This window comes from Puma concolor, chromosome C2, assembly GCF_028749965.1.
Source record: "Puma concolor isolate L17-30 chromosome C2, mPumCon1.1.hap2, whole genome shotgun sequence".
NCBI classification, from domain to species: Eukaryota; Metazoa; Chordata; class Mammalia; order Carnivora; family Felidae; genus Puma; species Puma concolor.
In genome coordinates, this window is record NC_141675.1 from 113,691,686 (window position 1) to 113,763,774 (window position 72,089).

The 72,089-nt window shown below is 37.8% G+C and overlaps 2 protein-coding genes across 2 annotated transcripts; both read right to left on the reverse strand.

Moving 5' to 3' along the window:
• Positions 1–361: 361 nt before the first annotated feature.
• On the reverse strand, positions 362–1,306 carry LOC112849701 (olfactory receptor 5K3-like). Its single transcript, XM_025913397.2, has one exon. It carries the CDS (start codon positions 1,289–1,291, stop codon positions 362–364), a length of 930 nt encoding a protein of 309 aa, XP_025769182.1. The 5' UTR covers positions 1,292–1,306.
• A 17,524-nt stretch (positions 1,307–18,830) lies between these two features.
• LOC112849705 (olfactory receptor 5K4-like) lies at positions 18,831–19,760 on the reverse strand. The gene has a single exon (XM_025913401.2). The coding sequence runs from the start codon at positions 19,758–19,760 to the stop codon at positions 18,831–18,833; it is 930 nt and encodes a 309-aa protein (XP_025769186.1).
• Between the last annotated feature and the right edge of the window lie 52,329 nt (positions 19,761–72,089).

Here is a 72,089-nt window from a genome sequence, read left to right on the forward strand (position 1 = left end):
GAAGCAATCTTTATATATACTGACTTCTATTCCTAGTATTTGTAGAAAATTGTAACTCATTACACTTTGAAACAATTAGTTAATAGTTTAACTAATTTCATTGTGCCACAGTTTATGACCTCAAGAATAATTATTTAGTTCATTTCTGCTGGGAGCTAGTAGCTTAGATTTCAAAATACATTGTAGCAGAAATTCTCCTTGCTGAATTTCTTTATTTGATTTATACACTATCATGTTTTAGTAATTTAATATTTTATATACAAAGTGATCATTTTCTACTTTCTCAATATTCCATATTTTGAAAAGCATTTTATCAAATTTAAGTTAATTTTCCACAGGGGATGAAATTTTTTTCAGAATGTTATAAAACTTTCTTCATAATTTTTTTCATAACATTTAATACTTCCTTATTTCTTAGACTATAGATAAAGGGGTTTAATAAAGGAATTACTAGAGTATAAAAAATAGCAACAGGTATATCTTTATCTTCTTCTTTAACTGAATTTGGTCTAATGTACACAAAAAGAAGAGAACCATAGAATATTGAGACAGAGAGAAAGTGGGATGCACAAGTAGATAAAGCTTTTCCTCTTCCTTCTTTGGACTTCATTTTGAAAATCGTGAAGAGGATGCAGAGATAAGAGATTAGAACTATGATAATAGAGAAGACTTGAATTGACCCTGAAAAGATAAATATCATCAATTCATTGATAGAAGGGTCAACACAAGAGAGTCTGTATAATGGAAGAACATCACAAAAAAAGTGATTAATTTGATGAGACCCACAGAAAGTTAACCTAAAGAGAAACCCTATATGAATCACAGAATGCAGGTTTCCAGCTATGTAGGCCCCTGTGGTCATCTGAATGCAGAGTTTCTTTGACATCATGGTGTGGTACTGTAGTGGGCGGCAAATGGCCACATAGCGGTCATAGGCCATTGCTGCCAAAAGAAAGCAGTCTGTAGTTTCAGCAAGGCAGAGAAAATAAAATTGTGCCATGCATTCATAAAGGGAAATCATTCTGTCCTTAGAAAAGAAGTTCTCTAACATCTTTGGGGTAATGGCACAAGAACAACAGGAATCCATTAGAGCTAGGTTGCCCAGAAAGATGTACATTGGTGTGTGAAGACGACACTCTGTAAAAATCAATGCCACCAGGCCAAGATTCCCCACCATAGTGATCAGATAGATAGTAAGAAACACCACAAAGAGTAGGCTCTTCAATTCTGGGTGATCTGTAAATCCTATGAGGATAAACTCAGTTGTCAAGGAGTGGTTATCCTCATTCATATCCACCTTCTCTGTTGAGATAGGAATTCTGGAGACATAAAATTCTAATTAGAGTGTGTCTAATTTTCCTTTCACATTTTAATTTTTACAACAAAGAGAGTAGCTTCTGCAAACTTCTGTTACTATCTCTGGACACAGGCACACAAATCTCTAGGGGATATTCCTTCTTCTAAAATGTCAGCTTTATAACCTCAATTCTGAAACTCTGGATTCCCAAGAATATTTTTATAATTCCAAGGAGAATTCTTACAGTGGAAAAGTTTTGTCTTTATGGATTCATGCATGAATAGTGTACAAATATAACGTACCCATATTTGGTACGTTGATGTCAATTTTTGTATTAAAGATCCTTAAAATTTTAAATCAATTTTCATATATACACATTTTTTTAACTGAGCAAGAAGTTTTCATATATTCTTCCAGTTGAGTAAATATTTGAAAATAGCATACAAAAGATATGTTAAATTTATATATTAGGAATAGTATGAGATTACTAAGAATTAAGAAGACTATCATCTTTAAAGAAAATTACTTTGGATATCTAAAGAAATAAATATCCATGTATTGTCACCTCTCTCATTCCTGTTCTTAGTATTACACTCATTTCCATAAAAACTGACTCTGTCCATGCCCTCACTCCTGTTGATTTTTGCCCAGATATCTAAATCCTTTCCTTCTTTATGTACAGTTTACATATAATGCTGCTTAATATTAAGTTTTAACTAAATGCCCTAGACCACACTGATTTTCACTTTCTGAATCCTCAAGCATTTCTTATATACATAACACAATCTAGAGTTGCTTGTCTACATGGCTTTTTTCTCTTTTTTTTAATTTATTTTAAAATTTTAACCTTCATTCATTTTAGAGAGAGTGTGAGTAGGAGAGGGGCAGAGAGAGAGGGAGACAGACTCTAAAGCAGGCTCCAGGCTCTGAGCTGTCAGCACAGAGCCCGATATGGGGCTCAAACTCATGAACCACAAGATCATGACCTGAGCCGAAGTTGGACCCTTAACTGACGGAGCCACTCAGGCACCCGTCCTTTTTTTATTAAAAACATTTTTTCATGTTTATTTTTGAGAGTGGGGAGGGGCAGAGAGAGAGGGAGACACAGAATTTGAAGCAGGCTCTAAGCTGTTAGCACAGAGCCCGACGTGGGGCTCAAACTCACAATCTGTGAGATCATGACCTGAGCCAAAGTCGAACACTTAACCAACTGAGCCACCCAGGCGCCCCTACATAGCTTTTTTTTTTCATTTATCTATACACAGTTTCCTTATTAGAACTGAGACATTTGAGTTAAGCTATGACTTATACTTCTTGTAAGAGTTGTTTAATGCGATAGAGAAAAAGCAGTATTGATTCCCGTCCAACTTCATTCTAAAGACCTGACTTATAAGATAAACTTGTCAGCATACCACTGTTGATCCTTAGTGACTTTCTTTGGTTTCTGCAAGTTGAGACTGTTAATTTTGAAGAATAGTCTACAAAGGACATTATTCAAAAATCATCTTTTAAAAAAGTTTAGGTGTCATTCTTTTATCTGAATTGAACCACCTACTATTTTTCTGTTTTCTGAGAAACTTATATAAGGTTTTCTAAAGTATATCACAGTAGTTTAAAAGCTAATAAAAATAAGCCTGCCTGTATAGTTTAATTTCATAACACTTAGAAAAATTGAAAAATCTTAATATGATTTTTGAGAACAAATTTTGTTTTCCCTAAAAGGCTATCTTCTAGGGGCTCAGAGGGTTGAGCGTCCAACTTTGGCTTAGGTCGTGATCCATGAGTTTGAGCCCGGCACTGGGCTCTGTGCTGACAGCTCAGAGCCTGGAGCCTGCTTCAGATTCTGTGTCTCCCTCTCTCTCTGCCCTTCCCCCACTCATGCTTTGTCTCTCTCTCTCAAAAAATGAATAAACGTTAAAAAAAATTTTTTTTAAAAAGGCTATCTTCTATCATTACTTACTGATCCATTAGGATATATTGACCATTGTGTCAAATCATATAAATTTTATGGTCAGAATGGATGTATTTTTCCATAATCAAAACATCAAAATAGAAGCACAGGCTGGGGCGCCTGGGTGGCTTAGTTGGTTAAGCATCAGCTTGCACTCTGTCTCTCTCAAAAATAAATAAATATTAAAAAATTTTTTTAAAAAGGCACAGGCTGAACATTTTATTTTCTTGTTTTAAAATATTAAATATAAGCCATTTAATTATTCAGCTGTGTTAGAAATAACTTTCAATGTACCTGCCTGAATTATTTAACAGAATTAAGCTATGCTGTTACCTGTGTATTTTGAAAACTTACCTTATAATCAGAAAAGGTCAGCATGAATTGAATTTAAATCTCTTGCTAATTTCCCATAGCCTTCAGTTGTGAGAAGAGCTAGAAAGGTGAGAAGTTGAAATCTAAGATCAATGAACAAATGCTAAGTAATTCAGATAAATAAATGTTTATGGATGCTAATATTAAAACTAAAAGTAAATTTGAGTACTTCCCTTATCTAAATGCTCTGATACTGTGTTAAGTCTTGTAGAATTTCAGAATATAAAAATATTGGTCTCAAACACATTGGGATTAAAAAAAAATGAAAATCTGGAAGACTGCTAATGGATCAGTGTCAATAATTCTATTTCTTACATTGCAAAGTTAAACTTTTCCATCAAATGCTTAAGGGATTTCCCTGTAGTGACATCAGTGTATTTCTGTTGGGAGATTCAGTCTCCAAAATGTATTAACTCTGTGACATTAATTAAAGATTACCTGTGAGACAAAGAGGTTAAGTAAATGACTTTCACTAAAGTAACTAAGGTCAGTTGATGATCGTCTTGCTGATTATTACGTAACTAACATCATTTTTACAATTGTAAAATTGTACATTTTATATCTCTGTTCACTATCCTATGCATAAAATGTAATGAGCAGAAAAGGGTCTCAGGTTGGTTTGGACAGTTACAGGAAAAATTAATATGGTTAATGAAAGATGATTAGCATTTGCAGTGGAGCCTAAAAGGTGTAGGGTTAGCGAGGCTCATCAACTTCACTCTGTGAGTTGAACTAGTTCCCATGTGTTGCAAATCCCTCCTGGAAATTTTGCTGTTACCATTTAGCCCCACATATGATTTACTGAGTTGTTCTCTGTTCTTTTCATTTCACTCCAATTACTTTGTCTTTCTTACCCTGTTTTTTTCTCTTAATTCCACTAATTACTCTTCAATATACTGTATTTATTAGTATGCCTATAATCAGTCACTCATTCCCCACCACTACCATTAGCAGTAGACATAAGAGTGAAAGAATTTCTCTGTTACACTCGTTCCTTCATCTCTAATACCTTGAACAGTGGTTCTTTGTAGCGCTTAACAAATATTTGTTGAATGGATTAAAAAAAATGATACTCTGCTGCTCAGGAATTTGCAGTGGTCTCTCATTAGTTTTCAAACCAAATCCATTTTACTTATTTTGGTATTCCAAATGCTCCATGGTCACCCTTTGTCTTATCTTTCACCTTGCTCTCTTCCTCAACCTCAGGACACTTGGCCATGTGCATCCCTTCACTGCCCCTCTGTGCAATTGCTTCACCTAATTTTCTTATACTGCTTCCCTCTGCTAAAACTCCTTCTTGGGGTGCCTGGGTGGCTCAGTCACTTAACTGTCTGACTTCGGCTCAGGTCATGATCTCGCAGTTCATGGGTTCAAGTCCCGTGGTGGGCTTTGTGCTGACAGCTCAGAGCTGGAGCCTGCTTCGGATTCTGTGTCTCCTTCTCTCTCTGCTTCTCTCTCTCTCTCTCTCCCTCTCAAAAATAAACATTAAAAAGATTTAACACTCCTCCCTTTCTTTCCATCCCAATACTACTCATACTTGAGCTCAAATCAGATCTCCTCCATGAAGACTTTCCTAGGTCCTTTAAATAGAATTAGCTGATTAATGGCAAGATCTCATTCTTTTTTAAGACTAATATTCCACTGTGTATGTGTGTGTGTGTGTGTGTGTATTTATTTACACACTATATCTTCTTTATCCATTGATCTCACTCATATGTGGAATTTAAGAAATAAAACAAATGAACATGGGGATGGTGGTGGGAAGAGAGGAAAACCAAGAAACATACTCGTAACTACAGAAAACAAACTGATGGTTACTGGAGGGGAGGTGGGCAGAGGTGATAGGTATTAAGGAAGGCACTTGCTGTGATGAGCACCAGGTGTTGTATGTGAGTGTTGAATCAATACATTCTACACCTGAAACTAATACTGTTGAAATACATGTTAACTAGCTGGAATTTAAATAAAAACTTGGAAAAAATTTTTAAATAAAATATACTCAGTAAAAATAAATAGATAGAATTGATTTGTTCTTTTCCTGATTTATGTGATACTTACCTGCTTTTTTTAAAATATGAAATTTATTGTCAAATTGGTTTCCATACAATACCCAGTGCTCATCCCAATGGGTGCCCTCCTCAATACCTATCACCCACCCTCCCCTCCCTCCCACCCCCCATCAACCCTCAGTTTATTCTCAGTTTTTAAGAGTCTCTTATGGCTCTTATGGCTCCTTCCCTCTCTAACTTTTTTTTTTCCTTCCCCTCCCCCATGGTCTTCTGTTAGGTTTCTCAGGATCCACATAAGAGTGAAAACATATGGTATCTGTCTTTCTCTGTATGACTTATTTCACTTAGCATAACACTGTCCAGTTTCATCCACATTGCTACAAAAGGCCATATTTCATTCTTTCTCATTGCCAAGTAGTATTCCATTGTGATACTTACCTGCTTTTAAAATGCATTCACCACTTTATCAAGTGTGACTCATATGTGTCTTGATTGTAAAAGTCTTGACTAAATATTCTTTTTAAAATTTTTTTAAATGTTTGTTTATTTTTGAGAGACAGAATACAAGTGAGGGAGGGGCAGAGAGAGAGGGAGACACAGAATCCAAAACAGGCTCCAGGCTCTGAGCTGTCAGCACAGAGCCTGACGTGGGGCTCGAACTCACGGGCTGCAAGATCATGACCTGAGCTGAAGTCAGATGCTTAACCGACTGAGCCACCCAGGTGCCCCATTGACTAAATATTCTTAAGTCACCAATCATAAATATTTTAAGCACCTGACAATAAACTGAGCTAGATCTATAATATATGCTGCATTGATTGCTAAAATTTCCATCATGTTTAATCTTAATCAGGTACTTACAATATGCAGGGTATTGGAAGAGACAATGGGAAGTGTGGGCACAGGATGTGAGAATGGCAGGGATAAGTTCTTAGTTTTTAGATATGGCTTCCTGACAAGAAGCTCATAATCTAATGTGGAGAAAGGCACTTAATGCTGTGTGCACAATTTAGTGTGCAATTGAGGCTGTGATATAAAAAAGTGTAAACATATCATATAAAAATATAGTAAAGGAAGTGACTGGTGACCTAGAGGAAGAAAGAAAGATTTCCCAATGGGAGTATAATTTCAGACAACTTTGCAGAGTAATAATTGGTAAAGAACATGAGGAAAAGCAGTCTGAGGGAACCATCTGTAAAAGCCTGGATACTTTTTTTTAGTTTATTTATTTATTTTTAGAAAGAACATATGTGTAGGGAGAGGCAGAGAGAGAGAGAGAGAGAGAGAGAGAGAGAGAGAGAGAGAGAATCCCAAGCAGGCTCTGTACTGTCAGCATGGAGCCTGATGCGGGGCCCGTGAGATCATGACCTGAGCTGAAGTCAGTCACTTAACTGAGCCACTCAGGCATCCTAAAGCCTGGACTCTTAAAAGAGCAAGGCCTAATTTAAAAAAAAAAAAGGGAAGGGGGACAGTAACTAGAGTGACTGAAGCTTACTCATACATGATACAAGGAGACACAAAAAGTAATATAAACGGAATGGGAAATTTCAAATTCTATTTGATTTCTTCTCATTTATTTCCTCTGCTCCTGCCAATTCACTATACCCTCTCTCTCTAAAGCCACAACCAATTCTAAATGCCAACTCTAAAGAATATTTAATTATTTCCTAACAAAGTATAGTGTTTGGTAGTATTGAAAGTCTTCTCTGGCTTGTTTGAAAACCCTCTCTGCTCCTATCATCTTGATTGTTCCATCTCAGTCTTTGATGCTGAGTCATGTTTCTCTTTTTGTCCTTAATAATGCTTTCATTCACCCTGATTGTATCCTTGGCCTCACTCTTCATTCATTCTAGAAATTTCCCCATGTTATCTCATCTACTCTTGTGTTTTCAACTATCTTTCATTTGCTGATAGTTTTACTAGGAGAGATATTTCAAACCATGGTGTACATTCATATTGATAAGCTCATTTGGAGTATGTTCTAAATATATACATTCTTACCTACAAATTAGATAGATGTACTACTATACTAAAATATTATATATAAACATGAAAATAGAAATTTAAAAAGAATTAGACTAAGAGAAATGCTATTAAAATTTTAAATTTTATGTATTTAATGCTATTAAAATATTGTTTACCCCCACTAGCACTATTATTAATTAAATAATAATCTTATATTCAGAACAAGATGTGATATATGGCTTATTATTTAAATCACAGCTTAGCACTGTGATACAGCAGTGCACCCACTTGCTTGAACTTACTTCCAAACATCTCTTAATATCCTACACAGTTGAAAAGATCCGGCACACAGATATATCTGCCCAAATGGGAGAAGAATGTAAGTTTTGAGTGGGTCTCAGAACAGGAGAGGGCTCTTCATAGGCCCACACTATGGGGTAAACAGCCCTGACATTTGGGCCAAATGACTCAGCAGGCCAGTAGTATTAAAGATATCTGAGGTGAGAAGAGAAGTGAAACTAATGGGAAGTGTATGGAAAATTCTGATAGGAGAATCATAACATATACCCTAATGGTTTGGGAACAAGGCCTTGCTTTCTGCAGCAGAGAATTATAAACTATTCAACAAATAACTTCCTGCTGTGCTATGGACCCTGCTAGTTGAAGAGCTCCTAACTGTAGGACATCAAGTGACTAAAAGGCCAGAATTGCCTTCATGAGCTGGAATTTGTCAGACTAGCAAGTATAAGATTGAGCAGGCCCAGGAGTAATTCATTAGAAGATGAAGGTGGCATATCCAAGGATCTGGCATGAACAGGGTCAGAGAATACAATAGGCTGCACAGGAAGGTAACCCAGACCTCTATGTCATCCTCCACCATTGCACTGAACTCCTGTCCTCATCTCGCATGTCTGGCTTCAAAGGCCAAGTTGGTTCTTGGGTGGTCAGCTTGGTATGTTGATGCAAGCCAAGATAGATTACTGCTAAACTATAGCTCCACCTAGGGTGACCTTGAAAAGTAAGACTAGGGAGACATCCTCCCACAGAGCAGCAGACCGATTACCTTATTCCATTGTATAGAAAAAGAGGTGGTCCAAGGTGAGAATATATAAATTCATAGAAGAGGTGAACATCTAGGATGTTGGTCAATGGTGTGTAGGGAGACAGATTAAAAGGTCAGTGACCAGAAAATCTGAGGGAGAGGTATTTGAATGGATCTCTTGGGATGGATATGAAGTGTGGAGTTCTTCATATTACATGTAAAGGTATACCAGAGAGCATCTACCATAGGAAAAAAAATACTAAACAACCAAGTACACAGAATGATTCAGCTAGTTGAGGTGATCCAGTTTTGTTCATCTGCCACCCCAGTGCTGGCACAACGGGCACATGAATGAAGTGCTGTAGCAGCTGAGATGGAGGTATGCATGTGCCTAATAGCAGACGCTCCACCTTTTCAAGGCTAATCTAGCTACTGTTCTTGTCAAGTTCTAACTTGCCAAAACCAGAGACCATTTTGGATCCCCCAGTCTTACAACATCCATCAAAAAAAAAAAAAACAAAAAACAAAACAAAACAAAAAAAAAACAGTCAGCCACATGGTGGCATTTGCTACTATGAACCTCTTCCTCTCTGAAGGGGACATAAATTTATCTGGATTGGAATCCACATAATCCAGGTATGGATTAACTTTCTAATCTGTAAATGCTCAGGAAGAATCACTCTCTGGGGCTGGTAGAATGGTGCATGCATTGCATTGGACCAAGAAATCTAGGTTGCAGTAAAGAAGGTGTGGTACTGGACAGTGACTGACACACTGGTTCTATTCTATTTCTTTTTTTTTTTTCAACGTTTATTTATTTTTGGGACAGAGAGAAACAGAGCATGAACAGGGGAGGGGCAGAGAGAGGGAGACACAGAATCGGAAACAGGCTCCAGGCTCTGAGCCATCAGCCCAGAGCCCGACGCGGGGCTCGAACTCATGGACCGCGAGATCGTGACCTGGCTGAAGTCGGACGCTTAACCGACTGCGCCACCCAGGCGCCCCGGTTCTATTCTATTTCAAATCACCCAGAAGCTGCTGGCTTAATGAGTTGATGAAATGACCTTTCAAAGATAAAATTAAGATGTCAAGACTGTGTCTTCCAAGGTTCACTTTCCATGAGAAATTAGTGACCACTGTATGTTGTCATGTCCACAGTAGGTTGAATACCTCAGTCCAGGACCTCCTCAAGTTATCTGCTTGGGGAATTTGCATTTTGTTTCCTCATCTCTGAGCTGTATGGGTTTAGAGGGCCTGGTTCTCAGAGGCGATATGTTCTTATATGTTCTTACCAGAGAATGTGACAAGAATCCCATTATACAGAATAGTTTCAGCTCCCTACCCAGTCACTTTAGATTCTTTTTTTTTTTCCAAGAGACTAACAGGCAAGGAAAGGAGTCCATTAAGATTATAGGAGTAATTGACCCTGTTATCAGGAAGAGATAAGGCTGCTATTATCAGGTGGGAGCAGGAAAAATATGTTTGGCATTGAGGGGTCCATAGGCATCTGTTGCTACTTCCTTGTTCAATTTGACAGCAAATACACAAATACAACAACCAGAACTGAAAAAGACATCGTGTGAAAGGCTCAGATTCCCTGGTGATCTGATTCTGAATCATCCTGCCATATTAGGACCAGTAGAGGTATTAGGCAAAGGTGAAGGGAATCAAGAGGTAGAAGATGGACATTAGTGTGGGCATGAGACCAGCTGCAACAGTGGGAACTGCAGGTGTCCCATTAACCTTCACCTTGTAAGATTCTCCAGGACAAGAAAAAGGCCCAAATCCTGGTGGTTTTTTCCCCAGAATTGATTATAAGAAATAAGCAGCTTTGAACAGTATAAAAGGTGGCCAGTAATGGATCTGTGGTTCACAGCCCAGATTCAAGGTATTTCCCCAGCAGTAAGAGTGCCAGTAGCTGATAGTTCTTAGCTGAATCCTTATTCAGGAAGTATCCTTAGCTTAAGGTAATGGTCTTAGGAAGGTCATGTGCCTTACTTGGAGGCAGCCTACATTTAATGACTGTTCCATGGAAAGTATAAATTTAATGTCCCTGTCTTAGGCATGAGAACTTTGAAGGGATATTCCAAACCCCCTCTTCTCCACCAGATTGGCTAAGGTTTTTGTTGTGACTCTAGTCAACCTATCCTTCTGCCCAGTCTTACTTCCTTCACTCCCATGATTATTGAGCCTGAGAACATTCTCCAACAAACTGCTTTTTTTAAAAAATAATTTATTTATTTTTTAAATTTACATCCAAGTTAGTTAGCATATAGTGCAACAATGATTTCAGGAGTAGATTCCGTAATGCCCCTTACCCGTTTAGCCCATCCCCCCTCCCACAACCCCTCCAGCAACCCTCTGTTTGTTCTCCATATTTTTGTCCCCTATGTTGTGTCTCCCTCCCTGTTTTTATATTATTTTGCTTCCCTTCCCTTATTTTCATCTGTTTCGTATCTTAAAGTCCTCATCTGAGCGAAGTCATATGATATTTGTCTTTCTCTGACTAATTCCACTTAGCATAATACCCTCTAGTTCCATCCATGTAGTTGCAAATGGCAAGATTTCATTCTTTTTGACTGCTGAATAATACTCCACTATGTATGTATGTATGTGCATATATATATATATATATATATATATATATATATATATATACCATGTCTTCTTTATCCATTCATCCATCGATGGATGTTTGGGCTCTTTCCATAATTTGGCTATTGTTGATAGTGATGCTATAAACATTGGGGTGTATGTGCCCCTTCAAAACAGCATACCTGTATCCCTTGGATAAATACCTACTAGTGCAATTGCTGGGTCGTAGGGTAGTTCTATTTTTAATGTTTTAAGGAACCTCCATACTGTTTTCCAGAGTGGCTGCATCAGTTTGCACCCCTACCAGCAGTGCAAAAGAGATCCTCTTTCTCCACATCCTCACCAACATCTGTTGTTTCCTGAGTTGTTAATGTTAGCCATTCTGACAGATGTGTAGTGTTATATCATTGTGGTTTTGATTTGTATTTCCCTGATGATGAGTGATGTTGAGCATTTTTTCATGTGTCGGTTGGCAATCTGGATGTCTTCATTGGAGAATTGTCTATTTCATGTCTTTTGCCCATTTCTTCACTGGATTATTTGTTTTTTGGGTGTTGAGTGTGATAAGTTCTTTATGGATTTTGGATACTAACCCTTTATCTGATATATCATTTGCAAATATCTTCTCCCATTCCGTTGGTTGCCTTTTAGTTTTGCTGATTGTTTCTTTACTGTGCAGAAGCTTTTTACTTTTATGAGGTCCCAGTAGTTGATTTTTGCTTTTGTTTCCCTTGCCTCTGGAGATGTGTTGAGTAAGAAGTTGCTGTGGCCAAGGTCAAAGAGGTTTTTATCTGCTTTCTCCTCTAGGATTTTGATGGCTTCCTGTCTTATGTTTAGGTCTTTCATCAATTTTGAGTTTGTTTTTGTGTATGGTGTAAGAAAGTGGTCCAGATTCATTTTTCTGCATGTCTCTGTCCAGTTTTCCCAGCACCATTTGCTGAAGAGACTGTCTTTATTCCATTGGCTATTCTTTCCTGCTTTGTCAAAGATTAGTTGGCCATATGTTTGTGGGTCCATTTCTGGGTTCTCTATTCTGTTCCATTTTTCTGAGTGTCTGTTTTTATGCCAGTCCCATACTGTCTTGATTATAGCTTTGTAATACAGCTTGAAGTCTGGGATTGTGATGCCTCCAGGTTTGGTTTTCTTTTTCAAGATTGCTTTGGCTATTTGGGGTCTTTCCTGGTTCCATACAAATTTTAGGATAGTTTGTTCTAGTTCTGTGAAAAATGCTGATGTTATTTTGATAGGTATTGTATTGAATATGTAGATTGCTTTGGGTAGTATTGACATTTTAACAATATTTGTTCTTCCTATTCAGGAGCATGGAATTTTTTCCATTTTTTGTGTCTTCAATTTCTTTCACAATCTTTCTATAGTTTTCAGTGTATAGATTTTTCACCTCTTCGGTTAGATTTATTCCTAGGTATTTTGTGGGTTTTGGTGCAATTGTAGACAGGATCAATTCCTTGATTTCTCTGTCTGTTGCTTCATTATTGGTATATGGGAATGCAACCGACTTCTGTGCACTGATTTTATATCCTGCGACTTTGCTGAATTCAGGATCAGTTCTAGCAGTTCTTTGGTGGAATCTTGTGGGTTTTCCATAAAGACTATCATGTCATCTGTGAAGAGTGAAAGTTTGACCTCCTCTTGGCCAATTTGGATGCCTTTTATTTCTTTGTGTTGTCTGATTGCTGAGGCTAAGACTTGCAATACTTTGTTGAATAACAGTGGCGAGAGTGGACATCCCTGTCTTGTTCCTGACCTTAGGGGGGAAGCTCTCAGTTTTTCCCCATTGAGGATGATATTAGCATTGGATCGTTCATATATGGCTTTTAGGATCTCAAGGTATGCTCCTTCTATCCTTACTTTCTTGAGGGTTTTTATCAAGAAAGGATGTTGTATTTTGTCAAATGCTTTCTCTGCATCTATTGAGAGGATCATGTGGTTCTTGTCCTTTCTTTTATTGATGTAGTGTATCACATTGATTGTTTTGTGGATATCGAACCAGCCCTGCATCCCACATATAAATTTCATTTGGTCGTGGTGAATAATTTGTTTTAATGTATTGTTGGATCCAGGTGGCTAATATCTTGTTGAAAATTTTTGTTCAAAAATCTTGTTGAAGATCCATTTTCATCAGGGAAATTGGTCTATAGTTCTGCTTTTTAGGGGGGTCTTTGTCCGGTTTTGGGATCAAGGTAATGTTGGTTTCATAGAGTTTGAAATTTTTCCTTCCATTTCTGTTTTTTGTAACAGCTTCAAGAGAATAGGTGTTAACTCTTCCTTAAATGTTTGGTAGAATTCCCCTGGAAAGCTATCTAGCCCTAGACTCTTGTTTTTTTGGGAGATTTTTGATTACTAACTCAATTTCTTTACTGGTTGTGGGTCTGTTCAGATTTTCTATTTCTTCCTGTTTCATTTTGGTAGTGTATATGTTTCTAGGAATTTGTCCATTTCTTCCAGATTGCCCATTTTATTGGCATATAATTGCTCATAATATTCTCTTATTGTTTGTATTTCTGATGTGTTGGTTGTGATCTCTTCTCTTTCATTCTTAATTTTATTTATGTGGGTTCTTTCCTTTTTCTTTTTGATCAAACTGGCTAGGGGTTTATCAATTTTGTTAATTCTTTCAAAGAACCAACTGCTGGTTTCATTGATCTGTTCTATTGTTTTTTTTTGTTTGTTTGTTTTGATAGCATTGATTTCTGCTTTAATCTTTATTATTTCCTATCTTCTGCTGGTTTTAGGGTTTATTTGCTGTTCTTTTCCCAGCTCTTCAAGGTGTAAGTTTAGATCGTGTATCTGAGACCTTTCTTCCTTCTTTAGGAGGGCCTGGATTGCTATATACTTCCCTCTTCTGACTGCCTTTGCTGTATCCCAGAGGTTTTGGGCTGTGGTGTTATCATTTTCATTGGCTTCCATGTGCTTTTTAATTTCCTCTTTAACTTTTTGGTTAGCCCATTCATTCTTTAGTAGGATGGTCTTTAGTCTCCAAGTATTTGTTATCTTTCCACATTTTTTCTTATGGTTGATTTCGAGTTTCATAGCGTTGTGTTCTGAAAATATGCATGTTATGATCTCAATCTTTTTGTACTTGCTGAGGGCTGATTTATGTCCCAATATGTGATCTGTTCTGGAGAACATTCCATGTGCACTTGAGAAGAATGTGTATTCTGTTACTTTAGGGTGAAATATTCTGAATATATCCATTAAATCCATCCAGTCCAGTGTGTCATTCAAATCCATTGTGTCCTTGTTGATTTTCTGTTTAGACAATCTGTCCATTGTTGTAAGTGAGGTGTTGAAGTCCCCTACTATTATGGTATTATTATCAATGTGTTTCTTTATGTTTGTGATTAATTGATTTATATATTTGGGTGTTAGCACATTTGGAGCATTAATGTTTACAATTATTAGATCTTAGTGGATAGACTCCTTAATTATGATATGCCCTTCATCTCTTGTTACAGTCTTTATTTTAAAGTCTAGATTGTCTGATATAAGTATGGCTACCTCATATTTCTTTTGGCAACCATCATTCTATTAGCATGATAGATGGTTCTCCATCCCCTTTCAATCTGAAGGTGTCTTTAGGTCTAAAGTGAGTCTCTTGGGGCTCCTGGGTGGCTCAGTCGGTTAAGCGTCTGACTTCAGCTCGGGTCATGATCTCGTGGTCCGTGAGTTCGAGCCCCGCGTCAGGCTCTGGGCTGATGGCTCAGAGCCTGGAGCCTGCTTCCGATTCTGTGTCTCCCTCTCTCTCTGCCCCTTCCCCCATTCATGCTCTGTCTCTCTCTGTCCCCAAAATAAATAAACATTAAAAAAAAATTAAGGGGCGCCTGGCTGGCGCAGTCGGTTAAGCGTCCGACTTCAGCCAGGTCACGATCTCGTGGTCCGTGAGTTCGAGCCCCGCGTCAGGCTCTGGGCTGATGGCTCAGAGCCTGGAGCCTGTTTCCGATTCTGTGTCTCACTCTTTCTCTGCCCCTCCCCCATTCATGCTCTGTCTCTCTCTGTCCCAAAAATAAATAAACGTTGAAAAAGAAAATTAAAAAAAAAAATTAAAAAAAAAATAAAGTGAGTCTCTTGTAAACAGCATATAGATGGATCTTGTTTTCTTATCCATTCTGTTACCCTATGTCTTTGATTGGAGCATTTAGTCCATTGTCGTTTAGAGTGAGTACTGAAAGATATGAACTTATTGCCATTGTGTTGCCTATAGAGTTGGAGTTTCTGGTGGTGTTCTCTGGTCCTTTCCAGTCTTTGTTGCTTTTGGTCTTTTTTTTTTTTTCTTCCCATCTTTCCTCCCCTCAGAGAGTCCCCCTTAAAATTTCTTGCAGATCTGGTTTAGTGGTCACAAACTCCTTTAATTTTTGTTTGTCTGGGAAACTTTATCTCTCCTTCTATTTTGAATGACAGACAACTTTACTAGATCAAGAATTCTTGGTTGCATATTTTTCTTTTTCAGCCTGCCAAGTTTCTGTGGATAGGTCTGCAAACCTGATCTGTTTTCCCTTGCAGGTTAAGGACTTTTTTCTCCTTGCTGCTTTCATGATTGTTTCCTGAGTATTTTGTGAATTTGACTATGATATGCCTTGTTGATGGTTTTTGTTGAATATAATAGGGGTCCTCTGTGCTTCCTGGATTTTGATGTTTCTGTCTTTCCCCAGGTTAGGAAAGTTTTCCACTATGATTTGCACACATAATGCTACTAACCCCTTTTCTCTCTTTTCATCTTCTGGTACCCCTATGATTCTGATATTTTTCCTTTTTAATGAGTCACTGATTTCTCTAATTCTTAAATTGCATTCTTTTGCCTTAGTCTCCCCTTTTTTTCTGCTTCACTATTCTCCATAAGTTTGCCCTCTATATTGCTGACTCACTGTTCTGCCTCATTCATCCTTGCCACCGTGGCATCCATTCTAGATTGCAACTCAGTTATAGCATTTTTTATTTCATCCTGACTAGCTTTTACTTCTTTTATCTCCACAGAAAGGGTTTCTAATCTATTTTCAACCCCAGCTACTATTCTTTTTATTGTGATTCTAAATTCTGGTTCAGACGTCTTGCTTGTATCTGTATTGATTAAGTCCTTTGCTGTCATTTCTTCCTGTTCTTTCTTTAGGGGTGTTTCTTTCATTTCATCATTTTGAAGGAAGAAAAGGAATTAATAAGGTAAAAAAAAATTAAAAACAAATCACACAAAAAATAAAATAAATGATGCTAGATCCTAGGTGTGTTTTGGTCTGGTTGTTGAAAGGAGCTTCATAGATTAGAAAAAAGGGAAATATAAGAAAAGGAAAAAAAAGGAAATGTTTGAAAATTTGAAAAAATAATACAATGAAATAGAATAAAATGAAATGATTGAAATAAAATAGAATTTGAAAAATTTACAGAAAAGTAAAAAATATAGTAGAAAAAAATTAAAGAAAAATATTTTAATAAAAATTGAAAATAAAAATACTTTTTTTCTCTTTCTGTATTGAAGAATAAGAAAAGAAAAAGAAATTGAATAGATGGACCAGTGAACAGACCGAAATACGATTGAAATTACACTGGTTTCCCCTAGAAGTCAACTATGAAGCACTTTATAGTCCGTAAACTAAGCAGGTGGAGAGACTTGTGGTGTTCCTAAAGAGCAAGGTTGGCCCAGTTGGGTGGGGCTTAGTATAACATCTCTCTTCTCCACTAGATGGAGCTGCTTAGCTGACTGGGGTGGATTGTTGTGGCACTTGTAGGTGTGTATGTGCATGCGTGGGAGCAGTGAAAACTGCGTCACCCAGCTATCCAGTCTCTAGTATTGGAACTTTGTTCTCCCTGATCAGTAATCACACACCCATCCCTTGTCTCTGGCTTCTGTCCACTCCCCACTCCTACACTGTCCATAACCAACCCCAGGCAGCACCTCCCTCCTGAATTTTATTAGATTCACCTGTTTTTCCTGACCCCTTACTTCTGAGGGACTGTGGCTTTGACCTGCTCTACCCGTCTGTAGGAGGGTCTCACTGAGCAATGGCCGGGTGCCTGCTGCACCCAGGAATGTTCACGGGACCATGCCACTGCTGATGCCCAGAGACTGTGGCTGGGTGTCAGCCTGCCCCAGAAAAGGTGAACGCAGTTGTGTTCAGGGATTATGGAACATCACAACACACATCTGGCACCAGGCTTCACCCTTAATGACCAGCAAATGTGGTTGTTTTCCTGGGTCCCCTGGGGTCTTTGCCTGTGGTGGGGGCAGGGGGGGTGGCACACACAGCCTCTACCAGATGTCTTCCCAGCAAGGGAACTGCCTCTCCCTGTGTGGCCTAAAGACCCCCAGACTTCACTCTACTCCTGGGGATTCGCCCCTCCCACCAGAGCACTGCCAAGTATGGAGCTGTGAAGTTTCAGATTCTGCATTCCCCCTGTTTACAGAGTCTTGATGGAAGTTAAACCCTCTCCTTTCTCCTTTCTCCTTTCTCCTTTCTCCCTTTTTAGTTCAGTCCCTGGGGTTGTTTCCACTTTTCTACTTTCTCTCCAGCTGCTTTTGGGGGGTGTTTTTCCCCATATTTCCCCCTCTCCCCCTGTCTCCATCCTCTCTGTACAAGCAAAAACAGCTCCCTGCCCTCCCCGGCTTTTCTCTCCCCTAGTTTACCTATCTGCCCCATGTACCTGCTGTGTTCTGTGGTTCAGGTTGTGCAGATTGTTGTGTTAATCCTCAAATCAGTTTTATAGGCATGCAAGATGGTTTAGTGTTGATCTGGCTGCATCTCAGGGACTAGAGACACACAAAAAAACTTCCATGCTGTTCCGCCATCTTGGCCACTCCTCCACTCCAACAAACTTCTTATATGCACATCTCCATCTCAGAGAGATGTAAATTGCTATTCTATATTCCATAATACATAACATGATTTATTCTTTAAAAAAATAAAGAACCTTAATTATACTAAAAATTAAAGTAGATCTTAATCTGTTATAGCCAACTTGTTATAATTCATCGTTAACTGTTCTACAAAATGTATATGTGACTATATGTGTGTTCCTTCTCATTCCATTTTTTCCCATTCTTGGAGTCTTCTTCTAGATCAAACTTCATTATTTTAAATATACACGACTACAATTAGTTTGCTTCTAGCCTCTCTCCCCCCAGACTAACCTACATGTATCTCCAAGGTCATTTTTCTGAATAGCAATTCGTATTTTATTCTCCTGCCAGGAAATTTTTAATATTTCAAACATTCTACATAGGATCAGATATAATGCCCTCCATTAACTAGACAAGATGAATAAAGGTGACTGTTCTATACATTTAGACACTTAAACTTGATGTTATGTTTATTTATTATGGTTTGGAACAATAGCCTGACACAATTCAGTGAGAGTAATAACAATTGGTAATGAAAGTTACTATTGGATTTTCTCCTGATTTACTCTGGTAATTGTGGAATTTTCAGTAAGATAATGCCAGACAACTTTGAAATTACATTTATATATCTTTTAGCAAACACAGTCTAATGATTTAGAGATTAGTATTTCATATAAATACAACTTTCTCTTTGTCCCTTTTCCATAGAACAGTTTAATGAATTAAAATCAGTTTTCCGTAGAAGATGAAGTTTATTTAACAATATTATAATTCTTCATACATTTTTTAAGACCATTTATCACTTCCTTATTTCTTAAGCTATAAATAAAAGGATTTAATAAAGGAATTACAATTATATAAAAAATTGCCACTGGTATGTCTTTATCCCCTTCTTCAAATGGTCTAATATACATGAGAAGACAAATGTAGAATATTGATACAGATAGAAAGTGGGATGCACAGGTAGAAAAGGCTTTACCTCGCCCCTCTTTTGATGTCATTTTAAAAATTGTGAAAAGGATGCAAATATAAGAGAACAAGACAGTGGCAATGGTGAAGATTTGAATTGGCATTGAAAAAATATAGATCATTAGTTCGTTGATATACGGGTCAGTACAGGAGAGTCTATAGAGTGGAAGAATATCACAAAAAAAGTGGTCAATTTGATTAGACCTGCAGAAAGTTAACCTTAACAGAAGCCCTACATGGATCATGGAATGCAGGTTACTAGCTATGAAGGTCCCTATGGTCATCTGAATGCAGAGTTTCTTTGACATCATGGTATGGTACTGTAGTGGGCTGCAAATGGCCACATAGCGATCATAAGCCATTGCTGCCAGAAGAAAACAATCTGCAGTTTCAGCAAGGCAGAGAAAATAAAATTGTGCCATGCATTCATAAAGGGAAATCATTTTTCCCTCAGAAAAGAAGTTCTCTAACATCTTGGGGATGATGGCACAGGAACAACAGGAATCCATTAGAGCCAAGTTGCCCAGAAAGATGTACATTGGTGTGTGAAGACGATGCTCCATAGAAATCAATGCCACCAGGCCAAGATTTCCCACCATGGTGATTAGATAGATGGCAAAGAACACCAAAAACAGGAGAATCTTCAGCACTGGATGATCTGTAAATCCTATGAGGATAAACTCAGTTGTCAAAGAGTTATTTTCATTAGCCATTCCTGGCTTTTCAGCTGAGATAGAAGTTGTAAAGAAATGAAATTCTAAATTAGAGTGTGTTTATTCTTCCCTCTAATTTCCCCATATACAAAAAGAAGCTATTTTATTTTATTTTATTTTATTTTATTTTATTTTATCTTATTTTATTATTTTTTATTCTCAAGTTAGTTAACATACAGTATAGTCTTGGCTTCAGGAATAGAACCCAGTGATTTATCTCTTACATATGACACCCAGTGCTCATCCCAAAAAGTGCACTCCTTAATGCCCATCACCCATTTCCCCCATCCCCCTACCTCCATCAACCCTCAGTTTTTTCTCTGTATTTAACTCTCTTATGGTTTGCCTTCCTCTCTGCTTTTATCTTATTTTTCCTTCCCTTCCCCTATTTTCATCTGTTAAGTTTCTCAGATTCCACATATGAGTGTAATTATATAGTATCTGTCAAATTAACAACTCAGGAAACAACAGATGTTGGCGAGGATGTGGGAGAAAGGGGAGAACCTATTACACTGTTGGTGGGAATGCAAACTGGTGCAGCCACTCTGGAAAACAGTGTGGAGGTTCCTCAAAAAATTAAAAATAGACCTACCCTATGACACAGCAATTACACTACTAGGAATTTATCTGAAGGATACAAAAATGCTGATTTGAAGGGGCACATGCACCCTAATGTTTATAGCAGCACTGTCAACAATGGCCAAATTATGGAAAGAGCCCAAATGCCCATCAAGTGATGAATGGATTAAGAAGATGTGGTACATATATATAAAATGGAAAGAAGCTCTTTTTAAATCATCCCATACTGTTTCCTACAAACTAGCACATGCACACTAGGTTAAGTCTGTGAGAAAAAAAGTATCACAGATTGTGTACACAGGGATCATCTAAAAATGTCCAGTGTGAACTCTCAGGACAGAAAGGCTTTTTCTGCATAAATTATCCAATGATAATGTACAAATTCCTAGACAGTATATATAATTTGACATTTCTAAAATTAGAAGACATTTTCTAATGGTATCTTTTTCTCCAAGGAAAGAAAAAATAAACATATTTTAGATACTGTGGAATTGATATGATGTTGGAAATAAATTACTTTAGATATTTTAAATGTCTAAATGTATTATTTGTAAAACCTCATAGACTCACAGTGGATTTTAAAAATGGCTTCTTGGAGCACCTAGGTGGTTCAGTCAGTTAAGTGTCTGACTTTTGATTTCAGTTCAGATCATGATCTCACTGTCATGAGTTCAAGCCCATGTCACTCTCCACGCTGAGTCTCCCTCTCTTTCTGCCCTTCCCCTGCCTGCTCATGTGCACTCACTCTCTCTCTAAAAAAATAAATACAAACTTAAAAATGGTTTCTGTAGCTTAGTATTTCTTCACAGATGAGCTTACCAAGAGATATTTTAAGGCAATACCTCTTCATCCTTTAAGACTGGGTAAGAATATAGGACATTTAAAATTTTTCTTCACAAGTTAATTTTGATACTGTTTTTATGTTTATTTCAACATGTTCTAGATTCTATTCCTATATTGGCATGACACATTCCTCTAAGAAGTTACTATTTTTTAATTATCCATTTATCCTAGTACTTTCTAGTTTTAAGTGTTTTACGTGCATGTCTAACATTATGAGATTTGGTTATCAAGTTTCCATTCACAGTGTTTATATTCCTTATGATAAATACCTATCTTTTATCCTTTTATACCTCTGTAAAAACTAATGTTGTTGTTTTTGTGAATTCTGTGAAGATTTTACATATATGATTATTTGTGTTTATAAACTCATGATTTAATCCACTACAGATTTATTAAAATTCAATGATCACTAAATTTATACTTATTATAGTTTAGCAACCATGATATTATCAGAAACATGCATTTTAAATAATGCTAAAATTATTTTTCTTTTCTTCCAAAGATTGCTGAAAGTCTTTGTCTTCATCATTTTTCAGATAGATAATTTTGGAGAAGAGCCTGTAGGTTGTTCAAAGTATATTGTTTTAAAAACATATATACTTGGTTAGCCTTTTTTTCTAGTTCTTATCCTTTGCTACACTAAATTTACTATACTATTTTTCTATTTGCTCACTTGGTATGGTAAGGTTTTCTGGAATTTTATCACTAAGGAGTTATAATCAAATGAATAAAATAAGTTGCCTTTTATGTTTTAGGTCTATAACACTGCAAAAAAAATTCACAATTATAGTGTTTTGGAAAAACTTAGTAAAAATATTCAAAGGCAGCTTTTTATCATTATTTTAGCAACATCTACTGGTAAATCACTACATGGAATCTGGTTTAGTTTTTGATAATCACTATTTTATAGAGAAGATACTGAATTAGAGTAATAATGAAAATTCATTTTATCTCCCTAGTTTAAAATGTAAATTATGCTACTGAATTAGAAATCAATTTTATTCTATCTCCCAGAATTATATTACAGAGTCATTTATAGCCTTACCTGTATATTTATTGGTAACACAATGATACTTTAGAAGTCAGGATAGGTCAGAAGGGTCCATTGTACTGTGTCTTATTATGGCTTTCCATAGTATCTTCAATTAAGAGACAAACCAAAAAATTATTAAGTAGATAAACATGCATCACAAATTAAAATGCTGACATATTTTAGGGAAATGCATATTTCTGCATTTTAATATTTTAAATACATTAGAAATCAGTTCTCATATTTTGAGTTCACTGACAAACATTTTATAGTAGCTGATTGGCCATGTGATATTTGTTATTAGAGAAATTAAGAATAAAAACCTTGCTCTTTAAAACATTTGGGAATAGATTACGAAGATATGTGACACTCTACCAGTAGGTTGGTGACAATAATTATGTTAGCCTTAGGGCACAGTTAAAGTTTTACATTGGTTCTAAAGGGATTTCCTTGGCATTGGCATCAGGGTATTCCTGCAAAGACTCTTAACCTGAGAGACATGGTTCCCAAAACACAGATAAACCAAAAGGCATCAATTAAAGATGGATATCCTTTGGGATTCTGAAGTTAGATGAAATGGACATCACTCAAGTCAGCTTAAGTGTAATGTAGATTTTTCACAGGATCTCCTTCTCTCAAATCTTCTTTACTTGAAAACCGTAGTGAAGAGAAAAGAAATTCATGCTGATCACATAATAGACAAAGTAGGAGTTAAACCAAGATTGGGAGAGAGATTTGGATTTGTGGAAAAGAGGCAAAAATGTGGTGTGATCAACCAGGGTTGCAATCTTCTTCATTCCCTTTGATGAATCTGACCAAATGCTGTAGATTCATTCTCTGAAACAACTCAGACATTGTGTTGTTTTATTTCACTTATGCAACATAAGAGAACTTTTTTTTTTGAGAGAGAGAGAGTGTGAGTGGGGGAGTGGAGAGAGAGAGGGAGGGAGAGAATCTTAAGCAGGCTCTACTGCATGGAGCCTAATGTGGGGCTCCATCTCAAGACAGTCAGATCATGAATTGAGTCGAAATCAAAAGTCGAACATTTAACCAACTGAGCCACCCAGGCACCCCACATAAGAGAACTTTTTGACTGGTTTTCCATATCCATCTTTTTCTATTGTGCATATGCTCTTATGGACTGGAAATGTTTTTAGCTGTTCATTACTCTCTAAACCAAATCTTTGTCTTTTGTCTCAGTCTTCCAAGGACTCCATAGACTGGGTTTATATCACCTATGACTTTATTTTCTACCATACACCTCTAAGACTCTTATCTTCAGAGACATACTTATGAATTTTCTATTCATTGATGCACTGGAGCTACATCCTGACTTAGAATATTTACTCAGAATTGACTTCTTTGCTAAAATGCCCTCTTTGACCTCCTACTCTGTCCAAGTCTTATTCAGTCTTTATAGGAGTTCTGATTCTCTGCATGAAGACATCTTCAATTTTCTGATCTGCAAAAATGCTTATTGTCTTTATAACACAAAGAGCTCTTAGCCAAGTTTCCCTTGTATATTTGTCCAGCTGTTCTCATATGAAAATTGTTTATTCTCAGGGGGATTTTCTTTTTGACTTTCCATACTGCACATCTCTTGTAGTTCCAGATAATACAGGTCCTCAACGAATGCTTCTTAAGTTGGTTGCAGAAATTTCAATTAAATTAAATTCAACGTGTATAGAGTGATTACTATAATAAACAAGTCATTGGGTCAGCATTGAGTCGAGAGTAGCTCACAGTCAGGCAAGGGTTGGGAAGCAAGCTTCATAGATAAATAAGAAATAATCCTAATGTAGCTACCAACTTAGAGAGTAAAATCACTTACACAAATGTATATAGAACAGCTCAGACCAAGTTAAATATCAAAACGAACTATAAGCAAGTTTTATGGGAACACAAAGAAGAACATAACTTATAAGATTAGGGGAAGACATTTCAAAGAAATGACATTTCGTGTGATTCTTGAAGGATAAATTAGATTTCAGTAAGCAGAAAATATTTTTGTAAGTTTTTTTAGGCTGAAGGAGGATCATGATTAAAGGTAAAAGCATGGAAGTTTCAAAATATAGGCATATTTAAGGAATGGAGAGTAAGCCAGGGCATCCAGACAGTCTGGATGCATGCTAGGATAGGAAGAGGAGTTAGGAGTTTCAGGTTGTAACTGGTTCTGCTTCTGCCCCCTCCATTTTGATGACACCAATCTCTCACCAAGATCAGACTCATCTCCTAATCACCGAATCAAAAGCACATTTGTCAATTATTATCTTAATTAACTATATTATATAGAATTATTGACCACACTCTGAAACTCATTGCCTTATCAGGCTTCTGTGATAACATTTTTTGTATCTACATCTCTTCCCCTTCCCCTACCCCATGGCATGTTTTGTATTAGATTTTCCTTTCCTTACAAATACACATTTGTTGAAATAGTGTATCCTTGAGTACATTTACAAAATCATGACACTGTTTTAAAAACTAACTGCTAATTTTTAAAAGGATTTTCCCAATATTTAGCTAGTAAATTTCCATATTCCCTTGCAATCAGCTGCTCTTATAAACTAATGAGACTGTGCTTAATTTTTATTTATTTTTAAAATGGTATAAACCTCACTGAAATTCTCTGGAATATTTTCATGTAGGTGAGAAAATTCTGTTTCCAGGTTTTTAAATTTTTTTTATGTTTTTATTTATGTTTGAGAGAGAGAGAAAGAGAGATACTGACAGTGAAGGAGGGGTACAGAGAGAGGGAGACACAGAATCCGAAGCAGGCTTCAGGCTCCGTGCTGTCAGCACAGAGCCCCACACGGGACTTGAACCCATGAACCGTGAGATCATGACCTGAACCAAAGTCAGACGCTTAACCGACTGAGCCACCCAGCCACCCCCTATTTCCAAGTTTTAAAGAAAATATATGCAGACATGAGGGGTGCCTGGGTGGCTCAGTCAGTTGGGCGTCCGACTTCAGCTCAGGTCATGATCTCAGTTTGTGGGTTCGAGCCCCACCTCAGTCTCTGTGCTGATCTCTTGCTCAGAGCCTGGAGCCTGCTTCAGATTCTGTGTCTCCTTCTCTCTCTGCCCCTCCCCCACTCACACTTTGTCTCACTCTGTTTCTCAAAAATAAATAAATGGAAAAAAAAATTTAAAAACAAATATATGTAGACATGAAAAATTTTAGTATGTTATTCATATAACTTGCCCAGAAAATCATATCAGGATATACGGAAACATCCCAAATATATTTTCAAAATTCTTCCTTTTGAAAAGCAGTTGCTTTTTACTTAAATATCATATTGATATCAGAGGACAAAATAAAGATGTTAATGACTTATAAAACATTTGTTGAATAGGGACTTACCAGATAATAGAGCAGCAAATTTAGAACACTTATCTTTTATTAGCAGAAAAATATATAACTCATCTTAAATTCAGCAACTCTTTTAAATATTAGCATGATAATACTTAGTTGAGTGAACCTCTCAACTGTACATGGTCACTTGTCTCATTTTAGGAGTTCATAAAGATCAAAAATATAAGAAATAACAAGTGGGGCGCCTGGGTGACGCAGTCGGTTAAGCGTCCGACTTCAGCCAGGTCACGATCTGGCGGTCCGTGAGTTCGAGCCCCGCGTCGGGCTCTGGGCTGATGACTCAGAGCCTGGAGCCTGTTTCCGATTCTGTGTCTCCCTCTCTCTGTGCCCCTCCCCCGTTCATGCTCTGTCTCTCTCTGTCCCAAAAATAAATAAACGTTGAAAAAAAAAAAAAAAGAAATAACAAGTATTGGCAAGGATGTGGAGAAAAAGGAACGCTTGTGCACTGTTGGTGGGAATGCAAACTGGTGCAACCACTGTGGAAAACAGTATGGAGTTTCCTCAAAAAATTAAAAATAGAATTACCATATGATCCAGTAATTCCACTACTGCGTTTCTATCCAAATTTTATGCTAAGCGACATAAGTCCATCAGAGGAAGCCAAATACCATATGATTTCACTCATATGTGGAATTTAAGAAACAAAACAGATGAACGTAGGGGAAGGGGGGAAAAGAGAGGGATGCAAACCATAAGAGACACTTAACTATAGAGAACAAATGGAGGGTTGCTGAAAGGGAGGTGGGTGGGGGATAGGCTAAATGGGTTATAGGTATTAAGGAGGGCACTTGCGATGAACACTGGGTGATTTAAGCAAGTGATGAATCACTAAATTCTACTCCTGATACTATTATTACAATATATGTTAACTAAGAATTTAAGTAAAAACTTGAAACATTAAAAAAAATTTAAAAACACAAAGAATATGAAAACACTAATTCATAAAAACATATGCACTCCTATTTGCAGCATTATTTATAATAATTAACAGAAGCAACCCAAGTGTCCATCCATAGATGAATGTACAAAGAAGATGTCGTATATATATATATATATATATATACACACACACACACACACACACACACACACACACACAATGGAATATTATTCAGGCATAAAAAGAATGAGCTCTTTCCATTTGCAACAATGTGGATAGAGCTAGAGGGTATAATGCTAAGTGAAAGAAGTCAGAGAATGTCAAATATATTGTTTCTCTCATATGTGGAATTTAAGAAACAAACAAAATATTCTCATAAATATAGAGAACAAACTGGTGGTTGCCAGAGGGGAAGTAGGTGGAGGGATGGGTGATAGAGATAAGGGGATTAAGATTACTCTGGTGAGCACCGAGTAATATATAAATTATTGCATCACTATATTGTATACCTGAAGCTAATACTGTATATTAATTATATCAATAAAAATATTTCATATAGAATCTCATATATTAAAGATCCTTTTCATAAAAATTAACCATATTAATGACATCCTATATCTTTTTGTGCACTGTTTGCTTCAGCTTCTGTGCTACAGTAGCTGGCCTCTGATGAAAATGATTTTTGAATGGAGTGGTATTTCTTACATTCTAATTCATTTATTCACCATGCAATAGTTTTTAATTATAAAGGTATTTTTTTAACTTGTTGCTATATTGTTTTTCTCTACTATTTCCACCAATTTTTAAACCAGTGCAGATAATTTTTACTGCATAAAGAGAAACAAGCATTTCACCACTGATATGCAGATCTTACTCGATTTTCAATGGGGTTATATCCTGATAAACTCATTATAAGTTGAGAAAAAAACATCATAACTTGAAAATATCCTAAGTCAAAAATGCATCAATACACCTGATGCATCAAAGCTTAGCCTAGCACACCATAAATGTAACCAGAACACTTGAATTAGCCTATGGTTGGGCTAACAGTTTATTTTATAATATTTCACAATACAGTGTTGAATATCTCATGGAATTTATTGAATACTGTATTGAAGATGAAAACCAGAATGGTTGCATGTGTACAGAATGGTTGTTAATGTATTGGTTCTTTAGCACCCTGACTGCATGACTGGCTGGGTGCTGCAGCTCATTGTTCTGGTCAGCATTACGAGAGTGTATTCCACCTCATATCCCTAGCCTGGAAAAAGAACAAAATCCAAAACTTGATGTGCAGGTCCTACTGACTGTGTATCACTTTTATACCTTCCTAAATTTGATATATCACAAGTCAAACTATTGTTAAGTCAGAACTATCTGTATGACTTTTCATTTTTACTTAAAAATTTTTTTAATGTTTTTTTAAATTTTTGAGACAGAGAGAGACAGGGCATGAGCAAGGGAGGGGGAGAGACAGAGAGAGAGAGGGAGAGAGGGAGAGAGAGAAACAGAATCTGAAGCAGGCTCCAGGCTCCAAGCTGTCAGCACAGAGCCTGACATGGGGCTTGAACTCACGGACTACAAGATCATGACCTGAGCCACCCAGGCACCCCTCATTTTTACTTTTAAGTAAGTAACCTCAATAAGGGCTTCTTAACTTTTATCATTTAATTAAATTTATAAAGTAATGGAATGATTATTGCATAGTGATAGTTGGCAATCGCTGATCAGCTGCTTTGCTTTAGGCACTCTTCTAACTCATACAATTTATAACATTCCTGTGAAGTAAGTTATATTATGATTGCAATTCTATAGATGAGGAAACTAAGACACAGACACCAAGTAAGGTCAAGTAACCACCCCAGGTTCTATACTGTTTAAGTTACAATATTTGTAAGATTTGAACCCAGTAAGTTTGACTCTAGAGCCCAGGGTCCTACTGCTAATCACCATATTATATTGTTTTATGTTAAATGATATTAAATACAGACTTGTAAAAAATCTCAAGTTTTTCATGCCCTCAGTGCATTTTATTTTTTTTTTAAATTTTTTTTTCAACATTTATTTATTTTTGGGACAGAGAGAGACAGAGCATGAACGGGGGAGGGGCAGAGAGAGAGGGAGACACAGAATCCGAAACAGGCTCCAGGCTCCGAGCCATCAGCCCAGAGCCTGACGCGGGGCTCGAACTCACGGACCGCGAGATCGTGACCTGGCTGAAGTCGGACGCTTAACCGACTGCGCCACCCAGGCGCCCCCCTCAGTGCATTTTAAAAAATGTTTGTGTATTAACAAGAGCAATAGTTCTGTTTTCAATAGCTGATATCACAAAGCACATTTCAGGTTGAGTTTCACTATTAATGATAGTAGATAAAAACTCAGATTTCTGAAGAAGTTCTTGATAATTTTCACATATTCTTTACACCTTTTTCAGATGACATTAGAATTATTAGTTTTACCTCCAAAACTTATAAAGTGCTTATAAGGAATTTAAGGGAAATGTCAGTTTGACCATTTTCTTCCTTTTCCTCCTCTTCTTCTTAGCTATATGTAGATAATACCATTAATTTTGAACATTTATTTGCAGAAATATATTTAGGTCACTTGAACATTTCATAGAAAGTTGAGTTAAAATTAAGGTAAGATAATCTGTGAAGTCATTTATCTGAGCACACGTAAACTACTGTATATCATGAAGGCTGAAAACAAAGAAACAAGCATGGAAGTCACTACCAATACTTGCAAGTACAGAATTCCATCTTGTTTCTCAATATATCTCACATACCATGACTCACACATAACCAGTTGGCCCAGTGCCCTTTCAGAGAATCACTAAAATTTGTTCATCTGTAAAGGAAAATCAATCGTTTATAGATTTTCACTGAACAAAGGCAAGGCAAGATTTACAAAAGAAAAAAAAAGCTATGTGAACTATGAAACTTAAATTTCTCCTTGAGCAAGCTAGTTGTCCAGTTACTATCAGGGAGATCAGTCTGTCCTGAGATAGACTGATTAACATGATTGGTTTTTTCTGAAAAATTTTGTGATCTGACCTAAAAAGTATATATGGCATGAACATCTATGGTTAATGGCTCCTTGGGGCTTTGGGTTGCCTTCGCCCCATCTCCTCATTTAAATGAAGACTGTATTATTTCTTCATTATAATTCCCTCCTTTTGGTCACTCTCAGCTACCAGAGCAATCAAATTCATCAGGAGAGCTTCAGCATCATGTTGATGCAATATTAGCAACTGAATGTTAGCTCCTGTAAATGGTTGGAAGTAATATTTTAAGCACGTGGATATTAGTACTGAACAGAAAGAATTATGAAGACTAAGAGGCTGAATATACAATGAATATACAATAGATAAAAGTATAACTCTTACCCACAGTCTGCAGCAACCTGTATCAGAAACTAACCCTATATATATATATATATATATATATATATATATATATATATATATATATATGAAATTTATTGTCAATTGGTTTCCATACAACACCCGGTGCTCATCCCAACAGGTGCCCTCCTCAGTGCCCATCACCCATTTTCCCCTCCCTCCCACCCCCCATCAACCCTCAGTTTATTCTCAGTTTTTAAGAGTCTCTTATGATTTGGCTCTCTCCCTCTCTAACTTTTTTCCCTTCCCCTCCCCCCCTAAAGTTTCTCAGGATCCACATAAGAGTGAAAACATATGGTATCTGTCTTTCTCTGTATGACTTATTTCCTATATTTTCAATAAATCCAGAAAGCCAGCCTGTTATAAGTCAGACTTGTAGGAAGTCAGACTGCTTGCTACCTCTAGTAACAATCCAGGAAGTTAAACGATAACTTCTGTAACAATCATCAAGTGACCAGGACTTAATTACAATTAGCTTTCTAATTTTTGTCTCTCTTTCTAACTTAGAATAAGACAGAGTGCCAAATATATACCCATGATCCATCACATAGGATGCCTCACTTCCAGTTAGCCCACCTACAGCTTCCTCATGCCAGTAGCCTTCAATGAAGGCAAAACTGAAGCCTTTCCTTTTTTCCACTATAAAGTTTCCCACTTCTTATATGCCTTTGAGTCTCTGCCAAACAAAAGTGATGGCAGCTGACACCCTTGCTACAGCGAGCTCTGGATAAATAGCCTTTGGATTTTTTTATTTGGTTGCTCTTTGTTTATTTCCACTGGATAATGACTGATATTATGAAACATTTGGAATGCACTTTGTACCTTAATTAACTGGTAGCTATGCTTTAACTGAAGTGTGCAGCTTATCATTGGGTATCATATTAACCCAATCTTGCCGGGGCAGCAATTAGTTGAGATCATTCCATTATCTAGAACTATTACAACTAATAAACCTATCCTAGTCTGTAGGTGTCTCAGATATGTCCTGGTAAATTACTGTATCAATAAAATATGAAGTAACCAGGAGATTTGTTTTACATACATAGAAAGGTCAGATAATAACATCAAAATATGCATTTTGCATCAGAATATAGTGAAAGGCAACCTGAAATGTACCTTATGATACTAACTATTGAAAACAGAACTATTGCTCTTAATACTACATAAACATTTTTTTAATGCACGCAGGGCATGAAAAACTTGAGATTTTTAAAAACTCGAGATTTTTTTAAAACTCTGTATCTGATGTCATTTAACACAAAACAGTATAATATGGTGATTAGGAGCAGGACTATAGTGCAAATATTTTTCTTCTGTTCCATACTTTTCCTTTTCATTATGTGGATTGTTTCTTTTGCCATGCAGAAGTTTTAGTTTGAAGTAGTCCTGCTTGTTTATTCTTGCTTTTGTTGTTTGTGCTTTTTGGCATGACATCCAAACGATCATTGGCCAAGACCACTATCAGGAAGCTTTTTCTTATGTTGTTTTCTATGAGTTTTATGGTTTCAGGTCTTACATTTAAGTCTTTAATACTTTAATCAATTTTTGTGAGTTGTGTAAGGTAGGGATTGAATTTCATTCTTTTGCATGTGAACATCCAGTTTTCCCAGCATTATTTATTGAAGAGATTATCTTTTCCCCTATGAAGTATTCTTGGCTCTCTTCAAATATTAATTGAGTTATGTGTGGGTTTATATCTGGCTCTCAGTTCTGTTTCATTGATTTATGTGTCTGTTCTTATGCCAGTTCTATACTGTTTTGATTACTGTAGATTTATAGTTTGAAATCAGAAAGTGTGATGCCTCCAGTTTTATTCTTATTTCCAAGATTACTTTCACTATTGGAGTCTTGTGGTTCCATCCAAATTTTAGGATTCCTTTTTATTTTGTGAAAAATGCTGCTGGAATTTTTATAGGAATTGTATTGAATCTATGGATGACTTCAGGTAGTATGAACATATTAACAATATTAATTCTTGCAATCCATGAACATGAGCTATTCTGTTTATTTGCATATTTTCCAATTTCTTTTATCAATGCCTTATAGTTTTCAGTGTACAAACTTTTCACCTCTTTGGTTGTTTGTTCTTAAGTATTTTATTGGTCTTCAAAGCTGTTATAAATGGTATTTATTTTCTTTCTCTTTCAGATATTTTGATAGTGAATAGAAATGCAGTTGATACTTGTATATTGATTTTTGTTATCCTGCAACCTTACTTAATTTGTTGATTACTTCTGTTTTGGTAGATTTAGAGTTTTTCATATATAAGATTATTCTATCTACAAACAAGGACAATTTTACTTCCTCCTTTTCTATTTGAATACCTTTTATTTATGTTTTTTTTTAAATGCCTAATTACTTTGGCAAGGATTTCTAATACTGTGCTGAACAGAGTGCGGAGAGTGGCATCTTTGTTTCTGATTTTAGAGGAAAAATTTCAGCTCTTCACTGTGGCATCAGATGTTAGCTGCGAACCTGTCATATATGGCCTTTATTATGTTGAGATATGTTACTTCTATATTCAAAGTGTTGAGAGTTTTTATCATAAAAGAATACTGAATTTTTTGAAATGCTTTTTCTGCATCTATTGAATATATTGAATATGATCTTTATCTTTCATTCTATTAATGTGGCATATAACATTAATGGATTTATGTATGTTGAACCATCCTTGTATCCAAGGGATAAGTCCCTTGATCATGGTGTATGATACTTTTAATGTGCTGTTGAATTCAGTTTGCTAGAATTTTGCTGTGTATTTTGCATATATATTCATTAGGGATATTGTCTTCTGGTTTTCTTTCTTTTTGTTTTAATGTTTTATTATTTTTGAGAGAGAGAGAGAGAGCGAGAGAGCGAGAGAGAGAGAGAGAGAGAGTGAGAGAGAGCAAGCAGGGAAAGGGCAGACAGAGAGAGAGAGAGAGAGAGAGAGAGAGAGAGAATTGGAAGCAGGCTCCAGGCTCCGAGCTGTCAGCACAGAGCCCAATGTGGGGCTTGAAGTCACATACCGCGAGATCATGACCTGAGCTGTAGTCAACCGCCCAACCAACTGAGCCACCCAGGCACCCCCAGTTTTCTTTTATTTGAGTGTTATTATCTGATTTTGGTATCAGGGTAATGCTGACCTTAAAAAATAAGTTTGAAAGTATTCCTTTTTGGGAGAAGTTTGAGAACTGACGTTAATTCTTCATTAAATGTTTTTGGTAGAATTCACCAGTGAAACCACCTAGTAGTCTTGGACTTTTCTTTGTTGGGAGGTTTTTGATTATCAATTCAATCTTCATACTTATTATTGGTCTGTTTCTTAACAGATTTTCTGTTTCTTAATGAGCCAGCCTTGGTAGGTTTAATGTTTCTAGGAATTTATCCATTAATCTGTGTTATCCAGTTTACTTGCTTGTAATTATTCCTCATAGCCTCTTATGATCCTTTGTATATTTCTGGTGTCAGTCATAATGTCTCCTCTTTCATTTACAACTTTAAGTCCTCTCCCTTTTTCTTGGTTAATATAGATTGATTTTTTAAATTTTGTTTAACTTTCAAAAAACAAACTCTTAGCTTTATTGATCTTTTCTATTGTCTTTCTAGTCTCTTTTGTTTATTTCTGCTGTAATATTTATTATTTCCTTTATTTTCCTAACTTTGGGATTAATTTTTTTCTTTTTCTAAATGCTTGAGATTTAATGTTGGGTAGTTTATGTGAGGTATTTCTTTTTTAATGTACATTTTTTCACTATAACTTTTCTCTCAGAATTGCTTTTGCATCATCCTGTAAGATGTGGCATGTTGTATTTTCATTTTTGTTTTTCCAAAGAAATTTTCAAATTTTTTATTTGATTTCTTCTTTGACCCATTGGTTATTCAGTAATATGTTGTTTAATTTCCACATATTTGTGAATTTTTCAGTTTTATTAATGTTACTAATTTTATTTTTATTTCTTAATTAAAATTTTTTTTCAAATATTTGTTTAAATTCTAGTTAGTTAACATACAGTGGAATATTGGTTTCAGAAGTAGAATTTTGTGATTCATCACTTACATAGAACACCCAGTGCTCATCATAACAAGTACCTTCCTTAATAGGCATCACCCATTTAGCCCATCCCCCATCCCACCTCCCTCCATCAACCCTCAGTTTGTTCTCTATAGTTAAGAGTTCTCTTATCGTTTGTCCCCCCCCCTTTTTTTCCCTTCCCATATGTTCATCTGTTTTGTTTGTTAAATTCCACATTTGACTGAAATCATAATGGTATTTGTCTTTCTCTCACTGACGTGCTTTGCTTTGCTTAATAGACTAGCTCCATCCATGTTGTTGCAAATGGCAAGATTTCATTCTTTTCATTGGCTGAGTAATAATTCCACTGTATGTATGTGTGTGTGTATATATATGTGGCATATATATATATGTGGCATATATATATATATATATATATATATATATATATATATATATGCATGCCACATTTTCTTTATCCATTCATCAATCAGTGGACACCTGGTCTCTTTCCATAATTTGGCTATTGTTGATAATGTTGCTGTAAACATCAGGGTGCATGTACCTCTTCAAATCTGTATTTTTGTACCCTGTGAGTAAATACCTAGTAGTGCAATGGCTGAATTGTAGGGTAGTTCTATTTTTGACTCTTTGAAGAACCTCCATACTCTTCTACAGAGTGGCTGCATCAGTTTGCATTCCCAACAGTGCAAGAGGATTCCCCTTTCTCTGCATCCTTGCCAACATTTTATTCCTTGTGTTGTTAATTGTAGCCATTCTGACAAGTGTGAAGTGGTATCTAATCGTGCTTTCCATTTATATTTCCCTGATGATGAGTGATGTTGAGCATCTTTTAATGTGCCTGTTAGCAATCTGTATGTTTTCTTTGGAAAAATGTCTATTCATGTCTTCTGTCCATTTCTTCACTGTTTTGGGGATGTTGTTTATGGGGTGTTGAGTTTGAGACGTTATTTATAGATTTTGGATACTAACCCTTTATCCAGTATGTCATTTGGAAATATTTCCTCCCATTCCATAGGCTGCCTTTTAGTTTTGTTGATTGTTTCCTTCACTGTGCAGAAGCTTTTTATCTTGATGAAGTCCCAATACTTCATGTTTGCTTTTGTTTCCCTTGCCTCCAATGGTATGTCTAGTAAGAAGTTGCTCTGCCTTATGTCAAAGAGGTTGCTGCCTGTGTTCTCTTCTAGGATTTTCATATTTTCCTATCTCACATTTAGGTCTTTTATCCATTTTGAATTTATTTTTGTGTATGGTATAAGAAATGGTCTGGTTTCATTCTTCTCCCTGTTGCTGTCCAGTTTTCCCAGTAGCATTTTTTTAAGAGACTGTTTTTTTCCATTGGATATTCTTTCCTGCTTTGTCAAAACTTAGTTGACCATATAGTTGTGTGTCCATTTCTGGATTCTCTATTCTGTTCCATTGATTTATGCATCTATTTTGGTGTCAGTATCATATTATCTTGATGACTATAACTTTGTAATATAGCTTGAAGTCCAAAATCATTGTGCCTCCAGTTCTGCTTTTCTTTTTCAGGATTGCTTTGGGGTCTTTTGTGGTTCTATACAAATATTAAGATTGTCTGTTCTAGCTCTTTGAAAAATGCTGGTGATATTCTGATGGGGATTGCATTAAATATATAGATTGCTTTGGGAGGTATAGATATTTTAACAATGTTTGTTCTTCTAATCAATGAGCATAGAATGCTTTTCCATTTTTTTGTGGCCTCTTCAATGTCTTTCGTAAGTGTCTTATAGTTTTCGGAATACAGATCTTTTATTTCTTTGATTAGATTTATTCCTAGGTATCTTACAGTTTTGGGTACAATTGTAAATGAGACTGATTCTTTGATTTCTTTTTCTGCTGCTTCATTGTTGGTGTATAGAATTGCAACAGATTTCTGGGGTGCTGGATGGTTCAGTCAGTTCAGTGTCTGACCCTTGATCTTAGCTCAGATTTTTTTTTTTTAATTTTTTTTTCAACGTTTTTTATTTATTTTTGGGACAGAGAGAGACAGAGCATGAACGGGGGAGGGGCAGAGAGAGAGGGAGACACAGAATCGGAAACAGGCTCCAGGCTCCGAGCCATCAGCCCAGAGCCTGACGCGGGGCTCGAACTCCCGGACCGCGAGATCGTGACCTGGCTGAAGTCGGACGCTTAACCGACTGCGCCACCCAGGCGCCCCTTAGCTCAGATTTTTATTTCATGTTCGTGAGTTCAAGCCCCACATTGGCTCCACACTGGGCATGGAGCCTACTTAAAAACAAAAGAAATGCAACAAATTTCTGTATGTTGATTTTATATCCTGCAATTTTGCTGAATTCATGAAATAGTAGTACTATTTTTTTTGTGGAGTCTTCGGATTTTCTACATAAAGTATCATGTCACGTGCAAATAGTGAAAGCTTGACTTCTTCCTTGCTGACTTGGATGCTTTTTATTTCTTTTTGTTGTCTGATTGCTGAGGTTAGGACATCTAGTACTATGTTAAATAACAATGGTGAGAGTGAACATCCCTGTCTTGTTCCTGTCTGTAGAGGAAGAGTTCTTGGTTTTTTCCCATTAAGGATGATGTTAGCTGTGGGTCTGTCATATATGGCCTTTATGATGTTAAGGTATGTTCCATCAATCCTTACTTTGTTGAGGATTTTGATAAAGAATGGATGCAATGTTTTGTCAAATGTTTTTTGTGCATCTATTGAGAACATCATATGGTTTTTGTCCTTTCTTTTATTAATGTGGTATATCACATTGATTGATCTGTGGATATTGAACCAACCTTGCAGCCCAGGAATTGATTCCACTTCATTATGGTGAATAATTTTTTTTTTAAAGTTATTTATTTAAATTGAAGTTAGTTAACATACATTGTAGTATTTATTTCAGGAATGGAACCCAGGGATTCATCACTTACATATAACACCTAGTGCTCATCCTGAAAACTCTCCTCCTTAATGCCCATCAACCATTTAGCCCATCCCCCCATCCACCTCCCCTCCACTAACCCTCAGTTTGTTCTCTGTATTTAAGAGTCTTATGGTTTGCCTCCCTCTGTTTTTATCTTATTTTGTTTCTTCCCTTACCATGTTCATCTGTTGTGTTTCTTAAATTCCGCATGTGAGTGAAATCATATACTTATCTTTCTTTGACTTCTTTTGCTTTGCATAATAAATTCTAATTCCATCCACGTTGTTGCAGGTAGCAAGATTTCATTATTTTTGTTCACTGAGTGGTATTCTGTTTTTTATATATATATAATATATATATATTATATATATTTATTACATATATATGTATATGTTATATATATATTATATATATATCTAAATTATATATATATATACACACACACATATACATACCACATCTTCTTTATTCATCAGTTGATGGACATTTGGGATCTTTCTGTAATTTGGCTATTGTTGATAGTACTGCTATAAACATTGGGGTGCATGTGCCCCTTCAAATCAGCCTTTTGTATCCTTTGGGTAAATACCTAATAGTGCAATTGCTGAGTCGTAGTGTAGTTCCATTTTTCATTTTTTGAGAAATCTCCATGCTGTTCTCCAGAGTGGTTGCACCAGTTTGCATTCCCACCAGAAGTGCAACCTTCCCATCCTCAGTAACATCTGTTGTTTCCTCAGTTGTTAATTTTAGCCATTCTGACAGGTGTAAGGTGGTATCTCATTGTGGTTTTGATTTGTATTGCTCTGACAATGAGTGATGTTGAGTATCTTTTCATGGGTCTGTTAGCCTTCTGGATGTCTTCTTTGGAAAAGTGTCTATTCATGTCTTCTGCCCATTTCTTCCCTGGACTATTTGTTTTGGGGGTGTTGAATTTGAGAAGTTATTTATAGATTTTGGATACAAACCCTTTGTCAGATATGTCATTTGCAAATATCTTCTCCCACTCCATTGGTTGCCTTTTAGTTTTGTTGATTGTTTCCTTGTACAGAAGTATTTATTTATTTATTTATTTATTTATTTATTTATTTATTTTTTAATCTTGATGAGGTCCCCATTTTTTCTTTTATTTTTCTTACCTCCAGACATATTTCTGGTAAGAAGTTGCTGCTGCCAAGATCAAAGAGGTTGCTGCCTGTCTTCTCATCTAGGATTTTGATGGTTTCCTATATCACATACAGGTAATTCATCCATTTTGAATTTTTTTTGTGTGTATAATATAAGAAAGTGGTCCAGTTTCATTCTTCTGTATGTTGCTGTCCAGTTTTCCAAGCACCATTTGCTGAAGAAGCTGTCTTTTTTTTCCACTGGATGCTTTTTCCTGCTTTTTTGAAGTTTAGTTGGCAATACATTTGTGGGTTAATTTCTGGGTTCTCTATTCTGTTCCATTGATCTGTGTGTCTGTTTTTGTGCCAATACCATACTGTCTTGATTATTACAGCTTTGTAATATAGCTTAAAGTCCTGAATGGTGATACTCTCCTCCCCACTAGCTTTGGTTTTCTTTTCAACATTACCTTGGTGATTCAGGATCATTTGTGGTTCCATACAAATTTTAGGATTGTTTGTTCCAGCTCTGTGAAAAATGCTGGTCTTATTTTGATAGGAATTATACTGAATGTGTTAATTGCTTTGGGGAGTATAGACATATTTACAATAGTTGTTCTTCCAATCCATGAGTATGGAATGTTTTTCCATTTCTTTGTGTCTTCTATTTCTTTCATAAGCTTCTATAGCTTTCCACATAAAGATCTTTCACCTCTGTGGTTAAGTTTATTCCTAGGTATGGGGTGCCTGGGTGGCTCAGTCAATTGAGCGGCTGACTTTGGCTCAGGTCATGATTTCACAGTTTGTGAGTTCGAGCCCCGTGTCGGGCTCTGTGCTGATAGCTCAGAGCCTGGAGCCTGCTTCTGATTCTGTGTCTCCCTCTCTCTCTGCCCCTCCCCCACTCATGCTGTGTCTCTCTCTGTCTCAGAAATAAATAAACATTAAAAAAATTTTAAGTTTATTCCTAGGTATCTAGTTGTTCATGGTGCAATTGAAAATGGAATTGATTTCTTTATTTCTTTTTCAGCTGATTTGTTACTGGCATATAGGAATGCAGCAGATTTCTGCACATTGATTTTGTATCCTGCAACTTTGCTGGATTCATGTATCAGTTCCAGTAATTTTTTGGTGTAATCTTCTGGGTTTTCTACATAGAATATCATGTCATGTGGAAATAGTCGAAGTTTGACTTCTTCCTTGGCAATTTGGATGCCTTTTCTTTCTTTTTGTTGGTCTGATTGCTGAGGCTAGGACTTCCAACACTATGTTGAACAACAGTGGTAAGAGTGGACATCCCTGCTGTGTTCCTGACCTTAGAGGGAAAGTCTCAGTTTTCCCCCATTGAGGATGACATTAGCTGTGGGTCTTTCTTAAATGGCCTTTATGATGTTGAGGTGTGTTTCCTCTAAAGCTACTTTGTTGACGGTTTTGATCAAGAATGAATGCTGCATTTTGTCAAATGCTTTTTCTGCATCTATTGAGAGGATCGTGTGGTTCTTATCCTTTCTTTTATTTATTATTTTTTTTTTTTAATTTTTTTTCAACGTTTATTTTTTTTTTGGGGGGACAGAGAGAGACAGAGCATGAACGGGCGAGGGGCAGAGAGAGAGGGAGACACAGAATCGGAAACAGGCTCCAGGCTCTGAGCCATCAGCCCAGAGCCCGACGCGGGGCTCGAACTCCCGGACCGTGAGATCGTGACCTGGTTGAAGTCGGACGCTTAACCGACTGCGCCACCCAGGCACCCCTATCCTTTCTTTTATTAATGTGGTGTATCACATTGCTTTGCAAATGTTGAACCAACACTATAGCCCAGGAATAAATCCCACTGGATCATGGTGAATAGTTATCTTAATGTACTGTTGAATTTGATTTTCTAGTGTCTTTTTGAGAATTTTTGCATCCATGTTCACCAACGATATTGGCCTATAATTCTTCTTTATAGTGGAGTCTTGTCTGGTTTTGGAATCAAGGTAATGCTGGCCTCATAGAATGAATTTGGAAGTTTTCTTTCCATTTCTACTTTTTGGACTGGTTTGAGAAGAATAGATATTAACTCTTCTTTAAATATCTGGTAGAATTCCCCTGGGGAGCCATCTGGCCCTAGGCATTTCTTTGTTGGAAGATTTGTGATTACTGTTTCAGTTTCTTTGCTAGTCATGAGTCTGTTCAAATTTTCTAGTTTTTCCTGTTTGAGTTTTGCTTGTATGTTTCTAGGAATATGTCCATTTCTTCCAGATTTGTCAGTTTGTTGGCATATAAATTTTCCTCATATTTTCTTATAATTGTTTGTATTTCTGTGGTGGTTGTGATCTCTCCTCTTTATTTTATTTTATTTTATTTATTTCTGTCCTGTCTCTTTTCTCTTTATAAGTTTGGCTAAGAGTTTATCACCTTTGTTAATTCTTTCAAAGAACCATCTCTTAGTTTCTTTATCTGTTCTATCATTTTTTGTTTGTTTCTGTATCATTTATTTCTGCTGTAATATTTATTATTGCCCTTATTCTGCTGAGTTTAGACTTTATTTGCTGTTTCTTTTTTTAGCTCCTGTAGGTGTAAGTTTAGGTATGTATTTGACTTTTCTTGCTTTTTGGGGTGGACCTATACTGCAATATACTTCCCTCTAGGACTGCCCTTTGGTGAATACCAAATAGTTTGGACCGTCATATTTTCAATTTCATTTGATTCCATGTACTTTTTACTTCCATCTTTCTTATATCTGTATTGATTAGACCCCTGGCTGTTATTTCTTACTGTTTTTTTCTTTTGGAGAAAACTGGACAGCCACATGCAAAAGAATAAAACTGGACACTATCTTATACCATACATGAAAATCAAATACAACTGGCTTAAAGACTTGAATGTATGACCTGAATCCATAAAACTGCTGGAAGAAAACATAGGTGATAAGTTCCTTGACATCAATCCTGATGATAATTTTTTGGAACTGCTTTCAAAGTCAATGGCAACAAAAGTGAAAATAAACAAATGGCCTCTAAAAGGTGAAGGGGGTGCTCGCTTCGGCAGCACATATACTAAAAGGTGAAGGGAACCATGGAAAAAATAAAAAGACAATCTACTAAACATGAGAAGGCATTTGCAAATCATGTATCTGATAAGGAGTTAATATTCAAATTACAAAAACAACTAATATAATTCACCACCAAAAAATAATCTGATTAAAAAGTGGGCACAGGATCTGAGTAGACATTTTTTTAAAAGACAATACAAGTAACCAACAGGCACATGAAAAGATGTGCATTATCGCAAATCATAAGGGAAATGTAAATCAGAACCACAAAGAGGTATTACTTCACACCTGTTGGAATGGCTGTTATCAAAAAGATTAGAAATAGCAAGTGTTGGTGAGGATGTACAGAAAAGGAAACCCTTGTACCTTACTGGTGGGAATATAAATTGAGTCAGCTACTATGGAAAATTGCAAACTCTGAGGATATTAGTTAGCCTCTTTTTCCAGCCACTCCCTGCTTCCTTAATGTGATCAGGAGCAAAGTGGCCATTTTTCTATAGTGGCAGGGATTGTGGTTTTATTGACTCAACAACATAGACTTTCTCTTATGAACACTGATGTAATACTACTGTTGAGTGCCTATTCCAGTTAAAATATAGACAATGCTGAGCCCTTGATTTGGCATAATTTCCTGGATACTACTACACTGGACCTCTTCCATCATTGAGGGAACAGGGATTCATCCTCACTAGAACAGACACATGTTCTGGATATGGATTTACCTTTCCTGCCCATTATATTTCTGACAGAACCACCATCTGTGGTATCATGAAATGCTTTATCCACCATAATAGCATTCTGTACATGATTGCTTATGATTAAGGAACTCATTTTATTGCAAAGAAAATAAAGCCATGGGCTCATTACTATATGGTTGACTTGTCATACTCCATCTCCTGGATGTGGTTGGCCTACTTGAAATAAAAAGTGACTTTCTGAATAATTAATTACATAATAAATTGGAGACAATAGCTCAAAAGCATGGTATTCTGTCTTCAGGATTCAATATATACCTTGAATTAGATCCTGTTATATGGAGTGGCTTCCCCATAGCCAGACTATATGTTTACCAAATAATTTACTCACGGGTTTTTGGATTCCTATTCTGGCAACTAGGTTTTGATGTTTTGAAGGGTTTTTTCTCCAAGAGGGACTCCTTCCACTGGTGAAAAAAACAATTATTCTATTGAACTGGAAAATGAGACTGCTATTGTCCATTTTGGGTTCTTCATGAGTAAGACTTGTGTAAATGGTCCTAATTACCAGGGAAAATTGGATTGCTACTTTACATAGGGACAAAGGTAGCTATTTGGTAACACAAGTGATTCTCTGTGGCTTCTCACAGCCACCTCCATCCCTGTAGTAAATTTTAATGGAATACCAGAGCAACCAAACAAATGCATGACTATCAAGGACCCAGACACTTTGGGAATTAAGGTTTGCATTACTTCACCATGAAAAGAACCAGAACAAGCTGATGTTCTGATTGATGGCAATGGAAAGATGGAGTGTATACTGAAGGAAAAAGGCCATAGATATAAACTATAGCCACATGACCGATTACAGAAATGAAGAATATAGCAGCTTTGTATATTTTCTGTCTCACATTATGTATGTCTATTTGTATATGCTAAATATTTTCTTCTATTTGTTAATAATTTATATAAAAGCTGTTTGAAAATAACTTTATAATTTATTCTTTAGGCATAAGAATATTCAGTGGGACTGTGATTGAGGGATTATTAATAGAACTAGCAACAGATACAATAGCTGTTGAGATAGTACATGTCCTCATTTTGAGAAAATGGTGAAAACTTTTTCAGTTGTTTGAAGGATAGTTGAATCTTGTCAGGTAGGAATTTAGAGTTATGTTGTTGCTTTACAGAAGTTCAGGTATATAGTATGATGCATATGGAAGCTGAATGGTGAAAGGGATGGATTAGCCTCTCCGTTCCAAATCCAGCATTAATTTCTCTGCTTTATGATACTGGAGCTGGAATTGGTAAACATTGATCCTTTCCAAGCTTCCACAATTTTAAGCTTTATCAGTAGAAGTCCCTTAAGGGACACTTTAGGAGAAATGGACTTTTCTTATGGGTTATGATAAGCTTCCTCTTTTGTTCCTACGGCATATTTTCAATTGGAATGCACATGGGACATACAAGAGCACTCACTTTCTAGCAACTTTTCTTGCTAACACTGGCCCATGATTTCCTGGGGAAACCAAATTACTACAGGCACTTTGGAAGGAGGGCTCCTACTCACTGGTCTCAGTCTATAATTCCTTGCCCAGTAACTTCCACAGTTGACCAGCTGTAGTTTGCATAACCCAGCAAACTTCTTCATTGCCCAGTATGTAGAAGTTATACACTTTCCAGAGAGGCCTAAATCACAGCCTTGAAGAGGAGACCTCCTTACCTTTCCAAGTTTGTTCCTTGCTTAGGAACTGTCCCTCAGCTCTAGGGTATTCTTTAGCTTCTCTTTTATTCCCTGTTAGAGGCTAACTTCCTGTTACCAGTTAGTAACGTAAAATCTCCCTGTTCAGATCACTATGTTTTCTTTACCTTGATTGGATTCTGACAGGTTACAATAGTATGTCATCATATGGCTATACCACAATTTATTTGTCCGCATACCAGTTGAACAATACAATGAGTGGCACTACCCTGCCAGGGAACACAGCATGGGACGCTGCCTGATCAGAGGTAAATGCAGAGCCCAGCTAGTAGCCTTGCCCTACCCTATAGGCCAGGTGCCCAACTAGGGAGCCCACCCAATGAGCCCTCTTGAGCACAGAGCTCAGCCTACAGGCCAACCCTACCACAGAACTTAGACTGTGGTGCCCCTACCCTAACTACCGCTTCAAAGCATAGCCACTGGCCTCACCCAAACTTGTTATTAGCTTAAAATAGGGTAACTTTAAGATATTTTATGTACGTCTCAAGGAAACCACTGAACTATAGACCAAATAGACCTGACAGTTATATAAAGAACTTTCGATCCAATAGCAACAGAATACACATTCTTCCCAAATTCATATAGGTCATTTTAGGATAGATTATACGTTAAACCACAAACCCCAGATGATTATAATAAAGGAGTCAGAACATGTTATCACAAAAAGTCATCAAATTACAAAAGAAGTCAGCCAAGGGAGGAAGCATGAAACAAAGGATTTACAGTCAGAAAACAATTAACAAATAACAGTAGTAAGCCTTAACAATCAATAATTACTTTAAATGTAAATGACTTGAATTCTCTAAACAAAAGACATAGAAGAGTTTAAATTTTTTTATGTTTCTTTGAGAGAGAGAGAGACAGAGACAGAGACAGAGACAGAGAACGAGCAGGGAAGGGGCAGAGAGAGACACAGAATCTGAAACGGGTTCCAGGCTCCAAGCTGACAGCACAGAGCCTGACGTGGGGCTTGAACTCACAAACCGTGAGATCATGACCTGAGCCGAAGTCGGACGCTTAACTGACTGAGTCACCAGGCGCCCCAAGAAGAGTTTAATGAATAAAAAAATAAGACCCAACAACATGCTGCTTATAAGAGGCTCACTTAAGTTTTAAGGACACACATAAACTGAAAGTGAAGAGATGGAAAATAATATTCTTAACAAATGGTAAACAAAAGCAATTAGGGGTAGTTATACTTAGATAAAATAGAATGTAAGCTAAAAATGGTCACAAGAGACAAAGAAGGTCATTATATAGTAATAAAGATGTAAATGTATCAAGAAGATAAAACAATTGTAAATATTTATGTACCCAACATCATAGCACCTAAATATATAAAGCAAATCCTAACAGAACTAAAAGGAGAAATAGATAGCAATACAATAATAGTTAGGGAGTTTAATACCCCCACTCTCAACAATGGATAGATTATCCAGAAAGAGAGTCAATAAGGAAACAGTGGATTTGAGCAACACTATAGACCAAATAGACCTGACAGTTATACATAGAGCATTCCATCCAGTAGCAGCAGAATACACATTCTTCCCAAGTGCATATAGACTATTTTAGGATTTAGGATTTAAATTATATGTTAGACTACAAAACACATCTCAACAAATTCAAGAAGATAGAAATATATCAAGTATCTTTTCTAACCACATGGTACAAAACCAGAAATCAATAACAGGAAGAAAGTAGGAACATTCACAAATACATGGAAATTAAATGACACGCTCCTGAGCAACCAGTAGATCAAAAAATAAAAGAGAAATTTTAAAAAGACAAATAAAAATGGAAGCACACATTGAACAACTCGTGGGATGCAGCAAAAGCAGTCCTATGGTGAATGTCTATAAGTATAAATGCATACAGTGAGGAAAAAAAGAATCTCAGGTAAACACTCTATCACTATACCTAAGAGAATTAGAAAAGAACATACTAAACCCAAGGTAAATAGAAAGAAGGAAATAATAGTTTAGAGAAGAAATAAATGAAATAGAAACTGAGGAGACAATAGAAAACAAATCAATTAAACTAGGAGCTGTTTTTTTTTTTTTTTTTTTTTTTTTTATTTATATATGAAATTTATTGTCAAATTGGTTTCCATACAACACCCAGTGCTCATCCCAAAAGGTGCCCTCCTCAGTACCCATCACCCACCCTCTCCTCCCTCCCACCCCCCATCAACCCTTAGTTTGTTCTCAGTTCTCAACAGTCTCTTATGCTTTGGCTCTCTCCCACTCTAACCTCTTTTTTTTTTTTTTTTTTGTTCCCCTCCCCCATGGGTTTCTCTTAAGTTTCTCAGGATCCACATAAGAGTGAAACCATATGGTATCTGTCTTTCTCTGTATGGCTTATTTCACTTAGCATCACACTCTCCAGTTCCATCCACGTTGCTACAAAAGGCCATATTTCATTTTTTCTCATTGCCACGTAGTACTCCATTGTGTATATAAACCACAATTTCTTTATCCATTCATCAGTTGATGGACATTTAGGCTCTTTCCATAATTTGGCTATTGTTGAGAGTGCTGCTATGAACATTGGGGTACAAGTGCCCCTATGCATCAGTACTCCTGTGTCCCTTGGATAAATTCCTAGCAGTGCTATTGCTGGGTCATAGGGTAGGTCTATTTTTAATTTTCTGAGGAACCTCCACACTGCTTTCCAGAGCGGCTGCACCAATTTGCATTCCCACCAACAGTGCAAGAGGGTTCCCGTTTCTCCACATCCTCTCCAGCATCTATAGTCTCCTGATTTGTTCATTTTTGCCACTCTGACTGGCGTGAGGTGATATCTGAGTGTGGTTTTGATTTGTATTTCCCTGATAAGGAGCGACGCTGAACATCTTTTCATGTGTCTGTTGGCCATCCGGATGTCTTCTTTAGAGAAGTGTCTATTCATGTTTTCTGCCCATTTCTTCACTGGGTTATTTGCTTTTCGGGTGTGGAGTTTGGTGAGCTCTTTATAGATTTTGGATACTAGCCCTTTGTCCGATATGTCATTTGCAAATATCTTTTCCCATTCCGTTGGTTGCCTTTTAGTTTTGTTGGTTGTTTCCTTTGCTGTGCAGAAGCTTTTTATCTTCATAAGGTCCCAGTAATTCACTTTTGCTTTTAATTCCCTTGCCTTTGGGGATGTGTCGAGTAAGAGATTGCTACGGCTGAGGTCAGAGAGGTCTTTTCCTGCTTTCTCCTCTAAGGTTTTGATGGTTTCCTGTCTCACATTCAGGTCCTTTATCCATTTGGAGTTTATTTTTGTGAATGGTGTGAGAAAGTGGTCTAGTTTCAACCTTCTGCATGTTGCTGTCCAGTTCTCCCAGCACCATTTGTTGAAGAGACTGTCTTTTTTCCATTGGATGTTCTTTCCTGCTTTGTCAAAGATGAGTTGGCCGTACGTTTGTGGGTCTAGTTCCGGGGTTTCTATTCTATTCCATTGGTCTATGTGTCTGTTTTGGTGCCAATACCATGCTGTCTTGATGATGACAGCTTTGTAGTAGAGGCTAAAGTCTGGGATTGTGATGCCTCCTGCTTTGGTCTTCTTCTTCAAAATTACTTTGGCTATTCGGGGCCTTTTGTGGTTCCATATGAATTTTAGGATTGCTTGTTCTAGTTTCGAGAAGAATGCTGGTGCAATTTTGATTGGGATTGCATTGAATGTGTAGATAGCTTTGGGTAGTATTGACATTTTGACAATATTTATTCTTCCAATCCATGAGCAGGGAATGTCTTTCCACTTCTTTAAATCTTCTTCAATTACCTTCATAAGCTTTCTATAGTTTTCAGCATACAGATCCTTTACATCTTTGGTTAGATTGATTCCTAGGTATTTTATGCTTCTTGGTGCAATTGTGAATGGGATCAGTTTCTTTATTTGTCTTTCTGTTGCTTCATTGTTAGTGTATAAGAATGCAACTGATTTCTGTACATTGATTTTGTATCCTGCAACTTTGCTGAATTCATGTATCAGTTCTAGCAGACTTTTGGTGGAGTCTATCGGATTTTCCATGTATAATATCATGTCATCTGCAAAGAGCGAAAGCTTGACTTCATCTTTGCCAATTTTGACGCCTTTGATTTCCTTTTGTTGTCTGATTGCTGATGCTAGAACTTCCAGCACTATGTTAAACAACAGCGGTGAGAGTGGGCATCCCTGTCGTGTTCCTGATCTCAGGGAAAAAGCTCTCAGTTTTTCCCCGTTGAGGATGATGTTAGCTGTGGGCTTTTCATAAATGGCTTTTATGATCTTTAAGTATGTTCCTTCTATCCCGACTTTCTCAAGAGTTTTTATTAAGAAAGGGTGCTGGATTTTGTCAAAGGCCTTTTCTGCATCGATTGACAGGATCATATGGTTCTTCTCTTTTTTTTTGTTAATGTGATGTATCACGTTGATTGATTTGCGAATGTTGAACCAGCCCTGCATCCCAGGAATGAATCCCACTTGATCATGGTGAATAATTCTTTTTATATGCCGTTGAATTCGATTTGCTAGTATCTTATTGAGAATTTTTGCATCCATATTCATCAGGGATATTGGCCGGTAGTTCTCTTTTTTTACTGGGTCTCTGTCTGGTTTAGGAATCAAAGTAATACTGGCTTCATAGAATGAGTCTGGAAGTTTTCCTTCCCTTTCTATTTCTTGGAATAGCTTGAGAAGGATAGGTATTATCTCTGCTTTAAACGTCTGGTAGAACTCCCCTGGGAAGCCATCTGGTCCTGGACTCTTATTTGTTGGGAGATTTTTGATAACCGATTCAATTTCTTCGCTGGTGATGGGTCTGTTCAAGCTTTCTATTTCCTCCTGATTGAGTTTTGGAAGAGTGTGGGTGTTCAGGAATTTGTCCATTTCTTCTAGGTTGTCCAATTTGTTGGCATATAATTTTTCATAGTATTCCCTGATAATTGTTTGTATCTCTGAGGGATTGGTTGTAATAATTCCATTTTCATTCATGATTTTATCTATTTGGGTCATCTCCCTTTTCTTTTTGAGAAGCCTGGCTAGAGGTTTGTCAATTTTGTTTATTTTTTCAAAAAACCAACTCTTGGTTTCATTGATCTGCTCTACAGTTTTTTTAGATTCTATATTGTTTATTTCTGCTCTGATCTTTATTATTTCTCTTCTTCTGCTGGGTTTAGGCTGCCTTTGCTGTTCTGCTTCTATTTCCTTTAGGTGTGCTGTTAGATTTTGTATTTGGGATTTTTCTTGTTTCTTGAGATAGGCCTGGATTGCAATGTATTTTCCTCTCAGGACTGCCTTCGCTGCGTCCCAAACCGTTTGGATTGTTGTATTTTCATTTTCGTTTGTTTCCATATATTTTTTAATTTCTTCTCTAATTGCCTGGTTGACCCACTCATTCGTTAGTAGGGTGTTCTTTAACCTCCATGCTTTTGGAGGTTTTCCAGACTTTTTTCTGTGGTTGATTTCAAGCTTCATAGCGTTGTGGTCTGAAAGTATGCATGGTATGATTTCAATTCTTGTAAACTTATGAAGGGCTGTTTTGTGACCCAGTATATGATCTATCTTGGAGAATGTTCCATGTGCACTCGAGAAGAAAGTATATTCTGTTGCTTTGGGATGCAGAGTTCTAAATATATCTGTCAAGTCCATCTGATCCAATGTCTCATTCAGGGCCCTTGTTTCTTTATTGATCGTGTGTCTAGATGATCTATCCATTTCTGTAAGTGGGGTGTTAAAGTCCCCTGCAATTACCACATTCTTATCAATAAGGTTGCTTGTGTTTATGAGTAATTGTTTTATATATTTGGGCGCTCCGGTATTCGGCGCATAGACATTTATAATTGTTAGCTCTTCCTGATGGATAGACCCTGTCACTATTATATAATGTCCTTCTTCATCTCTTGTCACAGCCTTTAATTTAAAGTCTAGTTTGTCTGATATAAGGATGGCTACTCCAGCTTTCTTTTGGCTTCCAGTAGCATGATAAATAGTTCTCCATCCCCTCACTCTCAATCTAAAGGTGTCCTCAGGTCTAAAATGAGTCTCTTGTAGACAGCAAATAGATGGGTCTTGTTTTTTTATCCATTCTGATACCCTATGTCTTTTGGTTGGCGCATTTAATCCATTTACATTCAGTGTTATTATAGAAAGATATGGGTTTAGAGTCATTGTGATGTCTGTATGTTTTATGCTTGTAGTGATGTCTCTGGTACTTTGTCTCACAGGGTCCCCCTTAGGATCTCTTGTAGGGCTGGTTTAGTGGTGACAAATTCCTTCAGTTTTTGTTTGTTTGGGAAGACCTTTATCTCTCCTTCTATTCTAAATGACAGACTTGCTGGATAAAGGATTCTCGGCTGCATATTTTTTCTGTCTAGCACACTGAAAATCTCGTGCCAATTCTTTCTGGCCTGCCAAGTTTCAAAAGAGAGATCAGTCACAAGTCTTATAGGTCTCCCTTTATATGTGAGGGCACGTTTACCCCTTGCTGCTTTCAGAATTGTCTCTTTATCCTTGTATTTTGCCAGTTTCACTATGATATGTCGTGCAGAAGATCGATTCAAGTTACGTCTGAAGGGAGTTCTCTGTGCTTCTTGGATTTCAATGCCTTTTTCCTTCCCCAGTTCAGGGAAGTTCTCAGCTATTATTTCTTCAAGTACCCCTTCAGCACCTTTCCCTCTCTCTTCCTCCTCTGGGATACCAATGATGCGTATATTATTTCTTTTTAGTGTATCACTTAGTTCTCTAATTTTCCCCTCATATTCCTGGATTTTTTTATCCCTCTTTTTCTCAGCTTCCTCTTTTTCCATAACTTTATCTTCTAGTTCACCTATTCTCTCCTCTGCCTCTTCAATCCGAGCCGTGGTGGTTTCCATTTTGTTATGCATTTCGTTTAAAGCGTTTTTCAGCTCCTCGTGACTGTTCCTTAGTCCCTTGATCTCTGTAGCAAGAGATTCTCTGCTGTCAGCTATACTGTTTTCAAGCCCAGCGATTAATTTTATGACTATTATTCTAAATTCACTTTCTGTTATATTATTTAAATCCTTTTTGATCAGCTCATTAGCTGTTGTTATTTCCTGGAGATTCTTCTGAGGGGAATTCTTCCGCTTGGTCATTTTGGATAGTCCCTGGCGTGGTGAGGACCTGCAGGGCACTTCCCCTGTGCTGTGGTGTATAACTGGAGTTGGTGGGCGGAGCCGCAGTCAGACCTGATGTCTGCTCCCAGCCCACCGCTGGGGCCACAGTCAGACTGGTGCGTGCCTTCTCTTCCCCTCTCCTAGGGGCGGGATTCACTGTGGGGTGGGGTGGTCTGTCTGGGCTACTTGCACACTGCCAGGCTTGTGATGCTGGGGATCTGGCGTCTTAGCTGGGGTGGGTAGGCAAGGTGCACAGGGGCAGGAGGGGCAGGCTTAGCTTGCTTCTCCTTAGGTGATCCACTTCAGGAGGGGCCCTGTGGCAGCAGGAGGGAGTCAGATCCGCTGCCGGAGGTTTGGCTCCGCAGAAGCGCAGAGTTGGGTGTTTGCGCGGAGCGAGCAAGTTCCCTGGCAGGAACTGGTTCTCTTTGGGATTTTGGCTGGGGGATGGGCGGGGAAGATGGCGCTGGCGCGCGCCTTTGTTCCCCACCAAACTGAGCTCTGTCGTCCGGGCGCTCAGCAGCTCTCCTTCCCTTTGTCCTCCAGCCTTCCCGCTTTCTGAGCAGAGCTGTTAACTTATGACTTCCCAGACGCTAAGTCGCGCTTGCTGTGGGAACACAGTCCGTCAGGCCCCTCCGCTTTTTGCAAGCCAGACTCGGGGGCTCTGCTTGGCCGGCGAGCCGCCCCTCCGCCCCGGCTCCCTCCCGCCGGTCCGTGGAGCGCGCACCGCCTCGCCGCCCTTCCTACCCTCTTCCGTGGGCCTCTCGTCTGCGCTTGGCTCCGGCGACTCCGTTCTGCTAATCCTCTGGTGGTTTTCTGGGTTATTTAGGCAGGTGTAGGTGGAATCTAAGTGATCAGCAGGACGCGCGGTGAGCCCAGCGTCCTCCTACGCCGCCATCTTCCTCCCACTCTAGGAGCTGTTTTTTAAGCATATACAAAATTAACATATTTTAGGTACATTAATCAAGAAAAGAAGAACAAAAACTAAAAAATTATAAACACAGGGGACATTACAGTTGTATTCATGGAACTACTTATGAATGATTATAGGCCAGGACATTGGATAATCAAGAACAAATGAATAAATTCCTAGAAACTTGCAACCTACCTAAACTAAATCATGAAGAAATAGAAAATCTGAACAGAATAATTGCTAGTAAGGAGATTGAATCAGTAATGAAAAACCTGCCAACAAAGAAAAGCCCGGAATTAAATGGCTTCACTGGTGAATTATACCAAACGTTTAAGAATTAAGGGTGATCCTTCTCAAACTCTTCCAAAAAAACTGAAGAAGAAAGAACACTCCCAAACTCATTTTATAAGGCTGGATTACCATGATACCAAACACTAAAAGAAAAGAAAACTACAGGCCAATATCCCTGAATGTAGATGATGTGCATTAAGTCCTCAATAAAATGCTAGCAAATCAAATTCAACAGCACAGTGTAAGGATCATACACCATAATCAAGTGGATTTATCCTTGAGCTACAAGGATTATTTCAACATACACAAATCAATAAATGCAATATAGCACATCAATAGAATGAAGAAAAATACTATATTATGACCTCAATAGATGCAGAAAAATCATTTGACAAAATTAAACATTTCATCATAAAAATTCTTTTTTTAAAAAATTTATTCATTTTTGAGACCGACAGAGATATCACGAATAGGGGAGGGACAGAGAGAGAGGGGGAGAGAGAATTCCAAGCAGGCCCCATGCTGTAAGCACAGAGCCTCATGCAGGGCTTGAATTCACGAAACCATGAGATCATTACCTGAGCCAAAACCAAGAGTCAGATGCTTAATCAGCTGAGCCACCCAGGGGCCCCAAATGTTAAAAACTCCTCAAAAAATAAGTATGGACCTGTAAAGACCATATATGACAAACTCCCAGCAAACACAGTACTCAATGGTAAAAGGTTGAAACCTATTCTTCTAAGATTAGGAACAAGACAAGTGTACTCACACTAACCATTTTTATTCAACATAGTACTGGAAGTCCTAGCCAGAGCAGTCAGGCAAGGAAAAGAAATAAAAAGCATCCAAATAGGAAAGGAAGAAATAAAATTGCAAACCACATGATGTTATTATATAGAAAACTCGATAAAGACTCCACTAAAAAACTGTTAGAATTAATCAAAATCAGTGAAGCCACAGGATACAAAATCAAAATACAAAAATCAGTTGTATTTCTATACACTCACAAGGAACATCTGAAAGAGAAATAAAGAAAGCAATACCATTTACAATAGAATCAAAACCAGTAAAGTACTTAGGAATAATTTAATCATGAAGGTGAAAGATCTGTATACTGAAAACTACAAGACATTGATGATATAAATTGAAGAAGACACAAATACATAAAAAGATATTCCATGTTAATTGATAAGAAGAATAAATATTGTTAAAATATCCATACTATCTAAAATAATGCAATCCCTATCAAAATTTTAATGACATTTTTTACCAACATAGGAAAAAAAATCCAAAATTCATATGAAACCACAAAAGACCCTAAATGACAAGGGCAGTCTTGAGAAAGAAGAGCAAAGCTGAATACCTCACACTAGTTTTAAGTTATACTCGAAGCTATAAAAATCAAAACAGAATGGTAATGGCATAAAAAAATGTGGATCATTGCAACAGAGTGAAGAGCCCAGAAGTAAACCCACATATATATAGGCATATATTTGACAGAGGAGCCAAGAATACTGAATGAGGAAAAGTTAGTCTCTTCAATAAATGGTGTTGGGGAAACTGGATATGCACATACAAAAGAATGCAGTTGGAACCAATCTTAGACCACTTAGAAAAATTAATTCAAAATGGATTAAAGATTTATTTTTTTTCAATATATGAAGTTTATTGTCAAATTGGTTTCCATACAACACCCAGTGCTCATCCCAAAAGGTGCCCTCCTCAATACCCATCACCCACCCTCCCCTCTCTCCCACCCCCATCAACCCTCAGTTTGTACTCAGCTTTTAAGAGTCTCTTATGCTTTGGCTCTCTCCTACTCTAACCTCTTTTTTTTTTCCTTCCCCTCCCCCATGGGTTTCTGTTTAGTTTCTCAGGATGCACATAAGACTGAAACCATACGGTATCTGTCTTTCTCTGTATGGCTTATTTCACTTAGCATAACACTCTCCAGTTCCATCCACGTTGCTACAAAGGGCCATATTTCATTCTTTCTCATTGCCACGTAGTACTCCATTGTGTATATAAACCACAATTTCTTTATCCATTCATCAGTTGATGGACATTTAGGCTCTTTCCATAATTTGGCTATTGTTGAGAGTGCTGCTATAAACATTGGGGTGCAGGTGCCCCTATGCATCAGTACTCCTGTATCCCTTGGGTAAATTCCTAGCAGTGCTATTGCTGGGTCATAGGGTAGGTCTATTTTTAATTTTTTGAGGAACCTCCACACTGTTTTCCAGAGTGGCTGTACCAATTTGCATTCCCACCAACAGTGCAAGAGGGTTCCCGTTTCTCCACATCCTCTCTAGCATCTATAGTCTCCTGATTTGTTCATTTTGGCCACTCTGACTGGCGTGAGGTGATATCTGAGTGTGGTTTTGATTTGTATTTCCCTGATGAGGAGTGACATTGAGCATCTTTTCATGTGCCTGTTGGCCATCCGGATGTCTTCTTTACAGAAGTGTCTATTCATGTTTTCTGCCCATTTCTTCACTGGGTTATTTGTTTTTCGGGTGTGGAGTTTGGTGAGCTCTTTATAGATTTTGGATACTAGCCCTTTGTCCGATATGTTATTTGCAAATATCTTTTCCCATTCCGTTGGTTGCCTTTTAGTTTTGTTGGTTGTTTCCTTGCTGTGCAGAAGCTTTTTATCTTCATAACGTCCCAGTAGTTCATTTTTGCTTTTAATTCCCTTGCCTTTGGAGATGTGTCAAGTAAGAAATTGCTATGGCTGAGGTCAGAGAGGTCTTTTCCTGCTTTCTCCTCTAGGGTTTTGATGGTTTCCTGTCTCACATTCAGGTCCTTTATCCATTTTGAGTTTATTTTTGTGAATGGTGTGAGAAAGTGGTCTAGTTTCAATCTTCTGCATGTTGCTGTCCAGTTCTCCCAGCACCATTTGTTAAAGAGACTGTCTTTTTTTCCATTGAATGTTATTTCCTGCTTTGTCAAAGATTAGTTGGCCATATGTTTGTGGGTCTAGTTCTGGGGTTTCTTTTCTATTCCATTGGTCTATGTGTCTGTTTTTGTGCCATGGATTAAAGATTTAAATGTAAGACCTGAAACTGCAAAAGTCCTAGAAGAATACACAAAGAAAAAGTTTCTTGACATTGGTATTGACAATGATTTTTTTGGATGGCAGCAAAAGCACAAACAACAAAAGTAAAGTAACTGGGACTATATCAAACTAACAACTCAGTAAAAGAAATAATCAACAAAATTAAAGGAAATCTGTGGAATAGGAGAAAATATTTGCTAACTATATGTCTGATGATGTTAATATCCAAAGTATATGAGGAACTCCTAGAACTTAATAGCAAAAACAAATAATCTGATTTAAAAATGGACAGAAGACTTGAATAGGCACATTTTCCAAAGAAGATGTAGAAGTGGCTAACATGTACAAAAGGTATTCAACATAAGGGATGTTGCAAATGAAATGCATCAGGGAAATGTAGATCAAAACCTCAATGAGTCATTGCCTAATACCTGTTAGAATGGCAATTATAGAAAAGATGAGACAACAAGTATTGGTGAAGATGTGGAGAAATTGCACTATTGATAAAAATCTAAGTTGGTATAGCTACTATAGAAAACACTAAAGCCATTAAAGAAAATGTGACACACACACACACACACACACACACACACACACACACACACACTGGAATATTATTTAGCCTAAAATAAAGGAATTTCTGCCATCTGCAATAACATGTATGGAGCTTGAAGGCATTATGCTAAGTGAAATAAGTCATACAGAAAAAACTGATACGATCTCACTGATACGGGAAATCTAAAACAAAACAACAAAACCCAAACTCATTGATAAAGAGAACAGATTGGTTGATAACTTGGGTGAGGAGTTGGACAAAATGAGTGAAGGCAGTCAAAAGGTAAAAATTTCCAGTTATAAAATGAATAAATCATGGAGATGTAATATATAGCATGGTGACTATAATTAATAATACTATATTGCATATTTGAAAGTAACTAGGAGAGTGGATCTTGCAAGTTCTCACCATGAGAAAAAAAATTGTAACTATACATGGTGATGGATGTTAACTGGACTCACTGTGCATCACTCTGAAATGTACACAAATGTTACATAATTACATTTTATACCTTAAATTTACATGATGCTATATATCAGTTATATATCAATAAAGCTGGGATAGAAAAAAGAATAAATTTGTCTACTAATTGAGCAAAATGCCATCTAAATAAAAAATAGTGCCCTGACATTCTAGAATGCTGTGAAAGAACCTATTCATTCACATTGGAAAATGACCAGAACATTCAATGTATACATGTAATGAAAGATTCCACATGGTCAAGTACATTTGTGGTGATCCTGTTCTTTGATCTGAAATAGATGCATACACCTAATTCTATGACTTCAATTTTGCCAAGACTATTATAATATTCTAAGTAGCATTTGTTAGGTTCTTTCTATGTGCCAGATTCTGTGTTAAATACAATAATTACTCTTATAAATATTTACAGCTAATCTCTACAGCCAAAGATGTCATTTTCACCAGTTTCCCCTAATTTACAAATGAGGAAACAGAGGCACAGAGTTTGTGACTTAGTCATGGCTCTATGGCTAGTAAGTGGTAAGGCCAAACTTTAGAACCCAGGGTCCAAATTTAGAGTTTATGAACTTTATCACTCTATTTTTCCATCATTAATAATTGAGTATACTGCTCCCTTCATTTCGGCCAGTATCCAATTTCTTCTATATGAATAGTTCAAGGAGATTGGGCAGGGGGTGGGGGTGGAAATATAGTTGACCCCTGAACAACATGGATTTGAACAGCATAGGTCCATTTATATGTGGATTATTTTATAACTACTTTAGAGCACTGCAAATACATTTTCTCTTATGATTTTAGTACCGTTTTATCTAGCTTTATTGTAAGACTACAATATATAATACATGTAACATACAAAATATGTTAGTATATCAGTAAGACTTTCAGTCAACAGTAGGCTATTAGTAGTTTAGTTTCAGGGAAGTCAATAGATAAATGTGCATTTTTGACTATGTGGGGGCTCAGTTCCCCTAACATTCACATTTTTCAAGAGCCAATGTGCTAATGAACTCCTGATGCATATTTCTATTACTGTAATCTGGGGCCAGTTTTGAATTAAGATTAGGAAAAGGAGACAATTTCTTTGTAGTATCTAGGACCCAGAACTACCAAATCTGAGGAATTCCCAAAGGGAATGGAGAATGTAGTTAGAGGGAAAAAGAATTGGTGCTGAATGAGCAGAAAGATGGGTTACAAGAAATTTCAGAGAGCAGTCATTACCATTAGCATCTTGCGCTAATGAGTTAACCTCAGCTTAATAGCAAGTGAGAGGTGGGGAGATGTGCAGTCAGTTTGGCTTTAGGACCAGAGCAGAGAAAAAATATCTGTCCTTAATTGCCAACATTGACTTTTAGGTTTTATCGATATAATGTAAGCACACTTATAATATCAATATTATATAAAATGAAAATTATGTTTTCTTATTTGATGACACCAGTGTCATCAAAATCCCTATTGATTCCCTAATAATGTCCTCTGAATGTTGCACGTGAATTACAGATACATGTTTGCAATTACATAAATTTCCCTAGTCCCGGTCCCTAAGCATCAAACTTTTAATAGAGTCTCTAGAGAACAGTCTCTGATTCACTATATATCTTCAACAGAGAATATTAATTGCCTGGGTATGTCATCAGGTAACAAGTGAATGAGAGCATTAACCAGAGTACTATCCCCAGTGATTCTTTTTCAAAATGAAAAAGAATTGAATTATTTTTCAAAGACTAAGGGAAATATGTTTGTCATTTCTGAAAAATAGTGAAGAATCCCATCTCCTTTGTTTCATAATAAAATGAGAGAAGAATCTTTGGATTTTCTGTATTAGGTTTGTTGAAGCTATTATTTTATATTGGTAATGCACAAAAAATCAGTATAAATCTTGGAGTCTAGTCTAATGGTAAACTTTGAGATAATGAACGAAGGGGAAGAAACTCCAGTTTCTTTTGGAAAGTCTTAAATTCATCCATTTTTAAAGACATAGATAGTTGTAATGGGTATAAAACATTATGGATTGGCTTCCACTTTTCTTTTCTTCCCTTCTAAATTCTTTCTTTTCCCTTTCCCAAGCTCTAGATATGCATTTATCACTTGTCTTGACCTAAATATTTCTCATCTTCCCCCATTTTTTCTCTCTCCATCTTTTTTCTTGGTTTCTTTTCTTGTACCTCCTATTCTTCTTCTTTGTTCTGCTGACTCATCTCCAGGTGTGGGAGTAGGACTAGGAGGATTCTTTAGTCTTGGTATTCTGCTCAACTCATTCAATCTATATATTGAGCTCTGTGCTGGGTGTTTCATAATTTTTTTTCAAGGACAGAGCTAGCTGTTGTGGATTTGTCTTGGATAAAATCAGATCATCTCTGAAGGGAGGTTGGTCTAGCTTAAGAGAGAGGAGTAGAAACTCTCTATCTCTCTTTTTTTTTTTCAAAACAAAGTTTTGTGCCAGGGAAAACTAAAGCTAGTTCTTCAGTTATAAACTGTCAAATTCATCATGTTGTATATCCAGCTTCCTCCTTGACATTTCTGTGTGTTTGTTAAGCATTTCAAATTTATTATGGCCAACCCTGAGCTTCTTTATTACTATCAATCTCTAATTTTGTTTCTCCTGTGTCATATCTATTTTAGAAAATGGTGACTCCAGTTTTTCAGTTACTCAGGCAAAAAATATGATTAGTCATCAAAAAATGATAGCACTACTATCAAAATATATTCACAATTCAATGTTTTTTACCATCCTAATGCAAACCACTGTTTCATACATATTAATGCAAAAGTAATCTAACAAATTTCTCTGCTTTTACCCATGAATCTTACAGTCTTATCTCAGATGAGCATCAAGAGTTATAAGTTTATATAAAGCCACTCTGCTCAAAAACTTCAGTAGATTCCCATTTTACTTAGTGTAAAGGCCAATTGGCTCTGCCCATTTTTCATTGAGAGACTTGTTTTTCTCTAATTGTATTGGAGTAGCTTTTTATATTTACTTTGTTTACTTGTCCTTTTTCAGATATCATTTTACAAATATTCTCTCTCAGTTTTTGGTCTACCTATTCATTTTATTGATGGTAACTTTTCACGAATAGAAATTTTCATTTTGATGGTCTAATTTATCATTTTAAAAATGGTATTGCTCTCTATGTCCTTTATAAGCACCATTACCTAATCACAATTCTTGAAGATAATTTTGTTTTCTCTTAGAAGTTTAACTTTTAGGTCTATGATTAGTCTTGAATTGGTTATTATGTATGATGAGGTTTATTATTTTTTTATAACAGGTATATAGTTTCTCAAGCATAATGTATTGAAAAGACTTTCTTCATTGGAATGCTTTCAAGTCTTTGTTAAAAATCAGTTTTTTCATGTGTGATCCTATCGCTGTGCTCTGTCTTCCACAGAACTACTTGTATAGTCTTATTTCCATATAAAATTGTATTAACTAGGACAGCTTTATAATTAGCACTGAAATCAGACAGTAAGTCCTTCAATCTTTTTTTTTTTCAAAAATTGCTTTGGATATTCTAGGTTTTTTACATTTTTGGTTAAATTTCAGAATCAGCTTGTAAATTTCTACCCAGGATCACAATATTTTGATTGGAATTGCATTGAACGTATAAATTTGGGAAGAATTAACATTCTAATGATATTGAATGTTTCAATCTATGAACATAGTTTATTTTTTTTATATTCAGATTTCCTTTAATGTCTCATAGCAATGCTGTAAGTATTCAGAATACAGGTCTTCTATACCAAGTTAAAATGTATTTCTTAGTAATTTATAATTTTTATAATATTTAATAGGAGCCTACTTTTTATTTTCTAAATATGTATATATGTGTAATAACCCTTTATACTACAACCTTACTAAGTTAATCTATTAGTTTAGTTACCACTATTTTATGGATTCCTTAGAATTCTCCATATAAACAATAATGTCCTCTTTATTTTATTTTCTTTCCAATATATGAAGTTTATTGTCAAATTGGTTTCCATACAACACCCAGTGCTCATCCCAAAAGGTGCCCTCCTCAATACCCATCACCCACCCTCCCCTCCCTCCCACCCCCATCAACCCTCAGTTTGTACTCAACTTTTAAGAGTCTCTTATGCTTTGGCTCTCTTCCACTCTAACCTCTTTTTTTTTTCCTTCCCCTCCCCCATGGGTTTCTGTTAAGTTTCTCAGGATGCACATAAGACTGAAACCATACGGTATCTGTCTTTCTCTGTATGGCTTATTTCACTTAGCATAACACTCTCCAGTTCCATCCACGTTGCTACAAAGGGCCATATTTCATTCTTTCTCATTGCCACGTAGTACTCCATTGTGTATATAAACCACAATTTCTTTATCCATTCATCAGTTGATGGACATTTAGGCTCTTTCCATAATTTGGCTATTGTTGAGAGTGCTGCTATAAACATTGGGGTGCAGGTGCCCCTATGCATCAGTACTCCTGTATCCCTTGGGTAAATTCCTAGCAGTGCTATTGCTGGGTCATAGGGTAGGTCTATTTTTAATTTTTTGAGGAACCTCCACACTGTTTTCCAGAATGGCTGTACCAATTTGCATTCCCACCAACAGTGCAAGAGGGTTCCCGTTTCTCCACATCCTCTCTAGCATCTATAGTCTCCTGATTTGTTCATTTTGGCCACTCTGACTGGCGTGAGGTGATATCTGAGTGTGGTTTTGATTTGTATTTCCCTGATGAGGAGCGACGTTGAGCATCTTTTCATGTGCCTGTTGGCCATCCGGATGTCTTCTTTAGAGAACTGTCTATTCATGTTTTCTACCCATTTCTTCACTGGGTTATTTGTTTTTCGGGTGTGGAGTTTGGTGAGCTCTTTATAGATTTTGGATACTAGCCCTTTGTCCGATATGTCATTTGCAAATATCTTTTCCCCTTCCGTTGGTTGCCTTTTAGTTTTGTTAGTTGTTTCCTTTGCTGTGCAGAAGCTTTTTATCTTCATAAGGTCCCAGTAGTTCATTTTAGCTTTTAATTCCCTTGCCTTTGGAGATATGTCAAATGAGAAATTGCTATGGCTGAGGTCAGAGAGGTCTTTTCCTGCTTTCTCCTCTAGGGTTTTGATGGTTTCCTGTCTCACATTCAGGTCCTTTATCCATTTTGAGTTAATTTTTGTGAATGGTGTGAGAAAGTGGTCTAGTTTCAATCTTCTGCATGTTGCTGTCCAGTTCTCCCAGCACCATTTGTTAAAGAGACTGTCTTTTTTTCCATTGAATGTTCTTTCCTGCTTTGTCAAAGATTAGTTGGCCATACGTTTGTGGGTCTAGTTCTGGGGTTTCTATTCTATTCCATTGGTCTATGTGTCTGTTTTTGTGCCAATACCATGCTGTCTTGATGATTACAGCTTTGTAGTAGAGGCTAAAGTCTGGGATTGTGATGCCTCCCACTTTGGTCTTCTTCTTCAAAATTACTTTGGCTATTCAGGGCCTTTTGTGGTTCCATATGAATTTTAGGATTGCCTGTCCTAGTTTCGAGAAGAATGCTGGTGCAATTTTGATTGGGATTGCATTGCATGTGTAGATAGCTTTGGGTAGTATTGACATTTTGACAATATTTATTCTTCCAATCCATGAGCATGGAATGTTTTTCTATTTCTTTATATCTTCTTCAATTTCCTTCATAAGCTTTCTATAGTTTTCAGCATACAGATCTTGTACATATTTGGTTAGATTTATTCCTAGGTATTTTATGCTTCTTGGTGCAATTGTGAATGGGATCAGTTTCTTTGTCTTTCTGTTGCTTCATTATTAGTGTATAAGAATGCAACTGATTTCTGTACATTGATTTTGTATCCTGCGACTTTGCTAAATTCATGTTATCAGTTCTAGCAGACTTTTGGTGGAGTCTATCAGATTTTCCATGTATAATATCATGTCATGTGCAAAAAGTGAAAACTTAACTTCATCTTTGCCAATTTGATGCCTTTGATTTCCTTTTGTTGTCTGATTGCTGATGCTAGCACTTCCAACACTGTGTTAAACAACAGCGGTGAGAGTGGACATCCCTGTCATGTTCATGATCTGAGGGAAAAAGCTCTCAGCTTTTCCCCATTGAGGATGATGTTAGCTGTGGGCCTTTCATAAATAGCTTTTATGATCTTTAAGTATGTTCCTTCTATCCCGACTTTCTCGAGTGTTTTTATTAAGAAAGGTTGCTGAATTTTGTCGAAGGCCTTTTCTGCATCGATTGACAGGATCATATGGTTCTTATATTTTCTTTTATTAATGGGATGTACCACATTGATTGATTTGCAAATGTTGAACCAGCCCTGCATCCCAGGAATGAATCCCACTTGATCATGGGGAATAATTCTTTTTATATGCCGTTGAATTCGATTTGCTAGTATCTTATTGAGAATTTTTGCATCCATATTCATCAGGGATATTGGCCTGTAGTTCTCTTTTTTTACTGGGTCTCTGTCTGGTTTAGGAATCGAAGTAATACTGGCTTCATAGAATGAGTCTGGAAGTTTTCCTTCCCTTTCTATTTTTTGGAATAGCTTGAGAAGGGTACGTATTATTTCTACTTTAAACGTCTGGTAGAACTCCCCTGGGAAGCCATCTGGTCCTGAACTCTTACTTGTTGGGAGATTTTTGATGATTGATTCAATTTCTTCGCTGGTTATGGGTCTGTTCAAGCTTTCTGTTTCCTCCTGATTGAGTTTTGGAAGCGTGTGGGTGTTTAGGAATTTGTCCATTTCTTCCAGGTTGTCCAATTTGTTGGCATATAGTTTTTCATATTATCCCCTGATAATTGCTTGTATCTCTGAGGGATTGGTTGTAATAATTCCATTTTCATTCATGATTTTATCTATTTGGGTCATCTCCCTTTTCTTTTTGAGAAGCCTGGCTAGAGGTTTGTCAATTTTGTTTATTTTTTCAAAAAACCAACTCTTGGTTTCGTTGATCTGCTCTACAGTTTTTTTAGATTCTATATTGTTTATTTCTGCTCTGATCTTTATTATTTCTCTTCCTCTGCTGGATTTAGGCTGTCTTTGCTGTTCTGCTTCTATTTCCTTTAGGTGTGCTGTTAGATTTTGTATTTGGGATTTTTCTTGTTTCTTGAGATAGGCCTGGATTGCAATGTATTTTCCTCTCAGGACTGCATTCGCTGCATCCCAAAGCGTTTGGATTGTTGTATTTTCATTTTCATTTGTTTCCATATATTTTTTAATTTCTTGTCTAATTGCCTGGTTGGCTCATTCATTCTTTAGTAGGGTGTTCTTTAACCTCCATGCTTTTGGAGGTTTTCTAGACTTTTTCCTGTGGTTGATTTCAAGCTTCATAGCATTGTGGTCTGAAAGTATGCATGGTATGATTTCAATTCTTGTATACTTATGAAGGGCTGTTTTGTGACCCAGTATGTGATCTATCTTGGAGAATGTTCCATGTACACTCGAGAAGAAAGTATATTCTGTGGCTTTGGGATGCAGAGTTCTAATATATCTGTCAAGTCCATCTGATCCAATGTATCATTCAGGGCCCTTGTTTCTTTATTGACCGTGTGTCTAGATGATCTATCCATTTCTGTAAGTGGAGTATTAAAGTCCCCTGCAATGACCACATTCTTATCAATAAGGTTGCTTATGTTTGTGAGTAATTGTTTTATATATTTGGGGGCTCCTGTATTTGGTGCATAGACATTTATAATTGTTAGCTCTTCCTGATGGATAGACCCTGTGATTATTATATAATGCCCTTCTTCATCTCTTGTTACAGCCTTTAATTTAAAGTCTAGTTTGTCTGATATAAGTATGGCTACTCCAGCTTTCTTTTGACTTCCAGTGGCATGATAAATAGTTCTCCATCCCCTCACTCTCAATCTGAAATTGTCCTCAGGTCTGAAATGAGTCTCTTGTAGACAGTAAATAGATGAGTCTTGTTTTTTTATCCATTCTGATACCCTATGTCTTTTGATTGGTGCATTTAGTCCATTTACATTCAGTGTTATTATAGAAAGATACGGGTTTAGAGTCATTGTGATGTCTGTATGTTTCATGCTTGTAGCGATGTCTCTGGTACTTTGTCTCACAGGATCCCCCTTAGGATCTCTTGTAGGGCTGGTTTAGTGGTGACAAATTCCTTCAGTTTTTGTTTGTTTGGGAAGACCTTTGTCTCTCCTTCTATTCTTTTTTTTTTTTCTCTTCTGATTTTTTTTTTATATATGAAATTTATTGTCAAATTGGTTTCCATACAACACCCAGTGCTCATCCCAAAAGGTGCCCTCCTCAATACCCGTCACCCACCCTCTCCTCCCTCCCACCCCCCATCCACCCTCAGTTTGTTCTCAGTTCTCAACAGTCTCTTATGCTTTGGCTCTCTCCCGCTCTAACCTCTTTTTTTTTTTTCCTTCCCCTCCCCCAAGGGTTCCTGTTAAGTTTCTCAGGATCCACATAAGAGTGAAACCATATGGTATCTGTCTTTCTCTGTATGGCTTATTTCACTTAGCATCACACTCTCCAGTTCCATCCACGTTGCTACAAAAGGCCATATTTCATTTTTTCTCATTGCCACATAGTATTCCATTGTGTATATAAACCACAATTTCTTTATCCATTCATCAGTTGATGGACATTTAGGCTCTTTCCATAATTTGGCTATTGTTGAGAGTGCTGCTATGAACATTGGGGTACAAGTGCCCCTATGCATCAGTACTCCTGTGTCCCTTGGATAAATTCCTAGCAGTGCTATTGCTGGGTCATAGGGTAGGTCTATTTTTAATTTTCTGAGGGACCTCCACACTGCTTTCCAGAGCGGCTGCACCAATTTGCATTCCCACCAACAGTGCAAGAGGGTTCCCGTTTCTCCACATCCTCTCCAGCATCTATACTCTCCTGATTTGTTCATTTTTGCCACTCTGACTGGCGTGAGGGGATACCTAAGTGTGGTTTTGATTTGTATTTCCCTGATAAGGAGCGACGCTGAACATCTTTTCATGTGCCTGTTGGCCATCCGGATGTCTTCTTTAGAGAAGTGTCTATTCATGTTTTCTGCCCATTTCTTCACTGGGTTATTTGCTTTTCGGGTGTGGAGTTTGGTGAGCTCTTTATAGATTTTGGATACTAGCCCTTTGTCCGATATGTCATTTGCAAATATCTTTTCCCATTCCGTTGGATGCCTTTTAGTTTTGTTGGTTGTTCCTTTGCTGTGCAGAAGCTTTTTATCTTCATAAGGTCCCAGTAATTCACTTTTGCTTTTAATTCCCTTGCCTTTGGGGATGTGTCGAGTAAGAGATTGCTACGGCTGAGGTCAGAGAGGTCTTTTCCTGCTTTCTCCTCTAAGGTTTTGATGGTTTCCTGTCTCACATTCAGGTCCTTTATGCATTTGGAGTTTATTTTTGTGAATGGTGTGAGAAAGTGGTCTAGTTTCAACCTTCTGCATGTTGCTGTCCAGTTCTCCCAGCACCATTTGTTAAAGAGACTGTCTTTTTTCCATTGGATGTTCTTTCCTGCTTTGTCAAAGATGAGTTGGCCATACGTTTGTGGGTCTAGTTCTGGGGTTTCTATTCTATTCCATTGGTCTATGTGTCTGTTTTTGTGCCAATACCATGCTGTCTTGATGATGACAGCTTTGTAGTAGAGGCTAAAGTCTGGGATTGTGATGCCTCCTGCTTTGGTCTTCTTCTTCAAAATTCCTTTGGCTATTCGGGGCCTTTTGTGGTTCCATATGAATTTTAGGATTGCTTGTTCTAGTTTCGAGAAGAATGCTGGTGCCATTTTGATTGGGATTGCATTGAATGTGTAGATAGCTTTGGGTAGTATTGACATTTTGACAATATTTATTCTTCCAATCCATGAGCAGGGAATGTCTTTCCATTTCTTTAAATCTTCTTCAATTACCTTCATAAGCTTTCTATAGTTTTCAGCATACAGATCCTTTACATCTTTGGTTAGATTTATTCCTAGGTATTTTATGCTTCTTGGTGCAATTGTGAATGGGATCAGTTTCTTTATTTGTCTTTCTGTTGCTTCATTGTTAGTGTATAAGAATGCAACTGATTTCTGTACGTTGATTTTGTATCCTGCAACTTTGCTGAATTCATGTATCAGTTCTAGCAGACTTTTGGTGGAGTCTTTCGGATTTTCCATGTATAATATCATGTCATCTGCAAAAAGCAAAAGCTTGACTTCATCTTTGCCAATTTTGATGCCTTTGATTTCCTTTTGTTGTCTGATTGCTGATGCTAGAACTTCCAGCACTATGTTAAACAACAGCGGTGAGAGTGGGCATCCCTGTCGTGTTCCTGATCTCAGGGAAAAAGCTCTCAGTTTTTCCCCGTTGAGGATGATGTTAGCTGTGGGCTTTTCATAAATGGCTTTTATGATCTTTAAGTATGTTCCTTCTATCCCGACTTTCTCAAGGGTTTTTATTAAGAAAGGGTGCTGGATTTTGTCAAAGGCCTTTTCTGCATCGATTGACAGGATCATATGGTTTTTCTCTTTTTTTTTTGTTAATGTGATGTATCACGTTGATTGATTTGCGAATGTTGAACCAGCCCTGCATCCCAGGAATGAATCCCACTTCATCATGGGGAATAATTCTTTTTATATGCCGTTGAATTCGATTTGCTAGTATCTTATTGAGAATTTTTGCATCCATATTCATCAGGGATATTGGCCTGTTGTTCTCTTTTTTTACTGGGTCTCTGTCTGGTTTAGGAATCAAAGTCATACTGGCTTCATAGAATGAGTCTGGAAGTTTTCCTTCCCTTTCTATTTCTTGGAATAGCTTGAGAAGGATAGGTATTATCTCTGCTTTAAACGTCTGGTAGAACTCCCCTGGGAAGCCATCTGGTCCTGGACTCTTATTTGTTGGGAGATTTTTGATAACCAATTCAATTTCTTCGCTGGTTATGGGTCTGTTCAAGCTTTCTATTTCCTCCTGATTGAGTTTTGGAAGAGTGTGGGTGTTCAGGAATTTGTCCATTTCTTCCAGGTTGTCCAATTTGTTGGCATATAATTTTTCATAGTATTCCCTGATAATTGCTTGTATCTCTGAGGGATTGGTTGTAATAATTCCATTTTCATTCATGATTTTATCTATTTGGGTCATCTCCCTTTTCTTTTTGAGAAGCCTGGCTAGAGGTTTGTCAATTTTGTTTATTTTTTCAAAAAACCAACTCTTGGTTTCGTTGATCTGCTCTACAGTTTTTTTAGATTCTATATTGTTTATTTCTGCTCTGATCTTTATTATTTCTCTTCTTCTGCTGGGTTTAGGCTGCCTTTGCTGTTCTGCTTCTATTTCCTTTAGGTGTGCTGTTAGATTTTGTATTTGGGATTTTTCTTGTTTCTTGAGATAGGCCTGGATTGCAATGTATTTTCCTCTCAGGACTGCCTTCGCTGCGTCCCAAAGCGTTTGGATTGTTGTATTTTCATTTTCGTTTGTTTCCATATATTTTTTTTTTTTAAATTTTTTTTTTTTCAACGTTCGTTTATTTTTGGGACAGAGAGAGACAGAGCATGAACAGGGGAGGGGCAGAGAGAGAGGGAGACACAGAATCGGAAACAGGCTCCAGGCTCTGAGCCATCAGCCCAGAGCCCGACGCGGGGCTCGAACTCACGGACCGCGAGATCGTGACCTGGCTGAAGTTGGACGCTTAACCGACTGCGCCACCCAGGCGCCCCATGTTTCCATATATTTTTTAATTTCTTCTCTAATTGCCTGGTTGACCCACTCATTCGTTAGTAGGGTGTTCTTTAACCTCCACGCTTTTTGGAGGTTTTCCAGACTTTTTTCTGTGGTTGATTTCAAGTTCATAGCATTGTGGTCTGAAAGTATGCATGGTATGATTTCAATTCTTGTAAACCTATGAAGGGCTGTTTTGTGACCCAGTATATGATCTATCTTGGAGAATGTTCCATGTGCACTCGAGAAGAAAGTATATTCTGTTGCTTTGGGATGCGGAGTTCTAAATATATCTGTCAAGTCCATCTGATCCAATGTCTCATTCAGGGCCCTTGTTTCTTTATTGACCGTGTGTCTAGATGATCTATCCATTTCTGTAAGTGGGGTGTTAAAGTCCCCTGCAATTACCACATTCTTATCAATAAGGTTGCTTGTGTTTATGAGTAATTGTTTTATATATTTGGGCGCTCCGGTATTCGGCGCACAGACATTTATAATTGTTAGCTCTTCCTGATGGATAGACCCTGTCACTATTATATAATGTCCTTCTTCATCTCTTGTTACAGCCTTTAATTTAAAGTCTAGTTTGTCTGATATAAGTATGGCTACTCCAGCTTTCTTTTGGCTTCCAGTAGCATGATAAATAGTTCTCCATCCCCTCACTCTCAATCTAAAGGTGTCCTCAGGTCTAAAATGAGTCTCTTGTAGACAGCAAATAGATGGGTCTTGTTTTTTTATCCATTCTGATACCCTATGTCTTTTGGTTGGCGCATTTAATCCATTTACATTCAGTGTTATTATAGAAAGATATGGGTTTAGAGTCATTGTGATGTCTGTATGTTTTATGCTTGTAGTGATGTCTCTGGTACTTTGTCTCACAGGGTCCCCCTTAGGATCTCTTGTAGGGCTGGTTTAGTGGTGACAAATTCCTTCAGTTTTTGTTTGTTTGGGAAGACCTTTATCTCTCCTTCTATTCTAAATGACAGACTTGCTGGATAAAGGATTCTCGGCTGCATATTTTTTCTGTCTAGCACACTGAAAATCTCGTGCCAATTCTTTCTGGCCTGCCAAGTTTCAAAAGAGAGATCAGTCACGAGTCTTATAGGTCTCCCTTTATATGTGAGGGCACGTTTACCCCTTGCTGCTTTCAGAATTTTCTCTTTATCCTTGTATTTTGCCAGTTTCACTAGGATATGTCGTGCAGAACGATTCAAGTTACGTCTGAAGGGAGTTCTCTGTGCCTCTTGGATTTCAATGCCTTTTTCCTTCCCCAGTTCAGGGAAGTTCTCAGCTATGATTTCTTCAAGTACCCCTTCAGCACCTTTCCCTCTCTCTTCCTCCTCTGGGATACCAATTATGCGTATATTATTTCTTTTTAGTGTATCACTTAGTTCTCTAATTTTCCCCTCATACTCCTGGATTTTTTTATCTCTCTTTTTCTCAGCTTCCTCTTTTTCCATAACTTTATCTTCTAGTTCACCTATTCTCTCCTCTGCCTCTTCAATCCGAGCCGTGGTGGTTTCCATTTTGTTATGCATTTCGTTTAAAGCGTTTTTCAGCTCCTCGTGACTGTTCCTTAGTCCCTTGATCTCTGTAGCAAGAGATTCTCTGCTGTCAGCTATACTGTTTTCAAGCCCAGCGATTAATTTTATGACTATTATTCTAAATTCACTTTCTGTTATATTATTTAAATCCTTTTTGATCAGCTCATTAGCTGTTGTTATTTCCTGGAGATTCTTCTGAGGGGAATTCTTCCGCTTGGTCATTTTGGATAGTCCCTGGCGTGGTGAGGACCTGCAGGGCACTTCCCCTGTGCTGTGGTGTATAACTGGAGTTGGTGGGCGGAGCCGCAGTCAGACCTGATGTCTGCCCCCAGCCCACCGCTGGGGCCACAGTCAGACTGGTGTGTGCCTTCTCTTCCCCTCTCCTAGGGGTGGGATTCACTGTGGGGTGGGGTGGCCTGTCTGGGCTACTTGCACACTGCCAGGCTTGTGATGCTGGGGATCTGGCGTCTTAGCTGGGGTGGGTAGGCAAGGTGCACAGGGGCAGGAGGGGCAGGCTTAGTTTGCTTCTCCTTAGGTGATCCACTTCGGGAGGGCCCCTGTGGCAGCAGGAGGGAGTCAGATCCGCTGCCGGAGGTTTGGCTCCGCAGAAGCGCAGAGTTGGGTGTTTGCGCAGAGCGAGCAAGTTCCCTGGCAGGAACTGGTTCTCTTTGGGATTTTGGCTGGGGGATGGGCGGGGGAGATGGCGCTGGCGAGCGCCTTTTTTCCCCACCAAACTGAGCTCTGTCGTCAGGGGGCTCAGCAGCTCTCCTTCCCTTTGTCCTCCAGCCTTCCCGCTTTCTGAGCAGCGCTGTTCACTTATGACCTCCCAGACGCTAAGTCGCGCTTGCTGTCTGAACACAGTCCGTCAGGCCCCTCCGCTTTTTGCAAGCCAGACTCGGGGGCTCTGCTTGGCCGGCGAGCCGCCCCTCCGCCCCGGCTCCCTCCCGCCAGTCCGTGGAGCGCGCACCGCCTCGCTGCCCTTCCTACCCTCTTCCGTGGGCCTCTCGTCTGCGCTTGGCTCTGGCGACTCCGTTCTGCTAATCCTCTGGCGGTTTTCTGCGTTATTTAGGCAGGTGTAGGTGGAATCTAAGTGATCAGCAGGACGCGCGGTGAGCCCAGCGTCCTCCTACGCCGCCATCTTCCCTCCCGCTCCTCTCCTTCTATTCTTAATGACAGACTTGTTGGATAAAGGATTCTCGGCCGCATATTTTTTCTGTTCATCACATTGAAGATCTCTTGCCATTCCTTTCTGGCCTGCCAAGTTTCAGTAGAGAGATTGGTCATGAGTCTTATAGGTCTCCCTGTATATGTTAGAGCAACTTTATCTCTAGCTGCTTTCAGAATTTTCTCTTTATCCTTGTATTTTGCCAGTTTCACTATGATATGTCATGCAGAAGATCGATTCAAGTTACGTCTGAAGGGAGTTCTCTGTGCCTCTTGGATTTCAGTGCCTTTTTCCTTCCCCAGATCCGGGAAGTTCTCAGCTATTATTTCTTCAAGTACACCTTCAGCACCTTTCCCTCTCTCTTCCTCCTCTGGAATACCAATTATGTGTATATTATTTCTCTTTAGTGCGTCACTTAGTTCTCTAATTTTCCCCTCATACTCCTGGATTTTTCTATCTCTCTTTTTCTCAGCTTCTTCTTTTTCCATAATTTTATCTTCTAGTTCACCTATTCTCTCCTCTGCCTCTTCAATCCGAGCCGTGGTTGTGTCCATTTTATTTTGCAGCTCATTGATAGCATTTTTTAGCTCCTCCTGGCTGTTCCTTAGTCCCTTGATCTCTGCTGTAGCAAGAGATTCTCTGCTGTCCTTTATACTGTTTTCAAGCCCAGCGATTAATTTTATGACTATTATTCTAAATTCACTTTCTGTTACATTGTTTAAATCATTTTTGATCAGTTCGTTAGCTGTTGTTATTTCCTGTTGTTATTTTCCTGTTATTTTCTGAGGGGATTTCTTCCATTTCGTCATTTTGGATAGTCCCTGGAGTGGTGCCGGACTGCGGGGCACTTCCCCTGTGCTGTCTTGAATAACTTGCGTTGGTGGGTGGGGCCGCAGTCAGACCTGATGTCTGCCCCCAGCGCACCGCTGGGGCCACAGTCATACTGGTGTGTGCCTTCTCTTCCCTTCTCCTAGGGGCTGGATTCACTGTGGGGTGGCGTGGCCCGTCTGGGCTACTTGCACACTGCCAGGCTTGTGGTGCTGGGGATCTGGCGTATTAGCTGGGGTGGATAGGCAATGTGCACGGGGGCGGGAGGGGCAGGCTCAGCTCGCTTTTCCTTCAGAGATCCGCTTCGGGAGGGGCCCTGTGGCACCAGGAGGGGGTCAGACCCGCCAGAGGGATGGATCTGCAGAAGCACAGCGTTGGGTGTTTGCGCGGTGCAAGCAAGTTCCCTTGCAGGAACTGGTTCCCTTTGGGATTTTGCCTGGGGGATGGGCGAGGGAGATGGCGCTATTGAGCGCCTTTGTTCCCCGCCAAGCTGAGCTCTGTCCTCTGGGGCTCAACAACTCTCCCTCCTGTTGTCCTCCAGCCCTCCCGTTCTCTGAGCAGAGCTGTTAGCTTATAACCTTCCAGATGTCAAGTCCTGCTTGCTGTCAGAACAGACTCCATCCGGCCCCTCCGCTTTTGCCAGCCAGACTTGGGGGCTCTGCTTGGCCGGCGGGCCGCCCCTCCACCCCGGCTACCTCCCACCAGTCCATGCAGCGCGCACTGCCTCTCTGCCCTTCCTACCCTCTTCCGTGGGCCTCTCGTCTGCGCTTGGCTCTGGAGACTCCATTCTACTAGTCTTCTGGTGGTTTTGTGGGTTATTTAGGTAGGTGTAGGTGGAATCTAAGTGATCAGCAGGATGCGCGGTGAACCCGGGGTTCTCCTAAGCCGCCATCTTCCAAATACCAATCATGTCCTCTTTAAATAGAGATAATTTTGCTCCTTTTTTTTTTCCCTTTATGCCTTTTATTTCTTTATCTCCATTATTATGATGACTAGGACCTCCCATAAAATATTGAATAGGAGTGGTAGAGTAAACATTCTTCTAATATTCTGAGACTCCAAGCATGTCATTGCAAATGGCAAGATTTCATTTTTTTAGTGGCTGAATAATAATCCATTTTGTGTGTGTGTGTGTGTGTGTG

Excerpts from the sequence above, each read along its gene's own strand:
- LOC112849701 (XM_025913397.2), bottom strand. The coding sequence starts at position 1,291 with ATGAATGAGGATAACCACTCCTTGACAACTGAGTTTATCCTCATAGGA.
- LOC112849705 (XM_025913401.2), bottom strand. The coding sequence starts at position 19,760 with ATGGCTAATGAAAATAACTCTTTGACAACTGAGTTTATCCTCATAGGA.